At 40.5% G+C, this 64379-nt stretch overlaps 1 protein-coding gene, 1 long non-coding RNA gene and 1 other non-coding gene across 5 annotated transcripts; 2 read left to right on the top strand and 1 right to left on the bottom strand.

Moving 5' to 3' along the window:
• Positions 1-3961: 3961 nt before the first annotated feature.
• Positions 3962-15008, top strand: LOC145447253 (uncharacterized). Its single transcript, XR_013917506.1, has 3 exons — positions 3962-8284; positions 10692-13120; positions 14291-15008. It is a non-coding gene; the product is annotated as an uncharacterized LOC145447253 (long non-coding RNA).
• Positions 15009-17476: 2468 nt separating this feature from the next.
• On the top strand, positions 17477-55542 carry LOC145447231 (uncharacterized). Of its 3 annotated transcripts, XR_013917505.1 has the most exons (8): positions 23618-24040; positions 24250-24396; positions 35356-36753; positions 52434-52729; positions 52785-52889; positions 53025-53114; positions 53178-53829; positions 54513-55542. XR_013917505.1 is itself a non-coding variant. In XM_080325659.1 (7 exons), the coding sequence occupies exons 1-7, from the start codon at positions 17865-17867 to the stop codon at positions 53307-53309; spliced, it is 2244 nt and encodes a 747-aa protein (XP_080181785.1). In that variant the 5' UTR covers positions 17477-17864; the 3' UTR covers positions 53310-55542. The 3 variants fall into 3 exon arrangements, 2 of the variants coding, with proteins under 2 accessions (XP_080181785.1, XP_080181778.1); XM_080325659.1 differs by lacking the exon at positions 23618-24040 and adding an exon at positions 17477-17940 and having other exon boundaries at positions 53178-55542; XM_080325652.1 differs by having other exon boundaries at positions 53178-55542.
• An 8236-nt stretch (positions 55543-63778) lies between these two features.
• Trnap-cgg (transfer RNA proline (anticodon CGG)) lies at positions 63779-63850 on the bottom strand. Its single transcript has one exon. It is a non-coding gene; the product is annotated as a tRNA-Pro (tRNA).
• Between the last annotated feature and the right edge of the window lie 529 nt (positions 63851-64379).

The following is a 64379-nucleotide window of genomic DNA, read 5'->3' as shown; positions in this document are numbered from 1 at the left end:
CGCAGTAAAACTACGTAATATACTAAATATGCTTGGCATGCTATCATTGCTATACCTAGATGTCTCAAGGGATACTATTTATAAAGCGATATAGACGATGCTATCTGCAATCCCCAAATGTTAGGATACCAACAGTGCTATTTACTGATTAGAATTCAGCACGGCCTTCGGTGTCGTAATTTGCTTGATGATTGAAGCATGATGTAATGACAAAAATCACATATATATGCCCATAATAAGACCGTAAGCGTGTAAAATGATCGAATTGTAAATTCAATCACAATGTTGCAAATACTGATTAGAGTAAATTGCTTTTACGTATGCAAATGTTATTCTGAAATACAGATTATCAGAAAATTGCTTTTACAGACGCAAAAGTAAATCTGAAATACCGGTTTTCGCGTAAATTGCATCTACGAATTTAATCGTATTTTTTACACTTTAAAATCAAGTAAAATTAATTTTGACGTGCCTGTATACTAATTTAACGGGAATTTACCGTTAATATAACAGACGGGACAAATTCACTGGTATAGATTGGGTAAATATACAAATATTTCTAAGAGTGTTCCACTGGTGTAGGCTTTAAGTTCTATTTTATCGATGTGTTGGTGGATCGTTATCTTTACGTTGCAACGTTTATATATGAAGTAAGACATAGTGTCATTATTGCAGTTCAGGGAGATTTTATCCGGACTAAACATGTTATGCGCGTCGCATGTTGACAGTCAATACAAACGGATGCAACAAAATTGCTCAGTTCGCGAAACGTCCACTTTACTTTAACTACGGAAGCAATTGCAAACTGATTCACGCACCACACCGATTCAAAATGCCGACCTATGCACCCGAGCGTCACGCAGGAAACCGCATAAGATATTGGGAATCCGATCCCGCTGTTAGCGCAGCGTCTTTAAAAGCGCTGAGGAAGAGTGAGCCAAGCTCTAAACTCGGCAGCAGATCCCAGAAATTGGACGCACGAATGCGAGTGAGAATGAAGAACGGGAGTGCGCGTGCAAGAAAAGGACGTCCTCGAGATTCGAGACCCAAAGCAATGACATTGAAATTTACGAAATGTACTGTCGTGGCGTATAAGGCCTGAACAGGCGATAAGCGCCCCTGTCATTGTGTGATGATAATAATAATAATAATAATAATAACACAGACTTGGAGTAGCACTGGTGAGTTGGTTGAGTGCCTGCTAGATTGGATAATATATATGCTATTCTGAGGAACATAGACCGGCATTGACCGGTTTGTGAACAAACTAAAGCTGCATGAAGGTAATATGGCCTGCATCAATTCATGTTATTTCCAATTTGCGAGATAAAATAGTACTGTAGTGTAGAGTTATGCAGCAATTTTTTTGTCAATGAAATCTTCAAACGGAACCCTCAGAAGATTATACAAAACTTGATAATGTGTCTCAGCGTAGATTTCACGAAAATAGCTTGGTTTCACCTTGGGTATAAATTAGCTCTTCCGATAATGGACCGAAACAAAACTTCGCAGCGCCAAGTATTCATTGTTATTCACTGATATTAATCCATCGAAATTTTCATTACACCAATTAGCATACAACTAATTTGTTTGATACGAGATGCGATTTAACGTGAGACACAAATATTTTGCATAATGTCGGTTACAGACTACCTATGTTACACGGAGGGCGGCCCTCAATTTCTCGTATATTGCAATGTTGGGCTTTTTTGTGATGAAGCTACATGCCTACGCAAAAGTAATTTAACTGCTGAACTAAACTATTTGGCAATATTCTAATAACAGATAGGTCTTTACGTGGAGTCGAGTGAGGAGAACCATGAAAACAATGTAGCATTTCCTGAAAATGTCTTTCTACGATTGCCACGGCGTCGGCATGAACAACCTTCGACAACGTATTCATCCTGTACTTGATAATTATAGTTACAAGCAGGATTTGCTATACATTACGCACGTGACCACAGCTTTCTATTGTGGTCAACTTAAGCAAGATATTTCTTATGCTTATTTTAGCATGACCATGCCAGAAAAACTGTAGCTACATTTCTACCAGAGGATGCTCTGAGTTTCGTATTTCTGCTTACAGGATTGTGCACAATATCGTAATCTCAAGAGAATTCTGAAATATATTGCATGTACATTGGAGCTCTTAGTCCCGAACCAGAGATTCCCAACCGCGTCTCCCAGCTGGCATTCTTGCGGCTCCCATTGACGCTTGGAAACCCCACAAAAATATTGAAAAATCAATTTATAACAAAAAAAATCATAGTTAAAAATTACCCTTGCTTGGCATGGAGTATGGAGTTTATAATTACCTATGGAGACCAATTCGTCTGCTGTCGAATAGCGATTCTCTACTCAGCAAACGATTTCGTTACTAAACTCGCACCAAAACGTATACTCACACTCAAATGCGTTCGGATCGGCAATCAAATTTAAGTCAGCTCACCACCAACTTAAGTGCAGGTGGTGTTACAACACTTTTTCCGACGGTGTCTGACCATCAAACCAATGAATCATTTGATGCATGCAACAGACTTATCAGCAATTTTACTGAAAAACGATTCTCCATTGTTATCAACTTATGTATGTGAAGCACGTTTTAGCAAAATGGTCAGAATCAAAAAATCAACATTGCAATCGATTGGCCGATGACCACCTCAAGCAGCTACTGCGTACTGCATTCTCTGCAATTACGCCTCGCAATGTGTAATCGTTGAATTGTTATTCGAATTAGTCAAAGATATTTAAAATGTAAGGTTGGTTCAAATCGAATAGGTACCTGATGATTAAAACGCTAAATAAAAACCGTTTGTGACGTATTTCGAAGATCATAATTATTGCACAATCTTCTCAGTCGATTCATGTGGTATGAGTATATATCGTCGATTGCCTTCACGGAGTATCCGATAAAGATCAGTCTGTATTTGTCAGAGCCGGCACTGATTTGGAAATTGTTGAATGATAAGAATTTTTCGACTGTGTTATTATGCGGGAAAATCGTGTCTGTGAATGGGGTTCGATCATTTTCTGGTCCAGTGTTCACTTTATTGAAAAAATCCATTGCGAAACCTGTAAGAAAAACGACTCATCTTAGAAATCAATATATTACACGGAAATCAAATTGTTACAAAATTGCTTCCTTCATAACGCACCAGTTGATCTGTATGACAGGAACGAGTCGAACTCCGCCTCTCTGGAACCGCAAATTTATAACTGATATACTCATGCATTCATTTGCATGTCGCGCACAATGCAGATAGGTTTACAGTTACACCTATGCCTGTCTGTGGCACACACTTTGCTTGTCGTCATTGCGTTTTGAAATAATCAAATGATAATTAATCCAACTTTTTTTGACACTGAATATTATAAACTTTCTGCTGACCGTTAAATGAGAATACATCACTACCTTATATTGGAAAGCATTCAGCGCGGAAAAGACTACGTTATTAATTAAGATTGTTTCGAAACTATAATGCGACATCGTAACTTATGCCAGACCGATATCGAATGTCCGACCCGGTACCGATCAAACCGTAACGGACACTCCCACCTAAAACCTAGACCTACGGTTGCATTTAAGACAAACAGTGTTCTAGAACAATTTGTTCAAAACATGTTTCAAGCTAGTGGTTCTTAACCGGTGGGAAATTCCCCACTATTAGGCAATAGACGCACATTATATACACTAGCCAACATATTTACGGACACTCATGTGCGATTACCGTCATCAGTTAACTGCTCCGGAATGTATGTATCGGAAATTATAAATTGAAAGTTTCCTCGGAAGACGCCAAAATGTCCTCTTTTTTTAGAATTTGTCCCGGTCTTTTCTGAAAGGGATTTAAAAGCCACGAAAAAGGCGACTCCGATGCGGCGAACGTCAGAGCTTCGTAAAAAATCGAGATCCGAGTCGAAGTATGACTTATTTTTTTAGTCAACACAAGAATTTTTCAAAATCACTAGTTTTCTTGGAGCTTTAAGATACTCTTTTCATTATCTCAAAATATGGTAAGCCTATTTTAATGGACATATAGGAGTTTCGGGTAGCGAGGAATGAAAACTCTTGAATAAATCTGAACGGGAGAATGAAGACAAAAAGGTTGCGAACCAACCTTATTACACCTCGCATAGGTAACATACTTGATTATGACGTCATAAAGGCTGAAAAAAAATCGTTTTTAATCGCCTTCGGCAAGCGTAACTTATACAGGTGGTACGCGAGCTCTGCATAAAACCTCGAGATATTACGTGAGTGGAAAAAAGCTGGGAACCACTGCGTTAAAGTGGCTACAATAGTGGCAGAACTGGCCCAGCAGATACTTACGCAAAAGCTCATTCCTGCAGTAAAACTACGTAATATACTAAATATGCTTGGCATGCTATCATTGCTATACCTTGATGTCTCAAGGGATACTATTTATAAAGCGATATAGACGATGCTATCTGCAATCCCCAAATGTTAGGATACCAACAGTGCTATTTACTGATTAGCATTCAGCACGGCCTTCGGTGTCGTAATTTGCTTGATGATTGAAGCATGATGTAATGACAAAAATCACATGTATATGCCCATAATAAGACCGTAAGCGTGTAAAATGATCGAATTGTAAATTCAATCACAATGTTGCAAATACTGATTAGAGTAAATTGCTTTTACGTATGCAAATGTTATTCTGAAATACAGATTATCAGAAAATTGCTTTTACAGACGCAAAAGTAAATCTGGAATACCGGTTATCGCGTAAATTGCATCTACGAATTTAATCGTATTTTTTACCCTTTGAAAAGAAGTAAAATTAATTTTGACGTGCCTGTATACTAATTTAACGGGAATTTACCGTTAATATAACTGACGGGACAAATTCACTGGTATAGATTCGGTAAATATACAAATATTTCTAAGAGTGTTCCACTGGTGTAGGCTTTAAGTTCTATTTTATCGATGTGTTGGTGGATCGTTATCTTTACGTTGCAACGTTTATATGTGAAGTAAGACATACTGTCATTATTGCAGTTCAGGGAGATTTTATCCGGACTAAACATGTTATGCACGTCGCATGTTGACAGTCAATACAAACGGATGCAACAAAATTGCTCAGTTCGCGAAACGTCCAGTTTACTTTAACTACGGAAGCAATTGCAAACTGATTCACGCACCACACCGATTCAAAATGCCGACCTATGCACCCGAGCGTCACGCAGGAAACCGCATAAGATATTAGGAATCCGATCCCGCTGTTAGCACAGCGTCTTTAAACGCGCTGAGGAAGAGTGAGCCAAGCTCTAAACTCGGCAGCAGATCCCAGAAATTGGACGCACGAATGCGAGTGAGAATGAAGAACGGGAGTGCGCGTGCATGAAAAGGACGTCCTCGAGATTCGAGACCCAAAGCAATGACATTGAAATTTACGAAATGTTCTGTCGTGGCGTGCAAGGCCTGAACAGGCGATAAGCGCCCCTGTCGTTGTGTGATGATAATAATAATAATAACACAGACTTGGAGTAGCACTGGTGAGTTGGTAGAGTGCCTGCTAGATTGGATAATATATATGCTATTCTGAGGAACATAGACCGTCATTGACCGGTTTGTGAACAAACTAAAGCTGCATGAAGGTAATATGGCCTGCATCAATTCATGTTATTTCAAATTTGCGAGATAAAATAGTACTGTAGTGTAGAGTTATGCAGCAATTTTTTTGTCAATTAAATCTTCAAACGGAACCCTCAGAAGCTTATACAAAACTTGAAAATGTGTCTCAGCGTAGATTTCACGAAAATAGCTTGCTTTCACCTTGGGTTTAAATTAGCTCTTTCGATAATGTACCGAAACAAAACTTCGCAGCGCCAAGTATTCATTGTTGTTCACTGATATTAATCCATCGAAATTTTCATTACACCAATTTGCATGCAACTAGTTTGTTTGATATGAGATGTGATTTAACGTGAGACACAAATATTTTGCATAATGTCGGTTACAGCCTACCTATGTTACACGGAGGGCGGCCCTCAATTTCTCGTATATTGCTATGTTGGGCTTTTTTGTGATGAAGCTACATGCCTATGCAAAAGTAATTTAACTGCTGAACTAAACTATTTGGCGATATTCTAATAACAGATAGGTCTTTACATGGAATCGGGTGAGGAGAACCATGAAAACAATGTAGCATTTCCTGAAAATGTCTTTCTACGATCGCCACGGCGTCGGCATGAACAACCTTCGACAACGTATTCATCCTGTACTTGATAATTATACTTACAAGCAGGATTTGCTATACGTTACGCGATTTACGCACGTGACCACAGCTTTCTATTGTGGTCAACTTAAGCAAGATTGTGTTTCGCTGAATAATATTTCTTATGTTTATTTTAGCATGACCATGCCAGAAAAACTGTAGCTACATTTCTACCAGAGGATGCTCTGAGTTTCGTATTTCTGCTTACAGGATTGTGTACAACATCGTAATCTCAAGAGAATTCGGAAATATATTGCATGTACATCGGAGCTCTTAGTCCCGAACCAGAGATTCCCAACCGCGTCTCCCAGCTGGCATTCTTGCGGCTCCCATTGACGCTTGGAAACCCCACAAAAATATTGAAAAATCAATTTATAACAAAATAAAATCATATCTAAAAATTACCCTTGCTTGGCATGGAGTATAGAGTTTATAATTACCTATGGAGACCAATTCGTCTGCTGTCGAATAGCGATTTTCTACTCAGCAACGATTTCGTTACTAAACTCGCACCAACAAGTATACTCACACTCAAATGCGTTCGGATCGGCAATCAAATTTAAGTCAGCTCACCACCAACTTAAGTGCAGGTGGTGTTACAACACTTTTTCCGACGGTGTCTGACCATCAAACCAATGAATCATTTGATGCATGCAACAGACTTATCAGCAATTTTACTGAAAAACGATTCTCCATTGTTATCAACTTATGTATGTGAAGCACGTTTTAGCAAAATGGTCAGAATCAAAAAATCAACATTGCAATCGATTGGCCGATGACCACCTCAAGCAGCTACTGCGTACTGCATTCTCTGCAATTACGCCTCGCAATGTGTAATCGTTGAATTGTTATTCGAATTAGTCAAAGATATTTAAAATGTAAGGTTGGTTCAAATCGAATAGGTACCTGATGATTAAAACGCTAAATAAAAACCGTTTGTGACGTATTTCGAAGATCATAATTATTGCACAATCTTCTCAGTCGATTCATGTGGTATGAGTATATATCGTCGATTGCCTTCACGGAGTATCCGAAAAAGATCAGTCTGTATTTGTCAGAGCCGGCACTGATTTGGAAATTGTTGAATGATAAGAATTTTTCGACTGTGTTATTATGCGGGAAAATCGTGTCTGTGAATGGGGTTCGATCATTTTCTGGTCCAGTGTTCACTTTATTGGGAAAATCCATTGCGAAACCTGTAAGAAAAACGACTCATCTTAGAAATCAATATATTACACGGAAATCAAATTGTTACAAAATTGCTTCCTTCATAACGCACCAGTTGATCTGTATGACAGGAACGAGTCGAACTCCGCCTCTCTGGAACCGCAAATTTATAACTGATATACTCATGCATTCATTTGCATGTCGCGCACAATGCAGATAGGTTTACAGTTACACCTATGCCTGTCTGTGGCACACACTTTGCTTGTCGTCATTGCGTTTTGAAATAATCAAATGATAATTAATCCAACTTTTTTTGACACTGAATATTATAAACTTTCTGCTGACCGTTAAATGAGAATACATCACTACCTTATATTGGAAAGCATTCAGCGCGGAAAAGACTACGTTATTAATTAAGATTGTTTCGAAACTATAATGCGACATCGTAACTTATGCCAGACCGATATCGAATGTCCGACCCGGTACCGATCAAACCGTAACGGACACTCCCACCTAAAACCTAGACCTACGGTTGCATTTAAGACAAACAGTGTTCTAGAACAATTTGTTCAAAACATGTTTCAAGCTAGTGGTTCATAACCGGTGGGAAATTCCCCACTATTAGGCAATAGACGCACATTATATACACTAGCCAACATATTTACGGACACTCATGTGCGATTACCGTCATCAGTTAACTGCTCCGGAATGTATGTATCGGAAATTATAAATTGAAAGTTTCCTCGGAAGACGCCAAAATGTCCTCTTTTTTTAGAATTTGTCCCGGTCTTTTCTGAAAGGGATTTAAAAGCCACGAAAAAGGCGACTCCGATGCGGCGAACGTCAGAGCTTCGTAAAAAATCGAGATCCGAGTCGAAGTATGACTTATTTTTTTAGTCAACACAATAATATCGGTCGAGAATTTTTCAAAATCACTAGTTTTCTTGGAGCTTTAAGATACTCTTTTCATTATCTCAAAATATGGTAAGCCTATTTTAATGGACATATAGGAGTTTCGGGTAGCGAGGAATGAAAACTCTTGAATAAATCTGAACGGGAGAATGAAGACAAAAAGGTTGCGAACCAACCTTATTACACCTAGAGCCCGACCGATATTGGATTTCTGAGCCGATACCGATAAGACCGATATCCAGTACCTCCACCGATAACACCGATATATTCAGCCGATATTCAAAAGATATGGAATCTAGCTCAAGGCCCATATTTAACACCTTAGAGCATTTATTTCAACAACTTTACAGCCATTGATATGCTTGAACATGAAAAAAATGATCTAGGGGCTATAAAAATATATCAAAAGCACCAATCCAGCAGTTGCAGATTACAGTTCATGAAGCACAATTTCTCGGCCCTTTCTCCAAGGAGTGAACTTCTGTGGTCTTCCATAAATGATGTATATAGTACTAAACACAGTGAGCAGTCTTTCACTTGGTACCATAGTTAGTGGCACAGCAAGAATTGGAAATCTTTCTTCATTTCGGTTCCACCGCTCCCTTGCAGGGGATCTTTCCTTCAATGGTTTCACCAAATATTGATATTAATATTGATATTCTTCTGGCAGTGAACCTGGAACCTTCAGCACATCATTAACAAATAGCTGAAGAGAATATGCAAAACAACTCAAATTGTCCACGTCTGCAACTGCTCCACCCATCCCCCTTGGGCCTTGACCATGACCAGCACTTCAACAATCAATTGATCAATATTTTACGCTCTTCTGTCAGAATTGGCCAATGTCATCATGGAATAAATAATTTTCGTATCAATTATTGGCTTTACTCCACGTTTGCTTGATTTTCTTGACCTCTATGCTCGCATATTTCCTATCATGGTGGCCCCGCAGCCGGCCGCAGGCCTCAGTCAGACGACTTCATACAACACTGGTATAATTAGCGCTGTTGGTACCGAACCAATAGCACTATCTTCAGAAAAATGTTTCGACGCGACGCTTTCCTCTATCATCACGAGGGTCAGTGCAGCATGATTGAAGTTCTCATTTCTCTTATTGATCGAACTCTTCTGCAGACAACTATCCATCCAGCTGCTCTCTGCCTTTGGTGATCGATTACTACAGGGGGAATCCCATGAAGTCAGTGGGGCATAACGGTGGTTAGTTATCTGTAATATTTTTCAGATAGGCACGCCTACTACCCTGTATGCAGTATGCACTACATGCAGCTTGGCCATTTATTTTTATAATTTACCGTCCTCACGTCTCCAATCGACTTCTCTGACTCCCTGCCACCATGTTGTGACGTCACGAAAATGGCCGATATTTTTTTACCTTCAATGGCCGATACCGATATTTCTCTCCAAGCGTGATATCGACTCGATATTATCGGCGAGCCGATAATCGGTCGGGCTCTAATTACACCTCGCATAGGTAACATACTTGATTATGACGTCATAAAGGCTGAAAAAATCGTTTTTAATCGCCTTCGGCAAGCGTAACTTATACAGGTGGTACGCGAGCTCTGCATAAAACCTCGAGATATTACGTGAGTGGAAAAAAGCTGGGAACCACTGCGTTAAAGTGGCTACAATAGTGGCAGAACTGGCCCAGCAGATACTTACGCAAAAGCTCATTCCTGCAGTAAAACTACGTAATATACTAAATATGCTTGGCATGCTATCATTGCTATACCTTGATGTCTCAAGGGATACTATTTATAAAGCGATATAGACGATGCTATCTGCAATCCCCAAATGTTAGGATACCAACAGTGCTATTTACTGATTAGCATTCAGCACGGCCTTCGGTGTCGTAATTTGCTTGATGATTGAAGCATGATGTAATGACAAAAATCACATGTATATGCCCATAATAAGACCGTAAGCGTGTAAAATGATCGAATTGTAAATTCAATCACAATGTTGCAAATACTGATTAGAGTAAATTGCTTTTACGTATGCAAATGTTATTCTGAAATACAGATTATCAGAAAATTGCTTTTACAGACGCAAAAGTAAATCTGGAATACCGGTTATCGCGTAAATTGCATCTACGAATTTAATCGTAATTTTTACCCTTTGAAAAGAAGTAAAATTAATTTTGACGTGCCTGTATACTAATTTAACGGGAATTTACCGTTAATATAACTGACGGGACAAATTCACTGGTATAGATTCGGTAAATATACAAATATTTCTAAGAGTGTTCCACTGGTGTAGGCTTTAAGTTCTATTTTATCGATGTGTTGGTGGATCGTTATCTTTACGTTGCAACGTTTATATGTGAAGTAAGACATACTGTCATTATTGCAGTTCAGGGAGATTTTATCCGGACTAAACATGTTATGCGCGTCGCATGTTGACAGTCAATACAAACGGATGCAACAAAATTGCTCAGTTCGCGAAACGTCCAGTTTACTTTAACTACGGAAGCAATTGCAAACTGATTCACGCACCACACCGATTCAAAATGCCGACCTATGCACCCGAGCGTCACGCAGGAAACCGCATAAGATATTAGGAATCCGATCCCGCTGTTAGCACAGCGTCTTTAAACGCGCTGAGGAAGAGTGAGCCAAGCTCTAAACTCGGCAGCAGATCCCAGAAATTGGACGCACGAATGCGAGTGAGAATGAAGAACGGGAGTGCGCGTGCATGAAAAGGACGTCCTCGAGATTCGAGACCCAAAGCAATGACATTGAAATTTACGAAATGTTCTGTCGTGGCGTACAAGGCCTGAACAGGCGATAAGCGCCCCTGTCGTTGTGTGATGATAATAATAATAATAACACAGACTTGGAGTAGCACTGGTGAGTTGGTAGAGTGCCTGCTAGATTGGATAATATATATGCTATTCTGAGGAACATAGACCGTCATTGACCGGTTTGTGAACAAACTAAAGCTGCATGAAGGTAATATGGCCTGCATCAATTCATGTTATTTCAAATTTGCGAGATAAAATAGTAGTGTAGTGTAGAGTTATGCAGCAATTTTTTTGTCAATTAAATCTTCAAACGGAACCCTCAGAAGCTTATACAAAACTTGAAAATGTGTCTCAGCGTAGATTTCACGAAAATAGCTTGCTTTCACCTTGGGTTTAAATTAGCTCTTTCGATAATGTACCGAAACAAAACTTCGCAGCGCCAAGTATTCATTGTTGTTCACTGATATTAATCCATCGAAATTTTCATTACACCAATTTGCATGCAACTAGTTTGTTTGATATGAGATGTGATTTAACGTGAGACACAAATATTTTGCATAATGTCGGTTACAGCCTACCTATGTTACACGGAGGGCGGCCCTCAATTTCTCGTATATTGCTATGTTGGGCTTTTTTGTGATGAAGCTACATGCCTATGCAAAAGTAATTTAACTGCTGAACTAAACTATTTGGCGATATTCTAATAACAGATAGGTCTTTACATGGAATCGGGTGAGGAGAACCATGAAAACAATGTAGCATTTCCTGAAAATGTCTTTCTACGATCGCCACGGCGTCGGCATGAACAACCTTCGACAACGTATTCATCCTGTACTTGATAATTATACTTACAAGCAGGATTTGCTATACGTTACGCGATTTACGCACGTGACCACAGCTTTCTATTGTGGTCAACTTAAGCAAGATTGTGTTTCGCTGAATAATATTTCTTATGTTTATTTTAGCATGACCATGCCAGAAAAACTGTAGCTACATTTCTACCAGAGGATGCTCTGAGTTTCGTATTTCTGCTTACAGGATTGTGTACAACATCGTAATCTCAAGAGAATTCGGAAATATATTGCATGTACATCGGAGCTCTTAGTCCCGAACCAGAGATTCCCAACCGCGTCTCCCAGCTGGCATTCTTGCGGCTCCCATTGACGCTTGGAAACCCCACAAAAATATTGAAAAATCAATTTATAACAAAATAAAATCATATCTAAAAATTACCCTTGCTTGGCATGGAGTATAGAGTTTATAATTACTTATGGAGACCAATTCGTCTGCTGTCGAATAGCGATTCTCTACTCAGCAACGATTTCGTTACTAAACTCGCACCAACAAGTATACTCACACTCAAATGCGTTCGGATCGGCAATCAAATTTAAGTCAGCTCACCACCAACTTAAGTGCAGGTGGTGTTACAACACTTTTTCCGACGGTGTCTGACCATAAAACCAATGAATCATTTGATGCATGCAACAGACTTATCAGCAATTTTACTGAAAAACGATTCTCCATTGTTATCAACTTATGTATGTGAAGCACGTTTTAGCAAAATGGTCAGAATCAAAAAATCAACATTGCAATCGATTGGCCGATGACCACCTCAAGCAGCTACTGCGTACTGCATTCTCTGCAATTACGCTTCGCTTTGACTCACTTCTTGAAGCTCAAAGCCAATGCCAAGTTGGGCAATAAATTGATTTGTGTATTTTTTCTTGTTAGTGTTGCTATTCGTTGGTACGTGCTTTAATGTTTTATATTTTTTTACCTAATGAGTGCACTCGTGTGGCTCCAAACGTACTCTGAAATTTGAATTGCGGCTCCGACACCCAAAAAGTTGGGAACCATTGTCCCAAACTGTTTCACAGAAAAATTCATCATATCTTGTATTTCGTATCCGTTTATTTTTAGTATTATCATACGCCAGTAATTTAGTATCACGTGATTAATACCATGTCGGCAAAAAATCAAGATCAAAGCTTTGCTGTCTCTGATGCAATGTATGCAGCAATATCTACCGGGACAAGCGGTTAGTAATGCATCTCATATTCTGCTGCATACTCAACAATAATATTATTATTAGCATTGTGTAATCGTTGAATTGTTATTCGAATTAGTCAAAGATATTTAAAATGTAAGTTTGGTTCAAATCGAATAGGTACCTGATGAATAAAACGCTAAATAAAAACCGTTTGTGACGTATTTCGAAGATCATAATTATTGCACAATCTTCTCAGTCAGATTCATGTGGTACGAGTATATATCGTCGATTGCCTTCACAGAGTATCCGAAAAAGATCAGTCTGTATTTGTCAGAGCCGGCACTGATTTGGAAATTGTTGAATGATAAAAATTTTTCGACTGTGTTGTTATGCAGGAAAATCGTGTCTGTGAATGGGGTTCGATCATTTTCTGGTCCAGTGTTCACTTTATTGAAAAAATCCATTGCGAAACCTGTAAGAAAAACGACTCATCTTAGAAATCAACATATTACACGGAAATCAAATTGTTACAAAATTGCTTCCTTCATAACACACCAGTTGATCTGTATGACAAGAACGAGTCGAACTCCGCCTCTCTGAAACCGCAAATTTATAACTGATGCACTCATGCATTCATTTGCATGTCGCGCACAATGCAGATAGGTTTACAGTTACACCTATGCCTGTCTGTGGCACACACTTTGCTTGTCGTCATTGCGTTTTGAAATAATCAAATGATTATTAATCCAACTTTTTTTGATACTGAATATTATAAACTTTCTGCTGACCGTTAAATGACAATACATCACTACCTTATATTGGAAAGCGTTCAGCGCGGAAAAGACTACGTTATTAATTAAGATTGTTTCGAAACTATAGTGCGACATCGTAACTTATGCCAGACCGATATCGGATGTCCGACCCGGTACCGATCAAACCGTAACGGACACTCCCACCTAAAACCTAGACCTACGGTTGCATTTAAGACAAACAGTGTTCTAGAACAATTTGTTCAAAACATGTTTCAAGCTAGTGGTTCTTAATCGGTGGGAAATTCCCCACTATTAGGCAATAGACGCACATTATATACACTAGCCAACATATTTACGGACACTCATGTGCGATTACCGTCATCAGTTAACTGCTCCGGAATGTATGTATCGGAAATTATAAATTGAAAGTGTCCTCGGAAGACGCCTAAATGTCCTCTTTTTTTAGAATTTGTCCCGGTCTTTTCTAAAAGGGATTTAAAAGCCACGAAAAAGGCGACTCCGATGCGGCGAACGTCAGAGCTTCGTAAAAAATCGAGATCCGAGTCGAACTATGACTTATTTTTTTAGTCAACACAATAATATCGGTCGAGAATTTTTCAAAATCACTAGTTTTCTTGGAGCTTTAGGATACTCTTTTCATTATCTCAAAATATGGTAAGCCTATTTTAATGGACATATAGGAGTTTCGGGTAGCGAGGAATGAAAACACTTGAATAAATCTGAAGGGGAGAATGAAGACAAAAAGGTTGCGAACCAGCCTTATTACACCTCGCATAGGTAACATACTTGATTATGACGTCATAAAGGCTGAAAAAACGTTTTTAATCGCCTTCGGCAAGCGTAACTTATACAGGTGGTACGCGAGCTCTGCATAAAACCTCGAGATATTACGTGAGTGGAAAAAAGCTGGGAACCACTGCGTTAAAGTGGCTACAATAGTGGCAGAACTGGCCCAGCAGATACTTACGCAAAAGCTCATTCCTGCAGTAAAACTACGTAATATACTAAATATGCTTGGCATGCTATCATTGCTATACCTTGATGTCTCAAGGGATACTATTTATAAAGCGATATAGACGATGCTATCTGCAATCCCCAAATGTTAGGATACCAACAGTGCTATTTACTGATTAGCATTCAGCACGGCCTTCGGTGTCGTAATTTGCATGATGATTGAAGCATGATGTAATAACAAAAATCACATATATATGCCCGTAATAAGACCGTAAACGTGTAAAATGATCGAATTGTAAATCCAATCACAATGTTGCAAATACTGATTAGAGTAAATTGCTTTTACGTATGCAAATGTTATTCTGAAATACAGATTATCAGAAAATTGCTTTTACAGACGCAAAAGTAAATCTGGAATACCGGTTATCGCGTAAATTGCATCTACGAATTTATTCGTATTTTTCACCCTCTAAAAACAAGTAAAATTAATTTTGACGTGCCTGTATACTAATTTAACGGAAATTTACCGTTAATATAACTGACGGGACAAATTTACTGGTATAGTTTGGGTAAATATATAAATATTTCTAAGAGTGTTCCACTGGTGTAGGCTTTAAGTTCTATTTTATCGATGTGTTGGTGGATCGTTATCTTTACGTTGCAACGTTTATATGTGAAGTAAGACATAGTGTCATTATTGCAGTTCAGGGAGATTTTATCCGGACTAAACATGTTATGCTCGTCGCATGTTTACAGTCAATACAAACGGATGCAACAAAATTGCTCAGTTCGCGAAACGTCCAGTTTACTTTAACTACGGAAGCAATTGCAAACTGATTCACGCACCACACCGATTCAAAATGCCGACCTATGCACCCGAGCGTCACGCAGGAAACCGCATAAGATATTGGGAATCCGATCCCGCTGTTAGCGCAGCGTCTTTAAACGCGCTGAGGAAGAGTGAGCCAAGCTCTAAACTCGGCAGCATATCCCAGAAATTGGACGCACGAATGCGAGTGAGAATGAAGAACAGGAGTGCGCGTGCAAGAAAAGGACGTCCTCGAGATTCGAGACCCAAAGCAATGACATTGAAATTTACGAAATGCACTGTCGTGGCGTACAAGGCCTGAACAGGCGATAAGCGCCCATGTCGTTGTGTGATGATGATAATAATAATAATAACACCGACTTGGAGTAGCACTGGTGAGTTGGTAGAGTGCCTGCTGGATTGGATAATAAATATGCTATTCTGAGGAACATAGACCGGCATTGGCCGGTTTGTGAACAAACTAAAGCTGCATGAAAGTAATATGGCCCGCATCAATTCATGTTATTTCAAATTTGCGAGATAAAATAGTACTGTAGTGTAGAGTTATGCAGCAATTTTTTTTTGTCAATGAAATCTTCAAACGGAACCCTCAGAAGCTTATACAAAACTTGAAAATGTGTCTCAGCGTAGATTTCACGAAAATAGCTTGCTTTCACCTTGGGTTTAAATTAGCTCTTCCGATAATGTACCGAAACAAAACTTCGCAGCGCCAAGTATTCATTGTTATTCACTGATATTAATCCATCGAAATTTTCATTACACCAATTTGCATACAACTAGTTTGTTTGATATGAGATGTGATTTAACGTGAGACACAAATATTTTGCATAATGTCGGTTACAGACTACCTATGTTACACGGAGGGCGGCCCTCAATTTCTCGTATATTGCAATGTTGGGCTTTTTTGTGATGAAGCTACATCTCTATGCAAAAGTAATTTAACTGCTGAACTAAACTATTTGGCAATATTCTAATAACAGATAGGTCTTTACATCGAATCGGGTGAGGAGAACCATGAAAACAATGTACCATTTCCTGAAAATTTATTTCTACGATCGCCACGGCGTCGGCATGAACAACCTTCGACAACGTATTCATCCTGTACTTGATAATTATAGTTACAAGCAGGATTTGCTATACGTTACGCGATTTACGCACGTGACCACAGCTTTCTATTGTGGTCAACTTAAGCAAGATTGTGTTTCGCTGAATAATATTTCTTATGTTTATTTAAGCATGACAATGCCAGAAAAACTGTAGCTACATTTCTACCAGAGGATGCTCTGAGTTTCGTATTTCTGCTTACAGGATTGTGTACAACATCGTAATCTCAAGAGAATTCTGAAATATATTGCATGTACATCGGAGCTCTTAGTCCCAAACCGGAGATTCCCAACCGCGTCTCCCAGCTGGCATTCTTGCGGCTCCCATTGACGCTTGGAAACCCCACAAAAATATTGAAAAATCAATTTATAACAAAAAAATCATATTTAAAAATTATCCTTGCTTGGCATGGAGTATGGAGTTTATAATTAGCTATGGAGACCAATTCGTCTGCTATCGAATAGCGATTCTCTACTCAGCAACGATTTCGTTACTAAACTCGCACCAAAAAGTATACTCACACTCAAATGCGTTCGGATCGGCAATCAAATTTAAGTCAGCTCACCACCAACTTAAGTGCAGGTGGTGTTACAACACTTTTTCCGACGGTGTCTGACCATCAAACTAATGAATCATATGATGCATGCAACAGACTTATCAGCAATTTTACTGAAAAACGATTCTCCATTGTTATCAACTTATGTATGTGAAGCACGTTTTAGCAAAATGGTCAGGATCAAAAAATCACCATTGCAATCGATTTCGATTGGCCGATGACCACCTCAAGCAGCTACTGCGTACTGCATTCTCTGCAATTACGCCTCGCTTTGACTCACTTCTTGAAGCTCAAAGCCAATGCCAAGTTGGACAATAAATTGATTTGTGTATTTTTTCTTGTTAGTGTTGCTATTCGTTGGTACGTGATTTCATGTTTTATAATTTTTTACCTAATGAGTGCATTCGTGTGGCTCCAAACGTACTCTGAAATTTGAATTACGGCTCCGACGCCCGAAAAGTTGGGAACCATTGTCCCAAACTGTTTCACAGAAAAATTCATCATATCTTGTATTTCCTATCCGTTTATTTTTAGTATTATCATACGCCAGTAATTTAGTATCACGTGATTAATACCATGTCGGCAAAAAATCAAGATCAAAGCTCTGCTGTCTCTGATGCAATGTATGCAGCAATATCTACCGGGACAAGCGGTTAGTAATGCATCTCATATTCTGCTGCATACTCAACAATAATATTATTATTAGCATTGTGTAATCGTTGAATTGTTATTCGAATTAGTCAAAGATATTTAAAATGTAAGGTTGGTTCAAATCGAATAGGTACATGATGATTAAAACGCTGAATAAAAACCGTTTGTGACGTATTTCGAAGATCATAATTATTGCACAATCTTCTCAGTCGATTCATTTGGTATAAGTATATATCGTCGATTGCCTTCACGGAGTATCCAAAAAAGATCAGTCTGTATTTGTCAGAGCCGGCACTGATTTGGAAATTGTTGAATGATAAGAATTTTTCGACTGTGTTGTTATGCAGGAAAATCGTGTCTGTGAATGGGGTTCGATCATTTTCTTGCCCAGTGTTCACTTTATTGGGAAAATCCATTGCGAAACCTGTAAGAAAAACGACTCATCTTAGAAATCAATATATTACACGGAAATCAAATTGTTACAAAATTGCTTCCTTCATAACACACCAGTTGATCTGTATGACAGGAACGAGTCGAACTCCGCCTCTCTGAAACGGCAAATTTATAACTGATACACTCATGCATTCATTTGCATGTCGCGCACAATGCAGATAGGTTTACAGTTACACCTATGCCTGTCTGTGGCACACAGTTTGCTTGTCGTCATTGCGTTTTGAAATAATCAAATGATAATTAATCCAACTTTTTTTGACACTGAATATTATAAACTTTCTGCTGACCGTTAAATGACAATACATCACTACCTTATATTGGAAAGCATTCAGCGCGGAAAAGACTACGTTATTAATTAAGATTGTTTCGAAACTATAGTGCGACATCGTAACTTATGCCAGACCGATATCGGATGTCCGACCCGGTACCGATCAAACCGTAACGGACACTCCCACCTAAAACCTAGACCTACGGTTGCATTTAAGACAAACAGTGTTCTAGAACAATTTGTTCAAAACATGTTTCAAGCTAGTGGTTCTTAACCGGTGGGAAATTCCCCACTATTAGGCAATAGACGCACATTATATACACTAGCCAACATATTTACGGACACTCATGTGCGATTACCGTCATCAGTTAACTGCTCCGGAATGTATGTATCGGAAATTATAAATTGAAAGTGTCCTCGGAAGACGCCTAAATGTCCTCTTTTTTTAGAATTTGCCCCGGTCTTTTCTAAAAGGGATTTAAAAGCCACGAAAAAGGCGACTCCGATGCGGCGAACGTCAGAACTTCGTAAAAAATCGAGATCCGAGTCGAAGTATGACTTATTTTTTTAGTCAACACAATAATATCGGTCGAGAATTTTTCAAAATCACTAGTTTTCTTGGAGCTTTAAGATACTCTTTTCATTATCTCAAAATATGGTAAGCCTATTTTAATGGACATATAGGAGTAAGTTTGGTTCAAATCGAATAGGTACCTGATGAATAAAACGCTAAATAAAAACCGTTTGTGACGTATTTCGAAGATCATAATTATTGCACAATCTTCTCAGTCTGATTCATGTGGTACGAGTATATATCGTCGATTGCCTTCACAGAGTATCCGAAAAAGATCAGTCTGTATTTGTCAGAGCCGGCACTGATTTGGAAATTGTTGAATGATAAAAATTTTTCGACTGTGTTGTTATGCAGGAAAATCGTGTCTGTGAATGGGGTTCGATCATTTTCTGGTCCAGTGTTCACTTTATTGAAAAAATCCATTGCGAAACCTGTAAGAAAAACGACTTATCTTAGAAATCAACATATTACACGGAAATCAAATTGTTACAAAATTGCTTCCTTCATAACACACCAGTTGATCTGTATGACAGGAACGAGTCGAACTCCGCCTCTCTGAAACCGCAAATTTATAACTGATACACTCATGCATTCATTTGCATGTCGCGCACAATGCAGATAGGTTTACAGTTACACCTATGCCTGTCTGTGGCACACACTTTGCTTGTCGTCATTACGTTTTGAAATAATCAAATGATAATTAATCCAACTTTTTTTGATACTGAATATTATAAACTTTCTGCTGACCGTTAAATGACAATACATCACTACCTTATATTGGAAAGCGTTCAGCGCGGAAATGACTACGTTATTAATTAAGATTGTTTCGAAACTATAGTGCGACATCGTAACTTATGCCAGACCGATATCGGATGTCCGACCCGGTACCGATCAAACCGTAACGGACACTCCCACCTAAAACCTAGACCTACGGTTGCATTTAAGACAAACAGTGTTCTAGAACAATTTGTTCAAAACATGTTTCAAGCTAGTGGTTCTTAACCGGTGGGAAATTCCCCACTATTAGGCAATAGACGCACATTATATACACTAGCCAACATATTTACGGACACTCATGTGCGATTACCGTCATCAGTTAACTGCTCCGGAATGTATGTATCGGAAATTATAAATTGAAAGTGTCCTCGGAAGACGCCTAAATGTCCTCTTTTTTTAGAATTTGTCCCGGTCTTTTCTAAAAGGGATTTAAAAGCCACGAAAAAGGCGACTCCGATGCGGCGAACGTCAGAGCTTCGTAAAAAATCGAGATCCGAGTCGAACTATGACTTATTTTTTTAGTCAACACAATAATATCGGTCGAGAATTTTTCAAAATCACTAGTTTTCTTGGAGCTTTAGGATACTCTATGGTAAGCCTATTTTAATGGACATATAGGAGTTTCGAGTAGCGAGGAATGAAAACTCTTGAATAAATCTGAAGGGGAGAATGAAGACAAAAAGGTTGCGAACCAGCCTTATTACACCTCGCATAGGTAACATACTTGATTATGACGTCATAAAGGCTGAAAAAACGTTTTTAATCGACTTCGGCAAGCGTAACTTATACAGGTGGTACGCGAGCTCTGCATAAAACCTCGAGATATTACGTGAGTGGAAAAAAGCTGGGAACCACTGCGTTAAAGTGGCTACAATAGTGGCAGAACTGGCCCAGCAGATACTTACGCAAAAGCTCATTCCTGCAGTAAAACTACGTAATATACTAAATATGCTTGGCATGCTATCATTGCTATACCTTGATGTCTCAAGGGATACTATTTATAAAGCGATATAGACGATGCTATCTGCAATCCCCAAATGTTAGGATACCAACAGTGCTATTTACTGATTAGCATTCAGCACGGCCTTCGGTGTCGTAATTTGCATGATGATTGAAGCATGATGTAATAACACAAATCACATATATATGCCCATAATAAGACCGTAAACGTGTAAAATGATCGAATTGTAAATCCAATCACAATGTTGCAAATACTGATTAGAGTAAATTGCTTTTACGTATGCAAATGTTATTCTGAAATACAGATTATCAGAAAATTGCTTTTACAGACGCAAAAGTAAATCTGGAATACCGGTTATCGCGTAAATTGCATCTACGAATTTATTCGTATTTTTTACCCTTTAAAAACAAGTAAAATTAATTTTGACGTGCCTGTATACTAATTTAACGGGAATTTACCGTTAATATAACTGACGGGACAAATTTACTGGTATAGTTTGGGTAAATATATAAATATTTCTAAGAGTGTTCCACTGGTGTAGGCTTTAAGTTCTATTTTATCGATGTGTTGGTGGATCGTTATCTTTACGTTGCAACGTTTATATGTGAAGTAAGACATAGTGTCATTATTGCAGTTCAGGGATATTTTATCCGGACTAAACATGTTATGCTCGTCGCATGTTGACAGTCAATACAAACGGATGCAACAAAATTGCTCAGTTCGCGAAACGTCCAGTTTACTTTAACTACGGAAGCAATTGCAAACTGATTCACGCACCACACCGATTCAAAATGCCGACCTATGCACCCGAGCGTCACGCAGGAAACCGCATAGAATATTGGGAATCCGATCCCGCTGTTAGCGCAGCGTCTTTAAACGCGCTGAGGAAGAGTGAGCCAAGCTCTAAACTCGGCAGCAGATCCCAGAAATTGGACGCACGAATGCGAGTGAGAATGAAGAACGGGAGTGCGCGTGCAAGAAAAGGACGTCCTCGAGATTCGAGACCCAAAGCAATGACATTGAAATTTACGAAATGTTCTGTCGTGGCGTACAAGGCCTGAACAGGCGATAAGCGCCCCTGTCGTTGTGTGATGATAATAATAATAATAACACAGACTTGGAGTAGCACTGGTGAGTTGGTAGAGTGCCTGCTAGATTGGATACTATATATGCTATTCTGAGGAACATAGACCGGCATTGACCGGTTTGTGAACAAACTAAAGCTGCATGAAAGTAATATGGCCTGCATCAATTCATGTTATTTCAAATTTGCGAGATAAAATAGTACTGTAGTGTAGAGTTATGCAGCAATTTTTTTGTCAATGAAATCTTCAAACGGAACCCTCAGAAGCTTATACAAAACTTGAAAATGTGTCTCAGCGTAGATTTCACGAAAATAGCTTGCTTTCATCTTGGGTTTAAATTAGCTCTTCCGATAATGTACCGAAACAAAACTTCGCAGCGCCAAGTATTCATTGTTATTCACTGATATTAATCCATCGAAATTTTCACTACACCAATTTGCATACAACTAGTTTGTTTGATATGAGATGTGATTTAACGTGAGACACAAATATTTTGCATAATGTCGGTTACAGACTACCTATGTTACACGGAGGGCGGCCCTCAATTTCTCGTATATTGCAATGTTGGGCTTTTTTGTGATGAAGCTACATCTCTATGCAAAAGTAATTTAACTGCTGAACTAAACTATTTGGCAATATTCTAATAACAGATAGGTCTTTACATCGAATCGGGTGAGGAGAACCATGAAAACAATGTACCATTTCCTGAAAATTTATTTCTACGATCGCCACGGCGTCGGCATGAACAACCTTCGACAACGTATTCATCCTGTACTTGATAATTATAGTTACAAGCAGGATTTGCTATACGTTACGCGATTTACGCACGTGACCACAGCTTTCTATTGTGGTCAACTTAAGCAAGATTGTGTTTCGCTGAATAATATTTCTTATGTTTATTTAAGCATGACAATGCCAGAAAAACTGTAGCCACATTTCTACCAGAGGATGCTCTGAGTTTCGTATTTCTGCTTACAGGATTGTGTACAACATCGTAATCTCAAGAGAATTCTGAAATATATTGCATGTACATCGGAGCTCTTAGTCCCAAACCGGAGATTCCCAACCGCGTCTCCCAGCTGGCATTCTTGCGGCTCCCATTGACGCTTGGAAACCCCACAAAAATATTGAAAAATCAATTTATAACAAAAAAATCATATTTAAAAATTACCCTTGCTTGGCATGGAGTATGGAGTTTATAATTACCTATGGAGACCAATTCGTCTGCTGTCGAATAGCGATTCTCTACTCAGCAAACGATTTCGTTACTAAACTCGCACCAAAAAGTATACTCACACTCAAATGCGTTCAGATCGGCAATCTAATTTAAGTCAGCTCACCACCAACTTAAGTGCAGGTGGTGTTACAACACTTTTTCCGACGGTGTCTGACCATCAAACTAATGAATCATATGATGCATGCAACAGACTTATCAGCAATTTTACTGAAAAACGATTCTCCATTGTTATCAACTTATGTATGTGAAGCACGTTTTAGCAAAATGGTCAGGATCAAAAAATCACCATTGCAATCGATTTCGATTGGCCGATGACCACCTCAAGCAGCTACTGCGTACTGCATTCTCTGCAATCACGCCTCGCTTTGACTCACTTCTTGAAGCTCAAAGCCAATGCCAAGTTGGACAATAAATTGATTTGTGTATTTTTTCTTGTTAGTGTTGCTATTCGTTGGTACGTGATTTCATGTTTTATAATTTTTTACCTAATGAGTGCATTCGTGTGGCTCCAAACGTACTCTGAAATTTGAATTACGGCTCCGACGCCCGAAAAGTTGGGAACCATTGTCCCAAACTGTTTCACAGAAAAATTCATCATATCTTGTATTTCCTATCCGTTTATTTTTAGTATTATCATACGCCAGTAATTTAGTATCACGTGATTAATACCATGTCGGCAAAAAATCAAGATCAAAGCTCTGCTGTCTCTGATGCAATGTATGCAGCAAGATCTACCGGGACAAGCGGTTAGTAATGCATCTCATATTCTAATGCATACTCAATAATAATATTAATATTAACAATGTGTAATCGTTGAATTGTTATTCGAATTCCACCAAATATTGGTCAATAAGAGACAAAGGTTATCATGATGCCAACGATATTTATATCATATTTTGTTATTATACTATGTTCCTTATCCTAGCACGCATAACAATAATCACGTATGTATTAGGATCCGCAACGTTGGCTGAAGGTAAAAATGTGGAACAAAGATTCATAATGTGCAATGTCAACGTCGTGGCTGGAGATCAGATCGTTGAAGACAAAGGCGTTCGAGATATAATCAGCACGGAAGGAGAAGCAAGCGCCGTACACGAAAGTTAGTGCAACGAAGTCTCAAAAAGGAACAATAAATACCGCTGTACTTCATACCAGTTTTTCAATGACCAGCAATATAAGTTATAAAAAAATACAGGTGTGATACATGAATTATCAGCGTCGAATCTCGTCAAGGCATTAGTGCGGAGCATGGACCGGAGCTGTATTGGATATCCGGCCGGATTTTTTCAATTTTGGCCGGACCGGATCGGAGCCGGATCAGTACTTTTTTGATACGGCCAGAATTTTTATGAATAAGCATGACTTTTGTACCTAACTAACCACCAACCAACCACACGCAAGTAACCGCCGAGCCAGTGCGAAAATAAACGAGCCATATTTATAAATTCACGGAACCACCGTACCGTGTAGGGCTGGATTTCCGGCCGGAATTTTCACTTATGGCCGGAGCAGTATCGGAGCCGGACCAGAGAATTGAAAAACCTGATCGGAGTCGGGCCAGAGAATTTGTCTATCCACTTCACACTACAAGGCATGTATAGGATAGCGGTAGAGATGAGCGGTGTATTTAAGTCAAATAATGAAGAAGTTCGTGGAAAATGTCGTTTTCATTTGTCAGTATTTCAACAAACCAAGATTGATGCGGATGAAGTTTTTCACTCAAGGCAGTGGTTTTGACGTGTAGAAACATAGTGGTGTGCGAAAGCTTTCAAGTGGCGCACGTCGGATTTGACCATGTTAATTGCTCTCTTAGTGTTCTTTCGAGTTGTATGTGGCGGGCAATGGTATTTGAGGATGGTGTCAGATTGGAGTCGAGCTGAAAATTTGGCGTTTAAGCAAGCGTTTTCAAAGTATGGCCGCTGGCAGACTTGAGGACTTGGTCATTTATTTTTTGACGGTTTGGCCGTGAATATATTATGTGAATAACGGTGTGATAATTTTGAGTGATTAAATTCACCATTTTACCTGTAGCCTACCAATTCGGAATGTTATAAGCATGAAATCATGCTCCAGTGTTTACAAATCCCACAGAAATTTTCGATCAGAAAGGCTTCTAATGATTGTCATCGAGAAAACCTTAGTCGAAGCGGATTGCCCGTAAACTTCGATGTGAATAAATCTAATTGTCCATAGGTGCTATAGCCCGTGCCGAATTTTCATGTCGTCACAATATGCACCCCACATGGACAAATAACATCCATCAGAAACAAATTATTTGCCTGTGAAGAAATACCAATTTTGAATCATGTGCTTCTTTAAATTTAATACGTTTATGTGTTTCAATATCTTTTGACTATATGGCGGACAATAGGTGACAAAATAACAACATGTAATGAAGTAATTGTTCCAACGGGCACCCCGGAACATGTTTAAATATTAATTACGTGGCTTTCATTTCCCATACAACAGCTCACTCAGCGCTACTGGTAAATCTGATTACTTGGGCTGAGAGAATATTACATGTATATATGCAATTACCACCTATTAATTCATGCATTATAGAAAATTTTGGCGCCTAGAGCGACCAGACCACACACACTTTGCTGACCATCGAAATCACGCGACGGGTTTCTTGGGGGCGAAACCCTCAGAAGTTTGGTTTATCACGATATGGGGGCCCAAGACAATCGTTTTTAGTGGGACTGACGAAGTTATGTTACGTAGGGTTACCAATGTTACCATATTTTGAAAACGGGAAGGAGGACACTTTTTCAAAATTTTCAGACTTACGATACGTGAGGACAATCCGAAACAAATACCACAAAATTGCGGTTCGTTGACTATAGAAGGGTCAACTTTCAGGGTCAACTCTCGAAATATAATTTTCCATCAAGATTTTCCGTTGGTTGACAAAACAAGTCGTCGCTTACGTTCGAACCACGATTTCCTGTATAGCATCATTTATGCCGTTTTCACTCGAAACTATCCACCATCTTGGCTCTAAAAGCTGTCAGGGAGGACGAATTGCCATAAAGGAGGACGTTTCGGTGTTCTCGAAAAACATTTCAAAAAACCTGAAAAAGGAGGGAAATATGGGGGTGGGGGGGGGGCGCTAGAACACGATAATTTTTAAAAGGGGGTGCTGGAGAAAAAAAGGTCAAGAACCACTGATTTAGAGCAATTCCCACGTTTAAGTCATTCATTACTTCATAGCTTTGTCAGCTGCCTAAATGTCGGTGCGCTGGTTGGCTGTTTTTGTTAGCTGGCGAACTGCACTGCCGAAGACAGGATTAGATGCAATATCGGTTGCCCGGTTTCACATTCAATTAGGCTTCCCTAAATCAACACAATTTAATTCAATTACAAAACTGTTCAAATTTAGCATGGCAGGACAGGACGACGTCTTGCTCTCTGTAGTCACTACCAGCATTATATAGGATAAGTGTCAGTGCAACCTACCCTGAAATAAATTGATGTCCTGTTCAAATTTTTTTTGTTAATTTTAAACAAGTTTGAGGAAATTTGTCAGCAATGTAAAAGACTGAACAACTGGAATGCGGATTCAAACTTGGCGTAAGATATACCATATGTATACTCAGGGCCGAAACTGCCGGACCCCAAATCCCCTAATTGGGGAGGGGGGCGAGCTCGAAGGGGGCCAAAAATTATTTCGTGAATTAGCATAAATTCTAGAGCATTTTATGAAAATTTATGCAACTTTTACAAAACTTTTTCGCGCTGCGCGCAATTTCAAGTTGCCAAATATCCTAATTATTTGGTACTCTTCCTCCAAGACAAAATACGCAAGATTTATAGAAATGGACATATCGGGGTTGACCATTACCGCGCCACGACTCACCAAGACATAGAAAGTTCTAGGCCATGTAACATGCGACTCCAAGAGGTGTGCCATAATGATCGACAGCGAGAAAACTTTGGCCGAAAAGGACTGCCCTTATGCTGACCGAAAACTTTGTTATATATACAAAATACATATAGGTTTAATTGTCTATAGGCGCCTGAATGACTGGCACTGAATGTTCCTGTCTTGGCAGTCTGAACCTCACAAGACAAATACCACCATGCAGGGAAAAATAATATGCCATGTGAATAAATACCAATTTGAAATCATGTGATCTTTTAGTTTAGTAGCCTACGTTTGGGCGATTCTATATTTTTTTGATATGTCAGACTGGAGGTCACGAAATAACATCAGGTAACGAAGTCATACCAACGGGTCCGCCCGCCCGAAGATGTTTATTTATTATTTACGGGCTCTACGTATTCAAAGATACTTCACTCCCTCGCCAGTGAATCTGATTACGTGAGTGTTGTGGAATTACTTTGCGTTTGTCGATAATGACTCGTGCTCATTGATTGTTTTCCTGTGTTCCTGCCGTCGTTAGTATTTCGTGTGTCGTAGTTCTGTTAAGGTTTGGTCGTGAATAAACGTGGTCGTACTTGTACTGCATCGGTATAGCCTTCTTTGATAGAAGATCAAGAAATAGTTTAGGAGGAACACAACAGAACGTTTCTGGCGACGAGGATGGGATCCTGTGATATATAGGATCTGAGCTATTTCAACATTTCCAAGAAGAGGTTGCAGTGCGACTAAGTTTTATTCGTGACACGTACATATCTTCAAGTGCGTGACTACCACACCCAACATGTCCGAAGAACTCGTTAACGTTCTTAAGGAACAGTTAGAACAGCAGCGTAAAGAGTTGGACGAGCAGAGGGCACATAACGAACAGCAGATGAAAGCATGGATGGAGACACTGCGTCAAATATCTTCTCAGGCGGTCTCCACTGCGCCGGTCAGCAATAATATGTCAGTTCAGCCATTTGCTCCATTTGACTCCACAACGGAACTCTGGACCGATTATTGGGAACGCTTCGGTACGTTCGTAAGCGCAAACTCTGTGCCGAATGATAAAGTGGCCCATGTATTCCTTACGAATCAAAGTCCAGTGGTCTACAAGATGTTGCAGAACATAGCTGCACAGCAGGCCGATCCTAAGAAGATTAATGATCTTTCCGTGGAAGAAATCAACGCTTTTATGAAGGAGCACTATGATCCGAAGCAATTTGTGATTAGAGAACGCTACAAATTTTGGAGCGACATGAAGCGCAAACCTGGTGAAACCATACCAGAATTAGCTGCTCGTATCAGGCAAGACGCGATCACATGTGACTTTTCTTCAATTAAAAATCCGTTGGACGAAGCGATGTCCACGCGATTTATGTGTTCGGTGGGAAACGAAGCTGTTCTAAAGGCAGTATTTAAACTGAAAAGCGATTCTTTGAACTTCGAGACTGTTGTCAAAACAGCAACTGATACGGAAGATGCCGCCAAGGTAGCAAAAGAAACCGTTTATGGTGCAAAATCCGAAATCCCGTTTCAAACTAACGTGGTAAAGTCTTCTTATACAAAGAAAAGTAAAGGAGACGCCCAGAACTCCAAGAGTCGAGTTGCTGGATATGAAGGGGAAGGAAGAAACCTCTCTGAAAAGGCGTGTTTTCGATGTGACAAGTGCGGACACTCTCCTGATGAATGCAAATATGTAGATGCTGTCTGTCATTACTGCGACAAAAGAGGTCACATTCAACCAGCATGTCGTATCAAGAAGAAAGATAGGTTGACGGAGAAAGGTGTTCGTAAGAACCGTCGCGTTAGAAGTGTTAAACATACACGTTCCTATCCAGAAATCGAAATTGACGTACATATCAATGAAGACATCCAGTCATTTGAGTTGGATACTGGCGCGAGAGAAAATTTCATGTCCAAAGACAGATGGATCGCTCTGGGAAGACCTGCTATGCAAAAGGTTAATGCTGAGTTCGAATCTGCATCCTTGCATAAACTGAACACTCTAGGTACATTTACACCTAAGAATGTTTCACTGACAGATGTGAACAATCGGTCAGAAATATCCGATTTCTCATTTATAGTTACCGATATACCGAATTTGAACTTGATAGGCCGTAGTGGAATATTGAAGTTGGGAATTTCAATTGATGCGCTGCTATACGGTAACAGTGTTGTAAAATCACTTTCCAATGTTGATTTTTCGGAATTGGCCAAACGCTGTGAGGATATCAGTAACGAATTCCCAGAACTTTTCAAATCTGAATTGGGTTGTTTAAAGGATGTTAAGCTAGACATTCGATTTAAAAATGATGCGAAACCTATTTTCTGTAAATATCGCCCAGTACCGTTTGCTATCCGTGATGAGTTATCCCAATCGTATGATGTAGGGATAGCCAAAGGTGTGTGGCAACCTGTCGATTTTAATGATTATGGTACGCCAGTTGTTCCAATTCGTAAACGATCGCTTCCTGGTAGTAAATCGGGAAAGATTCGTGTGTGCGGCGATTATTCTGTTACAGTTAATTCGCAACTTGAAACGCATAGACAACCTATTCCACTCGCGGAAGAGCTCATGCAGAAATTGGGCGGTGGATATGGTTTTACGAAGATTGACTTGGCTGATGCCTATAACCAAGTTCAACTGAGTGAAGAGAGTCAAAAGAGACTTGCTCTCAGCACGCATCGCGGTGTCTTGCTGCAAATGAGGTTACCTTTCGGAATCTCTTCAGCACCAGGTTATTTCACTGAAATCATGAATCAGATGACTGCCGACTTGAAAGGTGTAGCTGTTTACCTGGATGACATTTTGGTCAGCGGCGTCGACGCCGCCGATCACATGAATAATCTCCGTGCGTTATTGAAGAGACTTCAAGATAAAGGTCTCCGATGCCGAAGAGAAAAGTGCACATTCGCACAACCGTCAGTCGAATACCTAGGTCACAAATTATCAAGTGCCGGTATTTCCAAAGGTTCGAAAGTGGAGGCAGTGTTGAAAATGCCTGCTCCATCTAACATTTCTGGTCTCAGATCATTTCTGGGCCAAGTACAATTCTACAGTAAATTTTTACCCAATCTGTCAGCGGTGACGGAACCGTTACACCGTCTTACAAGAAAGGGAATCCCGTGGTTTTGGGGTAAAGATGAGCAAGATTCATTCGAAGAATTGAAGAAAATGCTATGTGCAGATTTGCTCCTAGTTCACTTTGATCCAACAAAGAAGTTAGGATTATCATGTGACGCTTCGGAAGTAGGAATTGGTTGCGTACTTTTTCACCGTTCTGAAGATGGTTCTGAGAAGCCAATTTCCTACATGTCCAAAACGTTGACGGAAACTCAACGAAAGTATAGCCAGATTCACCAAGAAGCTTTGGCTATCATTTTTGCTCTCCAGAAGTATCATCAATACTTGTATGGAAGAAAGTTTATATTGGTTACTGACCATAAACCTCTACTGGCATTGTTTGGACCAAGCAAAGCGATACCGGCCCTCGCAGCAAATCGTCTGGCAAGATGGGCACTGACTTTGAATCAATACGATTATGATATTGAATATCGTAATACAAAGCAACACGGTAATGCTGATGCATTGAGTCGACTTCCGTTCAGTCATGACTCCGTATTTGATAAAGGGGAGGAAGAGGAAAATATGAACATTGTTAGCACAGTACGTACTGTGAGCCAACAGATTAATCCTTCTGATCCTGGTATATTGGCAAAAGAATCCAGCAAAGATCCTGTCATTTCTGCTGTGATGAGATACACCCGAGTGGGCTGGCCAGAAAATGTTGCCAGCACCAAAGATCAAGGATATTCGATTGAAGATTTTCGTAAGATATCCACATGTTTATCTGTTGAAAACGGATGTTTGTTTTCTGGAGCGAGAATCGTAATTCCCTCGAGTCTGCAAAGAAAGGTGTTGGATATTCTTCATTTGGGACATTTTGGAATGCAACGTATGAAGCAACTTGCTCGTAGTGCTGTGTATTGGCCGCGAATGGACAATGATATTGTGGACACGTGTCACAGATGTGTTTCATGCTGTGAAAATCAGAACGCTCCTAAGAAGGCAAGCATCCATCCTTGGATGTTACCTGAGAAGCCGTGGATGAGAGTTCATGTCGACCATGCAATCGAATTCATGGGAACCAATTGGCTCGTATTGACGGACTCGTATTCTAAATATCCTTGCATCCACCCGACCAATTCCGTTTCAAGCAAGGAAACGATCGGATTACTGGAACAGGACTTTGCACATTTTGGATATCCGTTTACCATTGTGTCTGACAATGCAAGTACGTTCAAGTCTGAAGAGTTTCAGAAATGGTGTAAAGAAAGAGGAATTATCCACCTTTCAGGTGCACCGTATCACCCATCTACGAATGGCGCCGCAGAAAAGCTGGTTGACTCATTCAAACGCGCACTACGCAAATCAAGTTTGCCGGCTAAGGCCGCATTACAGGAATTCCTCATGTTGTACAGGAGAACGCCGCTTGCAAGTGGATTATCTCCGAGTCAGCTCCTCAATGGCAGACAGATTCGAACAATGATTGATACGCTACTGCCATCTCCAGCTCATGCAGCTCAAGGCAAGCAAGTGAGAGAAGTTGAGAAGCAAGTAAAGGCTTCAGTCAATCGATTCACGGTTGGCACACCTTGTTATGCTCTGTATTATGGGCCGAAGAAGAATAAAAAGCCCAAATGGGTACCTGCGACAGTTACCAAGGTATTTGGTTCTCGCAGCGTCAATGTTATGGTTCATCCGCGTGGTCCTACGTGGAGAAGACACATTGATCAACTTCGACCAAGGTATGGAATTGAAGAAGACAGCGAGCCTGGCATCACACCTGATGTACCTGCTTTCAATTATCAAAGGGTAGTAAGCCCTCCGAGAAACAATATCGTGGCAATGCGTCATGCCTCTCCGGAAGTCCGTGAATTACCGGAATATGGACCTCATAACCCGAGACGCTCCAAACGAACTCGTAAACCGAGAGTTATTCTTGATTTGTAATAACTCTCATGTTAGAAGGGAGGTGTTGTGGAATTACTTTGCGTTTGTCGATAATGACTCGTGCTCGTTGATTGTTTTCCTGTGTTCCTGCCGTCGTTAGTATTTCGTGTGTCGTAGTTCTGTTAAGGTTTGGTCGTGAATAAACGTGGTCGTACTTGTACTGCATCGGTATAGCCTTCTTTGATAGAAGATCAAGAAATAGTTTAAGAGGAACACAACAGTGAGCACAGAGGACAAGAAATGGATAGCAATATATATGCAATTCCCGATCTTAATGACCGATTCCATCATGAATTATCGAAAATTTTCGCGCTTCCCGCTGGCTCAATGTAATGGTACCACTATGGTTTCGTGGCACAAGCGAACAACGTGATTGGGGTCGGTTTATCACCCCAGAGGAGCTCAAGGCTCAAGTTTTGTGGAGGGCATGACGAAGTGCTGTTTCGTACCTGCCAACGGCTATACACCCGGAGATGTTTAATTTTTATTGAGGGGTCCTACCTTTTCAAACACACCTCACTCAGCTCTACCGGTAAATTAGATTACGTAAGCAGAGAGATGATAAAAATTGATAGCAATATGTATGCAATTCCCGATCACATTGACGATTCAGTCATGAATTTCAGCAATTTCCCGCTCCTCGCGCGTTTAGGCAAGAAATGCTGACCCACTGTAGACAATAAGTAGCGGTAACAACGTATAGCCCGAGGGAGTATCAGGGGCGTATCCCCCCAGAAGTTCAGTTTATCACCCTATGGGGGGCCCAAGACCAACGTTGTTTTGTGGGGGGGCTGACGAAGTGCTGTTACGGCCCTGTGTATACTATTATACTATAGTAGCACCCTTCTCAATCTGGGCTGGAATCGGAATCGTGTGCTCCTCATGAAAGAAGGTACATTTGTGCGATTTCAATATATTTCCACTACCGATACAATCGAGAATCCTGATGGAGGATCAAGAAGTAACGGCATTCAACAAAGTTACTATAATAGCAATTGGTCTACCCGAAGATGCATTATCATTTATAACTTGCCCTTAATTTTAGAAAGGACTCCCGCCATCAATGCTACCGGTAAATCTGATCACATGGGCTGAGAAAGGATAAATAGTCGAAAGTAATATGTGACACTGCTACTATTAATTACGAAATTCATTCGTGAAACTGAAAAATTTTCGCGCTCTACGCGACAATACGCAATCCCAGCAACTGTTCATAACATTGCCACTCACGATTTCGGTGAGTACAATAGGCCGTCGTGAAAAGTAGAATGGTCCGGAGATCACCGGGAATGGTATGGACAGTTCAACATAGGCATGTTGTGTCCAGTTAGTTCATTACGACTATGCCCTGGAATGCGGCCTTAAGCTACATAAACAAATCGAAATGCGGCCGTGATTAGCAAAAACATTGCCCACCTCTGTATTAGATGATGTGCTCTTTTTGACATGACGATAAGTACAGGGGGTCAGGTGGGGTTTGACCATCGCCAAAGTGGGCGCTCGTCCAAAAAGTTTGAGAACCGCTGGTTTAGTTATATTGAGGATTGGGTTAGGGTTATTGTTACGTTTGCGGTTAGGATATTTATGAGAGTCGATTTCAGGGTTATGGTAAGTTTTAGGGTTGTGAAACCACATGCCAAAGTAACGCATGCTAAAGTGTCGCATGCTGATCTGTCGTTTTTATTATCATGCTAATAGTTATCCCAACCTGGTATTCACGTTTGCGTAGAAAAATATGGACGACTGTCACAATAATTATGGTTTTCCTTGTGCGGGAATTCATTATCATTACTGGGGTTGTTATCTTTCAGCTATAGCCAGTCCTGACCAAACAAAGTCTTATCGCACGCGTTCATCTGCAGTCAAATTACCGTGCGAGAACGACTGATCGACAAACTGTATCTATTAGTTACAGTGGTCGGGAACCTTTTTTGTCCGAAGAGCCATATTGGCCCTATTTTTCCACCTCAACTCCTAAAGAGCCTACATACCAATCAACTGTTACGTCACAATTTGAAATTCGTGACGTCATAATAGCACTGATTTGAACTCACTACATGGGATTCCTCGTATTAACCTCATTATCTGTGTATAAACTGGCATTTATCGTTGGAAAATAAAGCTCGAAAGGAGAGGTAAGATGCAGACTGGCCAAGCCCCACCAACGATAACACAATTCATCGTAAGTAGCTTAGAATTTATTATAACTGATATCATTCAAATGGGACTGTCACACTGATTCCGAAAATCTAAATATTTATCGACTTCTCAATTCTCAAAGTATTCGGCGGTAACATAACGTTGCGCTACACACATACATTTTATCGTCGGTACTACACAGAACGTGGAGAACGTGGAACGTGGATAGCTATGGCATTGCTTGTAATTGGAGTTTGTAATTGGGAATATCACATCCACAACTGTTCATTTCGCGACGTAGATCAGGAAGACAATGTGTATTTGAAAACTGCGTTTTGAAATGGGCTTCGCCATGTCTGCTATGCTCTTTGATTCAAAGTATCGGACAATTCAATATTTCGTTTCGGATACATCGCCAGGAGGTTTGAGTCACCAGTCATTTCGACGGCGTGGGTTCGAATCCCATCGCTGCCACCACGCCAGGATATACAGAGTCTGTACTCCCTATTGCACCACGGAACAATGCCGACACGCGATAAACGTTTATTACAGAAGAAACATTCTAACAGCACGAGTAGTCGTTATATAAGGCAACTAAATGGACGGCGCAATCAGAGAACTAATCATTAGCCTGCCAATTAACAGGAGCCGAGGTTCGGATCCAGTATAACACAAAAAATACTGGCGCATAGAATTTGCAAGTGATATTGACCGCCGGCATGGCAGTTACTTAAATTTGATGATTTTGAAAAGAGGAGGTCCGAGCCCCTAAACCTGAAGACAGCATTGTCTTTACCTCTCAAAGACATGTTTATACTGTCACGACAACAATTATTTTGACCGTGATGAAAATTTACTAACACGTCGCTGCAATATTGATCAATTCAGTACCAAAATATATATGTGGCAAAGAGCCATATGTTGTACCCAAAAGAGCCAGATATGGCTCGCGAGCCATAGGTTCCCGACCATTACTGTAGTAGATTTGAACTTTTTTCTATCTTTCATATCTATAATTTCCATTTATTATTTTTCAGATATCAGTAACGAAAAGTTATTACAAATCTGCAACGAAAATACCATGGATGTGACGGCCATTGATATCCTTGATGATTTTCGGCATGAAAAGCTTCAGCAACCGGATTTTGAAGTCTACCCACAGATGCGTCAAGTTGACGTTGATGATTATTACAAAGGCCGCTATGGTCATAATCAGCTGACACAGGAAGTTGGATTTTTGCAGAAGGACACAATTAAAGCGAAAGATATCGGGATCGAGGACGTAGTGGCATCCATGTGGCAAAAGAAAAAATCAGGCTCATCAGGAAAAGTTGGTATAACCGCTATTGTGGCATCTGCAGGATCGGGAAAATCCACACTTACACGCAGAATAGCTCGACGAGCTCTCAGCGCATCCCCCAAAATTGTGCATGTTGAAGATCTGTCCTGTGACGGTGGAACAATGGTCCATTATATTGAATTGAAAGACGTTGAAGTTAAGGGCGATATTAAACCATCAAAATTTTTATTTGGAGGGCTCTTCGAAAATGAATTCGAAGAGGATCAGGCATTTAAATGGCTGGATAAACATCAATCCGAGGCAGTCCTAATATTCGACGGACTCGATCAAGCGAGGTGGGATTTTGACGAGAAAAATCTACGCAAAATCAGAAAACACGAAAAAGCAAGTTGCTGGACAGTCATGTACAACATTTTATCCCGGAATATCCTGCGTCACGTTAATGTCTACATAGCTTCACGTGAGTTCAAGGTTTCAGAGTTACCGGCGATGGCGCGACCCGAAACCATCATCACGCTGAATGGCCTTACGTTTGAAGACGCGCATAGGTTATTTGTATTTTTACTCAAAGAGAATGGCGAGGAGCTCTGGCAGAAAATTGAAACCATGTCACCAAGATTGCTGAATTTAATCTCTGTGCCCGTTTTACTGATTATAACGGCAGTTGTGATGGGAAGGGATCCAGATAAACCTCCTCCAACAACGGTAACAGAACTATACAACAGGATCATATCTGCTCTGCAAAACGTCGAAAACATTCGAAGTCGGAAACAAATTTTATCGATCGTCAACAAACTGAAGGCATTGGCATTTCGAGGCATGAGAGAAGGGCGGGTCGTGTTCAAAGAGAAGGACTTGAAGGAATTTGGAATTTCGGCAGAGGAAGTCCAAGATTTGATGATGAAAGTTCCGGGAAAGAACCGACTAAGCCAACATTTGGTGCAAGGAAATTTCAGATTCTTTTTCTGTCATCAAAGCTTTCAAGAATATCTGGCAGCGATTTTCATAGCAGAAATGAAGATCAACGAGTTCTCTAGCTTCGATGCAGAACATCTCGATGAAGAACGATGGTCCGTTGTGCGACGATTCGTGGCAGGCGTCGTCTACTCCAAATCACAAAACGATCTTTACCAAGGTCAGCTATATTATATTTAATTTAGTTTGTTAATGGCCATCTTTGCCGCCTTGCGTGCACAGATTGAGTGCTTGGACGGCTAGAACATGGGGGCAATTCTCAAAGAAATATGTCATTTTAGTTTTAGGTCATTGGTTGGAATTCAAGAACCCCCTTCTTTCGATTAAAAAAAAAGTTGTTTTCACTTCACCCTAGTAAACCATGACTCATTGCGAAATCATTGATTTTCAATTTACTTACATTGATATGGAAAAATCTACAGAGTGTTACACTATGAGAAATATTATTTATTGGCAAATATTGGTTATTCCCACGTTCTCTCCGATGAAAGTCCATAATGTCGATTTTAATCAGTGCGATATATATCAGGTTTTAACCATTGGTATTTGATTTTAATTCCTCCGTAATGATTTTATTGAGTTTTTGCGGCTGTTTTATATTCTGGGGAGATGCGTGAAGTCGGTTTATTATTGAACAACCATGTGCATCGTATTTAAACCGGACATAGTTATTCGCATCCAGAAACCACTCATGATACCCATGATGCATATTGCATATGCTAGTGTTATTGGTGATTCCGACTTGACTCAACATTAGGGCTGATCGAAATTTGATTACCTGAGGGATTCGATTATGAATCGAGTATTTGGTTTCTAGTCAAGTATTCGAGTATCACACATTATTGAAATAACTGCTATATAAATAACATGGAAAATTGAAATATTTAAACTTTTTGCTAACGCAAAGATATAATGCCACTTCTACACCCTAACTCCGACTAGGACTTGACTCTGTGGTGCCTTGAAAATGATTCGATATGGCTATCGTCAAAACTGTGAAAGTGAGATTGACTTGTGATCTGAAATTTGTGACCAGCAACCCTGCACCAGCTCTAATCAACACGTCTGGGAACGGGTTAATGGAGATTCTGGCGACCCATTATTGCCAGTGAGTTTGAACGTTTTGAGCTATGAGATGGTGATTCCAAGCTGCGCAATACTGAGTTGATTTGATATGGTCCAATACACAAATTGGCATTGTCCTCATTCATCTCATGTTTTTTTTTATTTTTTTTATTATGAGTAAAAATCATGATTTTAATTATTGCTTCGATGAATAGCGATTTTTAGAAGAGGCAAAATAATATTTACTAGAACACCAACCATAAGAGGCTATGGCGGATTCGAACATTACACCACGAGCAATGGAAATTACTATAGGTTTATGGGGATCATAAACTCCGAGGTTGTCTGTTGCTAAGTACCGAATATAGTCCACTGATTTCCCGGTTAGAAAGTTGGATCGCACTATTACAGGATAGTTTTGCAGTTTTCCAAACGTTACCGTGACGCCAAATATGCGAAAGAACAGATGAGCAAGTGGCACGGAACGCGAAACAATTTTCAGTTAATTACTTCATTAAGTACCTGACCATGGGCTAGATCAAAAACCAATAGCACAACTACACGCATTCAGTACTTATTCTTCATTCAGGGACATCTTCTGGTTAGTGCAAGGTGCAGTATCAGTAAAAATTAATTATCGAATTATAATTAGGATTATTGACATTGTTGAAACCTGGAAAGTTTTAACACAAATTGAACTAAATCCATCCAGAGTTGAAAAACATCATGCTAAAATGAGGTCCACCGTGATAGCTTGGTACAGCCAAAACTGCTATACCACCACTCCGACTCACTGCACTTATACTTGGCGAGATAGCGCAGTGGCTGCAATACCAATGGGATGCGGGTTCGAGTCCGACCGAGGTCAACTTCAGAATTCATATACCTAAGCGTTGGAAGTTTATCTAGACTTCTCCTCGCAACCTCATCCGTTTAAGCGGTGTCTTACAGAAAGCCTAGAAGTGGGCCGTGTTATAAGTCCGCAGTTACGAACTAAAAATGAAGAATATGGACCATAGTAGCCTAGTCGACAAACACCACGAATACCTACAAACAAACACACTGCCCTAGCTATCCCACCACTTCAGTACGTGCGGTGAGGTTCACGGCTGGTGAGGCACGCCCCCCCCCCCCCCCACACACATACAAAAGAACAGCACGCACGTAAAGAGAATATTTTCATCTTTGCACACTGGTAGCCGTTGCAATTTCACATTCTATAATACATGTAGGACCGGTCGCTATTGTGCCAAATGGGCATGTTTAGACGAATAATAATTACTATCTTTTCAAGTAGGCCTTCCGGTATAAATTATTCGAAGAACATGAAAAAAGCATCCTCAGTTAGAAATTTTATTCAGTAAAAAAACACTAGATTTGCTGAATTTCGAAAGAAAATGCACTAGGTCAAGTCAAAATACACTAGATCAAGTGTTTAGGAGTGGCACCACTACCACAAACAACAACGCAGGCTTTGTAAGTATGGCTATCACAATCACTTACCACAATTAACGGTTAAAGGGATTGCAGTCGAACACAGCATAAAGGACACAAACAACGACAATGCAGCCTATGAAAATAGCTATCACATACCACAATTTAACGTAGCTATTGGTGCAAAATACATAACCGCTACAAAATAAGTAAGGGAATGTATTGGCTTCGCATTACGCATTGGCCGTCGCTTTATTCTTATATAATTCCTACAACACTGTTGGATTCCGAAATCGGTAGCGCGTTTCACTCGGTTTCGATTGTCCAATTGTTAGCGAATAGTGCATGAACCAGATTCGTTTGTGCCTCACTTAGCCATTGTTTGTCTATGATGGCATTGTCTGTAATAAAGGCGAAGGTCAACTTCCTGGGCGATTTTTGGGGGTTCTGGTGCTCTGACACTGTTAATATTTAGGTTTTCCGAATCAGTGTTACTATAGCATTTCATTGATTCCAGTTATTAGGAATTCCGAGCTATTTCTGATGAATTGCATTGTTGCAGGTGAGGCACGACCCGCCCGTTCCTCACCCGTGCCTCACATCTCCTTTCGCGCTGTATTTTTGAATAATAATGATTCAAATTGATGACGTTTGGCGAAAAAATGTTCCAATTTAGTTATTTATGAACATCGATGTGTAACATCAATATAATCATTAACTATGGAGGGGTTTCACAATATTCCCTTACTCATCCAGACGACTGCCTCACCTGCCTCATTGGACCGCACGTCACTGCACCACTTAGAAGCGAAATCATGTGGTGTGTACGTCACGAGAGTTCCTTTCATCTATGATGTCATAATATCTCTACGACAATGCATAATTTTAGAATATTATGCAACACAAATACCAGAGTAAAACCATAGTGTCCTATATGGTGTCGACACAGGCAAATCTCACGCCTCAGTGGAATTGTCTCACGTCACAATTTCCATTTGGCTACAGTCAATTTGACGGTCATTTTTGACCGGCTTGCCGAGCATTAAATTTGGTAAAACGGGTATCAATCGAAAGCTGACTCTGCACTGATTACGAAAATATAAATCTTATTCCGCACGCGGCCCTGGAACTCCCACAATCAGCCTCGAATTTTTCATTGGTATGGAGATTGGCCCAATTTGTTGAACTTGGAAATAATTTATCTGCTTTTGCAGGATGATCATCACGCAATATCTATTCGACAGAAACATCACTGTAATTCAAAAATATGTAGCCTGTCTTATAGAGCGACGTTACAATACGCCGGCCTCCAACACGCATTAAACTTTATCGAATCTGGTTATCTCTGATAACAGAATGGACACCGTGATGTTGGCTAATGATGCTACTGTGTGACCCACAGATTCGCGGAGAAATGGACATTTGTGGTTACCTTGCCCGTCTCGTCGCATATACGATTTCATAATATGATACGTAACGAAGAGAAATAGAGATTTGTGCAATTTTGCCTGATTTGGATGGATTTGAATGTTTTTGTAATGGTTGTTGATCTGGACTTATCGATTTTCAAGGAGATGCCGACCTGATAGAAGCAACATTTTTTCGGATCGATGGTTAAGGTGATTGCACACTCTTAGCGTGTGTGCACGCACGCCGACAGGTGGTACACGAAAACATAACCTATCCTCCCTATAGCTGTATATGGCCTAAACTCAGCCTACTCTTTTGGGTGTGCATCAAATATTTCACCCCACCCCTTAAAATTGCTAGGGTGTCATTTCCATATTAACGCCCCATTGCAGTTCCTGTCCCGCTTTCCATACGCCCTACTTTTGCAAATAAACAGCAGATCCAGTCTTGATGGCATCTATTATATCTGCATTGCACCGAGAGAACATAAATAGGAAAATAATTGATGAAATACAAAGAAAAGAGAACCCGACAATGAAGACAGGAAATTCACTGAAAACACTATCTGAAAAATATCGCCATGTAATATCGAGAAATCGAGATGCGGAAGGAAAGTCTCAAATTAGGAAGAACATCTTTGCGCGTTGCAGGAAGCAATTGTTTGGTAATAAACACAATAATAGTTTTTACGTTATCATAACAGCGATTTACAGCAGAAATCAATTGCTTTCCAAAACGAGAAGAAATTGGGCCCAGCCCTCAGAGCGTCCTCAGAGCGCGCGGTCGTTTTTTCGGATTTGCTAACATTGAAATGACTGAGTTTTCTGTCCACAGAACTGCTGATGATATGTTCGGAGCACCCGTTATCGATTAGAATGAAGTTAATGTGTAACCCACAGATTGCGGGAAGAAATGGCCCTCTGATCCGCTGTCCCAAAATAATTGTCATGATGTAAATTTATATTCTAAGATCTACTTTAACGCAGTGGTTTCTAACCGGTGCGGAATTTAGGGGTTTCTGGTTGGGAATAGACTCACTTGTAAAAGTGACATTTACAATATTAACCTCGTTTATGAAACGTCTGAATGAAATGCCGATCGTATCTACAATATTTAGCCCCATATTAGGTTATTTTCAATTCAGAAATTCTCCAATTATCGAGAATCAACTGGACAGCGGCAGTAGTAGTGTAGATCGGTGGGGACATATATGGGGCTCTTATGGGAGTGGCGGTGACCTGCCTCGAAACACGTGTTGGTGACCACACCCTTTCAGGTATAGGCGGGGGTCGCACGGTGGCATTGTGTCTTATTGGTGCGGTGGTGATGCCACTCTGTCTGGTAAAGGTTGTGGTGATGCTGTGGCGTGAAACCCCGTGGTAGTGACCCCACCTTTTTAGACCCCCATCGCGGGCATGTTGCCAAGTGTTCTTTCAGGCGGGTTGGTGATGTGACCTTTCGGATATAGGCTGTGGAGATGATGTGCCGTGAAAACCGGGAGTGGCGATTCGTGCTTTCAGGTATAGGCTGTGGTGGTGACCAGAGTTGGATCAATTACGATATTTCAGTTCAATTCCAATTACGATTACTCCCTTGCATGTTTCAATTACATTACAATTACTCAATGCTAAAAATATCAAATTTGAATTACAATAACAATTACTGTTAAACATGTAATTGATTCGGTAGAGATATGTTCTCTGGCAACCGTATAGCGACGTAATTAGCAACAATCTCAAGCTATTTAGTATTCATGTTCATTCATGTTACGTAGAACACCCTTTAATTAAAAAACTGAAATGTATTCGAACTATTTTTAATCATGAGTACTGAAAACTACAAACACAGAAAAATGTTTCAAGCGACTGTGAACAACCATTAACAACTATCCATTTACAAGTCAAAAGAAATGAGACGTACATGAGTATTGTAGGTAACCTTTTCAAGGACAAATTTTATATCTTTGTACTCCACTTTAGTCTTGATAGACTGACCAATTTATACAGGAGAATGTGTATTTCCATTGCGCAAAAGTAGAATTGTTAGGCCTGAGGAACTGCTTTTTCGACAAACAAATATTTCGCATGAGATCATGTTATTATTGATAGAATGACTGAAACTGACATGAGGGTATGAAATTATAACAGTTTAAAATTAATATAAAACTACAATTTTCTTCCTAACAAGTGAAATAGTAAGGGGTAACACTCTAAATACTTTCCGTTGATGACAACGCCAAAGAGAACGCGTTCCATGTAAAAAAAAACTAAACACCCGGTGCTGTGTCGTCGTCATATAGGGCGTTTTCTACGATATCGCGCATGGACATGGCATGTGCGCTCTAAATACTGTGACCAGCATCTCATCCCAGTGAAGAAACGCATGGTTGCAGCTAATGATGAGTGTATCCACATCCTGGGCGCTGTGCTTCTGAGAATTTCGGGTGCAGCAGTTTCTGGTGATGTCGTAGAAACCGCTGAGATGGTATACGTTACGGATTCTACGAAACTCTTCTACCTTAGTGGAGATGCCATGCAAAAGTTAGGCATCATTGGGCCCGATTTTCCTCAAATTGGGGCAGCTGCACTCCACGCGACATGAAAGTCAACCTTTGAGGGTAACCCGCGTCAAACATGTAGCTGCCCACAGAGGTCAACCCCTCCTCCACGCCCCCAGCAACTGCCATTCCAGCCTTGTGCGAAGAATGTTGTTAAAATGAAGCAGTGGCTACTTGATAGGTATGCATCATCCACATCCAACAAGTGCAAACGCAGCCCACTCCCGACCATGACTGGGCCGCCTATTTCCATTCATATCGATCCGTCGGCGACACCGTCTGCAGTCCACACACCGGCTCCCATTCCACTTTATTGGAAAGAGGAAATTGAGAAGCAGTTGGAGGCGGACGTAAAATTAGGGGTGATTGAAAAAGTGGAGCCGAGCACGCCAACGACCTGGTTTCATAGGGCCATATGGGTCCGCAAGGCAGATGGCAGCCCGACGAGAGTTGTTGACTTCCAACCGCTGAACCGCTTCTGCTCTCGAGACACACACCATTTTTTGCCTCCTTTCAAACAGGCACGCTCGATACCTCCAAACACTTACAGGTCTCTCACAGATGCCTGGAATGGTTACCACTCCGTGCCCGTGCGTGAAGAGGATAGAAACCCTCTGACATTCATCATTGAGTTCGAGAGATATCGGTATGGAGTGGCCTCGCACGGATACCTGGCCAGTGGCGATGGGTACGCTTACCGCTACGACAGCATCATTGCCGACACGCCACGCAAAACGAAGCGCGTGGACGACACGGTCCTCTGGGACGATGACCTTGCCACACACTGGTGGTGACTGATTGACTATTTAGAATTGATGGGCCGTGAAGGTATCATCCTAAACGCCTCCAAGTTCCAGTTCTGCCGCAGACATATCGAGTTCGTCGGCTTCGAAATTACTGCTGAGAATGTTCGCCCTCTGCCCAAATATTTAGAGGCAACACAGTGCTTCCCACGGCCTACAAAATAGCAGATATACCTGCATGGTTTGGGCTGGTCAACCAGGTATCCCATTATGGCCGGTTTTCTACCATTATGGCGCCATTCAAACCGTTACTAAGCCCGAAATTCCATTTTGCTGGACTTCCCAACTTGATGATGCATTCGCGAACTCCAAGCTCGAGCTGGTCAACGCTATCAAAGATGGAGTATGGATCTGTGACCCCACTAAAAGAACGTGCCTGACCCCGGACTGGCCAAGGTCTTGCATTGGCTACTGGTTGCGACAAAAACACTGCAAATGCGTTTCCTTGACTCCCGACTGTTGTGAACATGGGTGGAAAATCACTTTCGCTTGCTCAAGGTTCCTTCGATCCGCCGAACAACGTTATTGTGCTGTAGAGGGCGAGGCGCAAGGAATCGCATGGGCATTGGAAGATACGAAGTTCCTCACCCTAAAATGTGACGATCTCGTCATCTGCACTGACCAGAAACCTTAAGTAAAAATCTTTGGGGACCGCTCCCTCTATGAAATTACTAACACAAGGATATTTCGTCTGAAGCAGCGCACATGGTCATGGCGCTTCCGTGTCGTCCATGTTCCTGGCAAGCTCATTCCTGCATCTGATGCATTGTCCCGGCACCCTGCTCCCTCGACTCCAGCGGACGACATGCCACCCATGACATGACGACACCAATCTGATTGAAATCAGCATCGTGGCCGCCTCCCGAGCATCATTGAATGCCATTGAAGTTGTATCCTGGGACGATGGGAAGCGTAGTACGAAGTACGACCCTGTCCTCAGTGAGTTGAAAAATTACATCATCTCAGGATTCCCTGATAAATCGGACAAACTGCCTTTTCAACTACAATCATATCGGCGGTACCACGACAACCTTTCGATCGTAGACGACGTTATCATGTATAATAACCAGATTGTCATTCCCCCGCCGCTGCGAGGGTTTATTTGTGAGATCTTGCACTCGGCACACCAAGGTACTGCTGCCATGTCACAGAGGGCGCAGGCCACAGTATTTTCGCCTGGGATGACTGAGTGTATAGCACGTACACGAGCACGTTGTGACAACTTCAGTAAGATGGCACCGAGTCAAGCATACATGCCTCCGGCCGAGCCATTCAAACCGACCTACCCTTTCCAAGCAATTGCTGCTGAATATTGCACCGCCGCAGGCCACCACTATTTAGTCGTTGTTGACCGCTTCTGCAACTGGCCAGAGATATTCTATGTAAAGCACGGTGGGCAAACGTTTGGAGCCCGCGGACTCCAAGATGCATTACGAAATTTCTTCGGCCCGTTTGGAGTGGCCGAAGAACTTACCAGTGACGGAGACCCCGAATTTGCTGCGCACAGCACTCGGGAATTTTTTCGAAAATGGGGGGTGGGCCACAGGCTGTCGTCGGCTTACCACCTCAGGTCAAATAACCACGCGGAGGCCGCGGTGAAATCGATGAAACGACTCCTTCTCGGCAACATTTCGCAGGATGGCAGCATTCGGACCGATGCAATTACTCGGGCATTGCTACAGTTTCGCAATTGCCCCGACCCCGCGAACGGACTCTCCCCTGCAAAAATAGTATTAGGCACGACTTTGAAAGACGCGTTGCTGATCAAAGCATGGGTCCCAGGTTTCACCCAGCGCAATATCAGGCCATTATGGAGGAACCTCCGGCAGAGTTGCACAAATACCTCTGACGCCAAGTTTCAGTTGCATTGGATTATTCACACGCTCCCATGCCGCTGTTTCACCTATAGAATCAATACCAACTATCTCAACAATAATCAAGAATCACGTGTAAGCACATTATACAATCGTTGTCTTTATTACTGCTAAATAAAACTCCCAATAAAGACACTCAGCGTATCATTTCCAACTCCAGCATCTCCAAAAAATTCAGGTATTGTTGTTTGAAAATCCGCGAGTCCTTAATATCAAAAATGTTATAGTACGGTGTCGTGAGATGTACTATAGGTAAATTGAGATAATGCAAAATGAAATATTTTGCCTATGGCATAGTTTGAATTGAAATAGGATTGACAAACATTACTACCAACTTTCATCCAGTCACTTGTCGAGATTATACGCATATTGATTTGAAACAATTATTGAAACCTCACAACTCTATTCGCGACCCCGCTTTCAGTTAGTCAAAGTGTTTCCGAAAGACTATTAATACGGCACCTTCATATTTTAACATCTTGCCATACTCAAAAAAGTCAATCACAAAAACATTGTCATTTTCTAAATCCAATTGTAACTTATCCAACCAACTCAAACATTATCTGTATGAAAAACAGCCAAATATACACGAGTACGTACAGACACTACAACCTAAAATCCAGGCCAAGTTCGGTTGTATTCATATTCCGACGACTCGTCTTTTTTATTCAACTGTAAAAGTTGTTACCATTCTGTAAGACAACGTTATTACTGCACGGGTTATTCTGCAAGATAAAGCAATCAACACTCGATATATTCTACAACACAAAAATAAATACTACTCGGTGCACGTGACTTGAGATTAACATATATTATGTTTTGAGTTTACGAGACCTGACTGTTTGTCTAATGTATAGTTGAGACTTCATTTATTACAATCGAGCGCTGGCGTCATATTGAAAGTTATCATGCTGTAAACATCCGTCAAATTGATTTTATATATGAGATTTTGTAATAGTTGATCATGACCTGATTATTAAATTATTCGCGTTAATTAGACCCGGTGTTGTGATAAAGGTTTTTATGTCAGCAACAAACTTTTCAGTGCCATTGTTATTAACATATTGAGTTGTAAAACTAGATTAGCGTGTCTTAAATATTATTGATTTGAAAATTATTCCATGTTGGTACAAATCACTCTGCGTATTACGGATATCAGAAAATATTTTACAAATGCAATCGTTTCCAGTAACCAAGACTAAAGATGAAACAACAATTTCGTTTGCTGATCAACGACCAGTACAATACTTCATTGTGGGAATCTGCGACGAAGAATTGAAACACATACCCCCATTTCCCAGTGTCAAGATGTATGAATTGGCATACCATTACTTGATTTAAAGATTTAAGGCATTCACACTTTTTCAAAAACATCATTAAATAGCTGGTTCGTGGTACAGAACTTGAATATAGCTTTCAATACAATATCCATTGTAGAATAATATTTATTAACTCGAAGACTTTTCGGGTGCCTCTTTTCAAGAGTTATCGGCACACTAAAGGGATTTAAAGATTTAAAGATTTAAAGATTTAAAAGCAAAACCAAAAAGGCAAAGTATGACGCAACAATCAAAATCTCAAACCATGAAATTCGCATTGTACCAATGGCAACAATAACAAACTATGAAGTATACGGACATACGGTACTATAGTAGCAGCACAATTTGTAAATAAACATCATTACAAAAACAAATTAGTATATGTGTGCTATACACCTCCGATTCAGCTAGACTTGTCTAATACACGAAACCCATAATATCAAAGAAACCGAAATACTCGCTACACTGAAATCTGTAAAATGTGTTTGCATCGTTATAGACCAAGGGTGGGCAAACTTTTGAGCTCGCGGGCCGCATTCAACATCTGAATCCATTCGCGGGCCGCACTGTATAAAATTGGGATTATAAACCAAAACGCAATATTGATATTTGATTATATAGTGAGGACATGGAGATAATACAGTTATGCTTATTTAAAACAAACCAAACATTGCATTGATGATATCGTACACGCGTCAGAAACATATATAGTGGTGAGATCTCATAGGCTGTAGGACCTCAATAATCAATTTGTCAAAACTATAGAGATCAAAGTCGGTTGAGCCGATTGTTAGAACAGGATTGAAATTTAAATCTGAGAGAAGCGATCTGCTCATTGATTTACCAATTCCACTTTTGGTTCAGTTCCAGGACACACAATGCTGACAGCATCCATGTTAGCATCAAACACGCTTCTAATATGTGTGGATAAAATATAAATACCCCAATTTTACGCATACAGACAACGAATCTACCCAAGACACGCCCGAATCGTTTTTTATCAGCACAACACTGAAATAATTAAAAATGGAGTGGCCAATCTGAAATCCCACTCGTGATCCAAATTATTTCAATCTCGTTGCAGCTAACTCGCTGGGTGATATTAAGTATTTTCCCTAGAGCAGTGGTTCCCAAACTTTTTAAGACAAGTATGGTGGTGAAAGATCTTGCGCCCCCTTATCGTCATATCACAAAACGCACCCAGGTTGCTAGCAAACCTAACGGGTAATTTGATGGCATGGAAGGTTACGACTGTGGATGAGAGATTTGTAGATGTAATTCAGACTAAAGACAGAGCAATATCATTGAACTGGATGTAAATCGCGCGGAGCGCGAAAATTTTTTCTGTTAAGCGCAGCTTAGCGCCTCCCTTCAGATGCTTTCACGTCCCCAGGGGGGCGCGCGCACCAGTTTGAGAATAACTGTCTTAGAATTATCATGGTGAAATATACTAATAAAAAGTTAATCAAGTCACTGCATTAATTCGATTTTTAGTGCCCATTTTATCAATATTTTTAAAAAGTTTTTTCAGACTCTCGCGGGCCGCATGCGGCCCGCGGGCCGTAGTTTGCCCACCCCTGTTGTAGGCTAATATTGATAAAAAATTATTCATTTGAATCTTCGAAAATAATTGCCATCACAAAACTCAAAGCATGCAAAAATCTTGGTTGATATGAATTTCGATTTGTGTCTTATGATACCAGCAAACGTTTTAGAAATATTTCGATATGTAAAACCTAAGTCGTATGTCAGATTAATAGTTGACTGGAAACTTGTTCACGTACCTCAACCATTACAGCAGGGGTCGCCAACTCAAAATGGGTTGCGGGCCACTTTTAAAATTTCATAACAGCCGCGGGCCGCATGTCTTCAATATCGATATAAACTACGCAACAACGTTTTCAAACTCAACGTCAGTAGTCTACAACGCCGTGCTACCTAACACAGACAATGGGCATAGTGACCACAAAGTAAGTAATATTTTATTAAAGGAATACAAATGCAACAAAAATCATTATCCTCAATTTCATTTTATTTTGAACTCTGAGCTGTGCTCGATTCCTGGAAACGCTCTAGCGACTAAGGAATCGATATTGGGGCTAGCGAGATACGTTACTAAGTGAAAGACCATCTCCACGTTAAGCTTGACCTTGCGGAAAGCCCTAAGTCAGTGATTCTCTAACTTTTTTATACACGCCCCCTTTATGATACTGAAAAATTTCACTCCCCCCTTACCGTCATATCACAAAATGCAACTACAATGCTAACAATCCCAACGGATAGTTTGATTGCATGGAAGGTTATGATTAATTGATGGGAGGATTCTATTATATGAATTCCGGACTATACACAAGATTTGTATATGATGTAAATCGCGCGGGGCGCGAAAAAAATACAAATGAACGCAGTTCCGCGCCCTTTTCGGATGCTTTCACACCCCCACAAGAGGGGCACGCCCCCCAGTTTGAGAACCACTGCCCGATGCCGTTTTCCAAACGTTTCAGTCTTGGCAGTGTTTGGGCCATTGCACGTCAAGGCAATAAGCCCTGCCCATTCATATCAGTTGGTTATATCTCCCTCGATGGAATGCAGTTGACATTGCCAAAGCCGTTTTAGTTAGTGAGGAATAGTGATGTTGGGCACCGGTGAATAGCTTATTTTGAAACAATAGCAACAACAATATGTGGAAACTGTAGTCAATTTCAGCTTTTCAAAATAGGTTTTCTTAGGTTTCTTCCGAACTTTCAAATCAAGTCGCGGGCCGCATGCGGCCCGCGGGCCGCGTGTTGGTGACCCCTGCATTACAGAATACTATTATACCATTGCCAGCCAAGCTATTACAAAAGTTATCGAAACCAAGTCTTCGAAAGTCGTTACCATCACATAAAACAATATGCACGACGTTTGCTAGATGTAATCTAGTTAGGTGTACCAGAATTATTCGTCAAACACACACCGGTAACGAAATCGAAAAGATATCCTACACCTGAACCTGATAGAACCGTTTTGTAATTTTAGTAGTATCCATTTCAATTTTTCCGTTTCCGTTCGTCAAAGTTAATGTAATCATAGTCACTAAAGAGCTTACTTGGATGTGGTTGAATTCTAGACCCAATAACGAGCCTAGTTTTCAACCAACCACACAAATCAAAAATATCGCGCACTCCACTATTACCAAATCACAAAGAAACGCCCGATACAAAATATAACTTGTTGTGTTGTTGCGGTATCATCTTCACAATATCCCACACAATACAAATAACGTTTTTGTGTAACATGCTATTGATTTGAATCTCACCAACCTGGAAGAGGATTTACTCACATTTTACATAATGGATATTGACCAACATCACTTCATCGGTATGGATTTTTTTATAGATACAAATTATATTAGTGTAGCAGAAAACAATTCAAAAACAATATTCATTCGTTGGGATTGTAGACTCATTGTGTTAGCGTTCATTCAATAGATCGTTTTTACCAGATCATAATATATTTCGAAAACCATCCTACTCGAATGGTCGAACTTGCCATGAGTTCGAACACTGTATACTTACCAAATCGAGTTGTAACCAAAATTCGATATCGTCATCATTTACCGATTCATGAATGCGACAAATACTAAGATATAAGTAATAACAAATATTACACATCCATCACCGAAATACCGTGTCGATTCCTACCATTACGATAATCGAAATACATTGAATCGAATAAGCCACAAACTCTTTTCGTACGTGACATCCGATGTTGGTACAATATTGAATAAAATTATGTTAGTCATCTTCGATTTTCAAACTAAAAAACTAGTTACTTTGTAGAAAATGAATTATTATCCTTACAAAGAAACACCAAGGTATGAAAGACGTTTACATAACGCGAAATATTCGACTTCTCTCGATATTCTCATGCTAAGAACCTGCGCAATGATTGGTGACGCTTTCAAACTGTTTCGGTACCTCAAGAACTTTATTGTATGAATGGGTGTTCGTGTTTCTTAATATCCAAACAGTCCAACTTACGGTAACATCAGAGTTGTCTACACAAAAGTTTGCATGTGTACAATATGTGAAAACCATGCGTAAGTCCTTCTTAGCCGCGGCATCTATCCGAGTTTAGTTAACACAAATTTAGTACACCGGCATTGGAATGTCAGCAACTCTTTACGGGTGCAGTCACCAATTTATTCGGCTAACTCGTCATGATCATTCTTGAAATGAACGCAAACAAACACGGTCACTAACTTGAGTTAACCTTAAAACTACATCAAGTTTTAAATTTGCTTGTAGCTGTAGGATTATTCGCATACACCGATTAAGAATATTATTGAACTCGTAAGTATTCTATTTCAACGAAATTTCGTTTTATTCCAACCGCAAAAGATAATGTCTAATCGTAAGACTTGAAACAAATCGCCTATTTGTTTGATCATAACAGACGTAAAACAAAAAGATCACCGTGATTTTGTAAACTGGTCATACTAATCAACACAATTGTCAATATTAGAACACAAGTCGTCAGACTTTTTATTGAAAGTAGCATTTCAAATTGTAGAAATAGCTTCGTCATTGCGTATATCATTCATACAAATTACATTTATGCGACACCGGAACAAAGTTTTTTTTATTTGAATAAAACAATTCATTCCTCTTCGACTTGTGGTTTTAAATTACATTCGACAATTCATCACGAATGAGTTGTATCGAAATTACGGAAGAGTTGTACAACAAACATTTTAGAAAGTAACTAAGCTACCTAACACAATCGCGAATCGATGTTTCCAAGTACACTACAATAGCTCAATGGAGTTGTCATTCCAAAATACACGCACGCTCGATTTGTATTTTAACTGGTGGGGGACTATTTAGGAATCGGTCGCAATGTCATATCCCACAACCAATGCAAAGTCTATCGTCGGAATCTGCGACAATGAATTGAAACATGCGCACATACGCAGTATGAAAATATCACCGGGGATCGAGTACCATTTAAAGCGTGTTAAACTCTCTATCGAACGTGGGAAATGTAAAACAATTAGGAATATCTTTACTGGATGGACCCTATTCTACTAGACTTGTGTAATACGCAAAACTCGTAACAATAATAAAATCGAAGTACGCGCTATACACTGAAGTCAACAAAAATCTTTTTCTATTGTTGTTCACAGTAGTGATAAGACATTGCGGATTTAAACCATTTAAAATAATTTTCATCATGTAACTAAACTACTGTCATGGCAGTTATTTTTTCAAATTTATCCAAAATATTCACATCATGGATGTCATGGCTACAGTGGGTTATTTCCACACTGCCGCAAGAATCTTGTAATTATGACGCGCAAGACCGTCATCGGCACTATGTTTCGTGTTTCGTCACAGTGTCGGCTCAAACGAGCAAGCGGGAAGTTCTCGGTCGATCGATTCGTTCGCAGCTCGAGAAGGAGCGAGGCAACATGGAACTGTACACAGTGATCTACGAATCAGACAACGACGATCTCATGAAGCAGCTTGACTGCATCGATGTATGGCACACCTCATTGAGTCGCATCCAAGCTCACGTCGTTGGAACGCTCGTTGCGAGGAGTCAAGGACTTCATGGGTTGGTTTTATACGACTGCAATATCGACGACGAGATATTGGCCGTCATCGCGAGATGTCTCAAGCAGCCAGTCCACGTGAGTCGCTCTGTTACGTCATACCTCCGCAGTGGAACAACAAAAACCGTTTCAGGTGAAGGAAGTGAATTTGCGTGGCAGCCTCATTTCAGCGCGCGCGCTCCGTCCGTTTCTCCGACACCCTCGGATCGAAGCGTTATCTGGAAAACTGTGTTGGGAGGTGAGTTATAGTCATATGGTGACGCCATAATCAACGCAAACATGTTGGATCGTGAGTCATGCTCACGCCGTCAAACACGCGATCAAGGTCCGTGTGATATGACGTCACCATGGTTTAAATTCACACAATGTTCAGGTAGTCTTGCTGCACGAGTGCGACTTGGAGATGGAGGCCGATGACGTCATCATCACGATTGCTGAGTGGAAGGGTCGCTTCAACATCGAGGTTTGTTTTGTCTCAAAATGAAAATGGGTCGACTGTGACGAAACTAGGGTTTTATGTTCGCAGGATTCCAGCCTGTCATTCGATCGTTCCTGCAGAGAAGTGAAATTTCTCGAGGAACTTTTTGGTGCAAAGCTGGTTGAAAATTTCTGCCTTGATCGCAATTTATCAATACCGCACGGTCTTGGACAACTATAAAATTGCGACTTATCCAAATTAGAATACCATTTGAGATGTTCCCAAATACCTGATTGAAATTCAAATTATAACTGCTCAGTTTTTTTTTATGCATGGCGGTTGCTGTACTTCAAGACAACGATTTTCCATGCGTCTGTGTCGATGTCCATGTTTTCTGCTTCCTTGATCATTCTGAAATGACTAAAATCAAAACCCTAATAGAGTAGCCGACTCTTTCTTAGTGAGTATTTTTTATTATTGATATGGGAATAAGTTATTCTGAATGACATTAATATACTCAAGTTAACAATGTAATATCAATTATGTGAGATTCTCGATGTTTCGTCACCATTTTATGCTAACTTTCTATATCTTAAATCAGTGGTTATAAACCTTTTTGTCTTCGCGGACCCCTTTTGGACCGTCACGGACCCCCATAACAATACATTTCACGAATTATATTAGAATTTGATTACTGTGATTTAGCTCTAATTTAGTGAAATTAGACAACTAGAATTATCTAGTTGTCCAAGTCTGCTATGTACAGACATGATGTTTTCGAGCGTGAAAATTTGAGTTTCGTTTCTCGTCGTAGTTTAGTGATAATTGCTGTCATGTATTCGAGTATCACTCAGAACATCATCACCGAGAGTGTGATACGCGAAGCAATAAATACAATGATGCTGGTTCTGGGCCAGTGGTTGTCAACCTTTTAATGTGGCGAGATAGCGTAGTGGTGTAATCTACGGCTGCAACACCAATGGGTTGTGGGCTCGAGTCGGACCAAGGTTTATCTAGCTCCTTGCCATATCATCCGCGTATGCGGTGTCTTATGAAAGTCTAGAAGTGGACCGTGCTACAACTCGGCAGCTACTAAATAAAAATGATTGGCCTGGTCTTAATTATCATAGTCGAGACACATCATCAATACCTCAAAAGAAACAAACATCCTTTTGACCTCGCGGACCGGCGAACCTTCCAGGGCGAGACTTTAAATTCAATTACGACAACTTTAATGTAATATTGGAAACTCCATTGAATGACGCCGTATTTATACTAAAACTATATAGCAGTTCTGATGAATTTTCTACAAGAGGAAGCTCACGAAATCCTGTTAAAGACCACTAACTGGAATATGATTGTTTGGTGTCCTTCGAAAGTAATGCGAATTTGCTATAGCCTGTATTATACCGCTTATAGTTGCTTATTTGCAGTTTGTTTAAGATTCTCCGTAGCTTTCGCATATCAGTTGTCTGAAACGAGTTTTGGGCTGCTTTTTGACAGTTTGCAATAATATCTGTATATGTATTTGTATATGTTGTATTGAAAGCTATCTTCAAGTTCTGTACCACGACCCAGCTATTTAACATCTGTACCGTTGTAGCGGACCTAAAGTAGACCATGAACTCTGCATTGCGATGCCATGCTGAAATACGTTCCACAATTCTCAATTAATTCAAACGTGATGTTTATTTCACTAATCAATGGAAAAGCACTCATCTTCTTGCGTTTTGGAATTGAGAAATAAAACTGTAGTATATCTGTTCTACACAGAAATATGTTTCGGTATTTTTATACCAGCGTGCGGCAGATACGGCCTGCGACGGCATTTTGAGCAGCCCGCAGACAGTTTCCTTCCTGAAATTGAAATTCTAATCTGAAAATATTAGCAAATTTTCTGCGTCACAAAGTGAATCCAAGTTTCGCCAACCTGCGAAAGATGCTCATGAAGCTACTTCCTATGCTGAGGTCTACATAGATTTGCGAGCAAATATTTCCGACCATGAACTTTTTAACAAGACATGGCTGCGTCCCAATAAAACTGATGTCCACTTGCAGTCTTTAACAAGGATTTCTACATTCTACAAGCATCCAGATTTGTTGATAACTTTGATTCACAACAGATGTTTGATTGACTATAATAATAAGTTAATATTCATTTAATAGCCTACTGTTTTTGTATCTATGCTCTAAACTTGAAGTTTATATTAAATACGATTTATTCCTCGTATAGGTGAATAAAAACTCGATTAATCTGGTCCGCCAAGTACTTCATTTTCCCATTTCAGTGCCGGTGACCGGGAAGTTGACCGCCCCTGTTCTTGTATGATTTAAATCGATGGAATATAGTTTATGCGTATTCTCACGGATATGTAGATGGTTACTGTATTGTGCAATATAAATTTGTTTCAACTTCTCGATGCTTCGTATTCGATCCTCTATTTTGGTTGATAATAACAGATTGTACCATGTAGTTCAGAGTTGTCAAACTCAATTGACGTCGCTTGAGTGAGGACTGCAAGTAGGAAAATTGACTCAAGTACTCCGATAAAGAAGAGTTATTCGAGAATATTTCAAGTAGAAGTGGAAGTGGATTAAAGACAAATTGATCTAATCAAGTCCTGCGAGTATGAAAATCTAGTTGAGTGCATCGAAAAAGTAGAGATAGTTCAACTAGATCTGTACTGCGCTCATTTCTTGCATGTTTTGACAATCTCACCCACAAAATCCAGATTACTGTCAACTTTTAAATTGAAGAGTGCGCAGAGCCAGAGGATTTGTCGGAAAAACTCATGTATAGAATTATAAAAAGTAGAAAAAAAACAGTATTAGTGCAAGTAGGCCAAACCTGCTTAAATAGTTCAAAAAAGTACAAGTACTTCGCCACTGAATCCCGTCACGAGATCACTGGATTGATGAAATACCTTCATCATTGAGATATTCGATTACAATATCTCAACAGAATTCTACAATTGCATAGTTGAGATCACTCAATTTACCGTCAGGGTAGCCTATACATTAAAACCTGTAGCCAAAAAATATACTCAAGTATTAGAAGTAGAATGAGTAACGCAAAATTCTAACCCAGTACGAGTGGAAGTATGTGCTTGTAGATCAAACCTTAACTACTTGAAGTATTAATAGAACTAGCAGGGTTTGAAAATTACTTCAATTATTTTATGCATTTCCCGTGATTACAAGTTTCGGTAATTTGCAAAACGTCTCAATCCATTTTAACAGTGGAGTAAGCGTCGTATCAATTCGATTCAACGGGATGAGGTGACTATTCCATGCTCTATATCAGTGATGAGCGAACTGTGATATTTTTCAAATTTCGATTCTACTACTGAAAAAACGAATAACCGCACGTTTTAGAGAATAATTGAACTTCGTGCTCAAGTCTCCGAGTCACAAATCAAACTCGTTTTAATAGTTTTGACTTGAGAGTCATTTTCAATTCACCACCGAGTCAAGTCCGAGTCGGTGAGCAGAGGGTCTTAAGTCCGAGTCATGGAATTATGACTCGAGTCCTAGTCCAAGTCATTGTGTTGACTGCTCAGTTTCCAGTTAAAGTCTTGTTAAACACACTTTTTATAACTCTGTTTGGTGATATCGAATGGTTCCAATTTATAATATACTAATTTTCCTCACTTTTAACAGTTTCTGTGGCATTTTCAAATGCCAGTGCCAATAGACGAAATCTCAATAATGTCGTTAATAGTTAACTAAACTTCGAAATTACAGTAAAATATCAGTCTTGGCCGTCTGAGTCTCGAGTCATATGACTTAGTCCGAGTCATGCGTAATGACTCGAGTCGAAGTCGAGTCAATACAGATATTGACTCGAGTCGAGTCATGTCCGCAACGAAAATGATTCGATTCAAGTCGAGTCATCAGAAAATCGCGACTCGAGTCGGACTAAAGTCGAGTCATGACTCGAGTCAATACAATCCTGATTTCGTGTAATAGAAGCCGGGCCTAAAATAACAACATGTACGATTATGCCCTTCTCCTGTATGCCTAGTGCCTACTACACATCACAGCAATGTTGGGATCAAGTCACTACCTTCGAGTCACGAGTCATTTCGAGTCATTGAACATTTTGACTCGAGTCAAGACAAGTCAATCGATTTTCGAAGGTGACTCGAGTGAAGTCAAGTCAAGTCACGAGTCAAGTCACAATTCAAGTCAAGTTACCTTTTCCAAGTATGAATCATCATTACGTCACTGCATTTTGCTAGCTGTCTGAAATACAGGTTGATTGGTCATTGATTTCGAACCAATGAACGAATATAGAGTTGAAAATACACGCAAGAAGGCGCTGATAGTGTAATGGTTGTGCGTCCGGCTTCTCGATCAGTAGGTCGTGGGTTCGATCCATATGGCCGGGTCAGACCAAAGACTCGAAAACTGGTATCCGCGGCTATCCTGCTAGGCGCTCGGCAATCACGGATAGCATGGAGGAGAAAAAAACCGGGGGTACTTGCAGACTAGACCTTACTATGAAGGCCGTGTCGCATCTCCGTCGTCAAAGCATCTCGATGGTGCAGATGAAAAAGAATACGATCTCTCTCTCTCTCTGTATCGCTCACATATAGGCAACGTAGAACTGCTAAACTACGTAACTAATTGCATAGCCTCAGTTCATAGTTACCATCCAAAATAGAGAATAGAGAAACGAATTGATAGGATGGAATACATTATCCATTTAAAATTTGATATGATACAATTCGAGCCTGCGCCAATTGGTGAGGACTATATGTAAACTATATTCGAACTCAATTTCAATAAAACAAGAGGTTTGGTTAAGGTAAGAAGAGAGAAGAGAAATATACATTTTGCCATTAAATTACTTTATAATGCTAGTTTACGACAAAGTATATATTTGTTAGAGTGAGAGAACAATGGAGGCTCAGTAAAACGCACGATCATTGAATGTTTGGTCGCTCTCGCGAGTTACAGCAGCGTTTCGTGAACAATCCGAACATACGCAAGATACAGTGATTTTTATCGACACCGATTACTTGATGACTTGAAATTGACTCGTGAATTTTGCTCCGAGTAACGAGTCAATCCACATTTTTGATACGCCGAGTCCAGTCAAGTAATTTTAGCAAAGTGACACGAGTCAAGTCAAGTCATACGAAAAAGGTGACTCGAGTTAGACTCGAGTCAAGTCATGTTTCGAGTCATCCCAACACTGCATCACAGTAATCGTCATTCTGCGTTAGAGCAACAAGACAGCTATTTTAAACTAGAAAAACTGCGTGTCCATATATAGGTATACCTGAAGAATCACAACATGTACAATGTACATATATGTGCCTAATGCCCATAGAGAACTTGTGAACTACTGAACAAACTTGCTAGTAGGCTATTTGCTTCGGCAATTCAATACGCCATAGGTCAAAGTTAATTAGTGAAGATGAGCTATACCTTAGTGACATTTAACAACATTTTCGCCTGACTTGTGACCGGTTTTCCCACTATGATTGGGTTTCATACAAACTATAAAAGACTACCACAGTGCCACGCTTTAAAAAGAGGAGACCACCATCCACTCTGTGATGGTCACATTCGCAAAATTACTACCGCTCCCAGCTTAACAACGTTGGTGGTTTTTGCACCGGCCCTGACATTACAAAATAAAAACTTCATGAAGCAACGACTTTTCTCCTCGTCTCTCCGATCGTACCGTGGTCCTGGTTTCGAAACCAACGTACCCCAGTCCGGATTTTTCCATGCTAAAAGTCCAACGGATCCATTTCTTTCGAAAATCACAATCCGCACCCAACGAAAATAACCCATAGTCCGAATCCTATCCAGTCCAAGTCTATTCCAGTGCTCATCTCTCCCAGTCTCTCATGAATAAACCGCTAAATAGGGGGTGTAACCATCAAACGACCATAATCTTTTCGGGTAGCCTATATATGATGTTGAAGTTTTCATTCAGGTTTCTGTTGTTGCAGTTGTCAGTCTCCTTCCTAGTAAAAGCAGAATTCAGTGTCGAAAAACAATCGTGATTTCTGTCTTCAGGTCAGAATTATATACTGTTGTCATATGAGAAAGATTCACCAATTGCATTACTAGAGTATCAAAACACGATCTGTAGCTGTCAGATACGGGACCGATTTAGAAGTTGCTGAATGATAACCATTGTCGCGACTGTAATGAAATTCACGGCTACCGTGTCTGCATTGTGGGGTTCGGGGCGACATTCCTATTCTGAATCAGGGCTTTGGAGCAGCCGTAAATTTAAACTGCTCCAGCTCCGGCTCCGGAGCTTTCTTCTATCATACATTTGCTCCGGCTCCAGCTCTGGAGCCGCATTATTACCACTGCTCCGGCTACGGCTCTGATATTATCGAATGGGGCTGACTGTATCAGGGGTGGTCGACCCGCGGGCCAAAAGTGGCCCGCGAGAGGGTTTTGCGTGGCCCGCGATGTAATTTCCTACTATATATTATCGAAAATGAATTGCTCAGACTGTGAACTTGCAATGCCAACCAAAAATTACATATCTGGCTGCGACTCTTGGGATGTTGATGACTAAAATATCAGTTCCGACGCATTGGCAGGTCCAGGGTCCAGTCAAATTCTCAGTAAATCGTCGTACATTACAATAAACTAAATAGTAATGAAATTTTTCTTCACGCTTCGCGTGTTTAATTGTCACACGATTTCTTGCTTGGTAGCCTACCCCCTACTGAAAATAAAAAGACGCCTAATTTACCCGATTGAGTCTGACTGTGTTCGCAATTACGGGAGAAACAAGATCGTCTTTAACCCTACTCGCGCGGTCGGCCGCCAGGCCAAATTTTGATGCATCAACCAAAATGTTCATAAAATGCGAATGCCGGGACTTGAACCGACGTCCAATGTATCGCCGTGATCAGAAAATAGCCGCCTAACCAACTGAGCTACCCGGAAGGCTCGGTCGAGAGAGGTGACGGTGATATTTGAACAAGTCTACGCAATTTCTCAAAAGTAAACGAGGAATTTGTTTTTCGTTTTCACCTGACGTGATACATAATCCTTCCCATGGTGAATGTCCACATGGTTATCTTACATATCGATTTCGGCATTCAAACAAGACATTACAGAGCTTGATAACTTCACGCAATCGCGCGCACGAGACTGGAAGGTTTTCGTTATAAGCATGATTCACGGCCGCCGTCGATTACGTCATCGCGGTAGAGACTACGCGCCTTGTAATTCGCGTTTATTCGGCTTTGCCTGATCTAATTATATGAGTCAAAATCCATGTTACTGATCTTATAGATACTATTGATCGTACATAACTAACAAAATGTTCAATTTGCGACTGCACAAGGCCATCGTAAGTAAATATATTGCTTTGTTTGACACTTCTCATCGGCGCGCGATTTCTCTTGTTGCTTCATTTCATATCAATTTGAAACATGTTCTACACATCGATTGTCCGATACAGGTTCGTCAGTATATGGGCATATGATCAACACCTATTCATTGAAGTCTACTGTAACTTCTTATAACATCTAAAACGGATGATTCAACTGTCTGTATGGTGTTGTTATTACAGGCGCGAGTACCGTATACTCGCGTAACTTACACACCCATTTCTACAGTGTTTAGCACTGGCGTCGGGAACTCATATAAGACCAAACTCCGTGATACTGATCGTGTTGAAGTGTTATGGACTGCATCTAACTTTGTGTGTGACATTCAACAGTATTAGGCAATCGTAAGTGAATGTATACGACCTTATGCGGCAATGCTCACACGTGCACGGCATTTTTCACGTAACAGAATATTGCTTCATTTCACACCAATTTGAAGCGTGTTCTATCCAACTAATTTCCGTTATTATGGTTTCAATGAACTCTTGCAATCAACAACTACTCTAAAACGACAAATGTGTCTGCTTACGACGTGTAGAACGAAAGATACATGGGATTATAAGAGCAGCGTTCATTCAGGCGAACTGAGCTACAGATTGTATTTTGCGGGAAACGTTTTTCCGTGTTCAATATGCATTCTGAACAGGTTTTGCGATAAGTCAATGGAATATATATAGCTCATCGTATGCGTATTGACAATATCTATTTATAGACGATAACTGTAACCGTTTATGACCACTACAACGCAAGATGTCGTTAATTGATTGAAGCGTGTTTGTTAAAAACTGTGCATGGATCCTATAGGATCCACCCGCGGCAAAAGGGTTAACATTACCGGTGCTGAAAGAGAAGCAACTCCCACGAGCCAAGGTTAGTGCAAGCGTATGGAAGAAGGATGGAAGTGAAGCTATACTTGTCACTAACCTTATTGGCAATAATCTTCCTCAAATGATTCTTCTCACAAGCACATTTATTGTTGCACTCAACAGAAATCCCGAAGAGAAATAAACTGATGTATGAAATATGAAAGATATAGATTAGTGGTTCTTAACCTTGCCTCCACGCCCCTTGGGGGTGGTGAAGGGGGCGGAAACGCTCAGGGGGCGATACGGGGGCGCTGAGCTCAGGGGGGCGATATGGGGGGCGCTGGAGAAAAATGGCTTCGCAGTAGATGATGTGGTAGTAGTAGGACATATCCCTAATGAGTATTCAGGTGTAATTGTCCATAGGCGCCTAAATGAGTGGCACCGAATGTTCCCGTTTTTGCAATCTGAACCTCAGAAGACGAATTCCATATGGCAGGGAAAAATTATATGCCAGTGAAGAAATACCAATTTGAAATCTCGTGCATCTTTTAGTTTAGTACGATTGGGCGATTCTATATTTTTTGATATAGCAGACAGGTGGTCACGAAATAACATCATGCTACGAAGTCATACTAACGGGTCCGCCCGCGCGAATATGTTTAATTATTTGTTACGGGCCTTACGGTTTCCAAGACGCATAACAATGTTCCCTCTACGTTTTGACGAGTCTGCGCACACTCACCAACTCACTGCGCAGACCCTTGGACAACCGTGCGTAACGACTAAGCAAAAGGTCATAACTTCGGATTTGTTGTGCGCAACGTAGATTTTCTGTGCGCCGAGACCGTGTCAGCAATGCGCACGTGCACAGCTTATAGAGGGAACATTGCACCTCACTCAGCTCTACCGGTGAATCTGGTAACGTGAGCAGAGAGGACAAGAAATTGATAGCAATATGCAATTCCCGATCTTATTGACCGGTTTTATCATGAATTGTCGAACATTTTCGTGCTTCGCACTAGCTCGCTAAACAGTACAGCTGATTTCGTGGCAAAAGCGAACAACGTGATGGCTTGGTAGATTTATCACCCTATGGGAGCCCAAGACCCGAGTTTTTTCGGGAGGCCTGACGAAGTGCCTGATAATGGGTATACGCCCGTAGATGTTCAATTATTATTGAGGGGTCCTACCTTTTCAAACACACCTCACTCAGCTCTATCGGTAAATCTGTTTATCATACCCCTAGACCAGGGGTTCTCAGCCCTTTCTTTGCCGTGGCCCATTTTCGGTTTAAAAATGTGCTGTGGCCCCCCTGATATCTTACAGTCACAATCCTGTTTAATGAGTGGTCATGGACAGCGGCGATATGCCCATTTCTCTAAAATATGCGTATTTTTCTCTAACTAGTGATATTTAAATCTCGATGTATCGGGAAATGATATCGCGCGAAGCGCGAAAAAAAATTATAAGCTGAATAAATATCCTCCAACAAACTACCAACGAAATAATCTTGGGCCCCTTCGAGCTCTTCCAATTGGGGGTGTGGACGCGGCAGTTACGGCCCTGGTAGATCATGAGCTGAAACTCCTACGTAGATTATTTTCTGCCGCTGCTCCATTTGCGTCGCGAAACACGATCATCAGATCCCCACACTGTGTGATTGGGACTTTAGTGATACTATTGTGGGGAATATTATAATCATTCTGGGCCACCATCAAACAATTCATTGGTGAATGGCGTAATACAGAGTAGTGGAGAAAGATTTTTCAATATGTATGATGTACTTTGTATGTCTTGTACCAAAACAACTGAAGTTGCGATGTCAGAATATTCAATCCAATGATGCAATCAATTCCTGCGACTCTTTCATTATGTACAATGCGCTCCGATGAATCCTCAATCCATTAAGATTCGTTGTGGTGGTGCAGTATACTTCAGAAGTTACTAATAATTTGCAATTATGGCTATTTTTAGCTTGCAATAATACGGCCTGCAGAAGTACAGTAAATCTGCACATCAATTGCACTTCATTGCGATTTCATTACATACCCCTTTGACGGCATACGACATATGACCCTGCCGGAATACTTGGTTACATCAGCATTATCTTCCAGCTATAATACACTTGAAATTATTTTAGTTGCTGTTAGCAGTAGGTTGTTATAGCCAGTAGAAAAAGCCCTAACGTTTTGGATTTGTACATACTGACTTCATACGTGCCACTACGTCTAATCAGAGTCGGATGAAAGCTTTATATGTAGCCTACGTATAATTAGATAATACGAATATATTTTTAGCGAATAACATAAGAAATATACCTAAACTTACATTAATTCTGCAATTTTCTAAATATAGCTCTGTGGCCCACCTCTAAATGCTCTGTGGCCCACCCTTTGAGAACCCCTGCCCTAGACCAACGAGCCGACGGGTGCACTGTCTGAACTAGATTTTAAACTTTTATTTGTAAATACCTCCTGAATTCATAGATATCGTGGTAGATTTAAAAAAAATATAGTCATGACACGGGCTCGTCCGGGATTTGAACCCGGGTCCTCTCGCACCCGAAGCGAGAATCATACCCCTAGACCAACGAGCCGACGGATTCATCGTCCAGTGGGGGCAACTTCTCGAGTCGGCGGGCCGGATATAGGAAAATAAAGTACTTGGCGGGCCGGATTGATGAATCGATACATTATTCGCCCATTTATCCACATTTCACATATACAAGGGATAAATCGCATTTAATGAATACATTTTAACGACAGTAACGTCACTTCAAAGCCATTTCTCGCCGATAATGACGAAGACCACGTGGATTTGAGAATAGCATTGTCATACAGGCGCCGCCATGTCTGCTTCTATCTGATCAATCAACACACGGTGCAATCCTCAATTAAGATTTCAAGGAGATCGATAACCCCGGTACCCCTAATGTACCAACATATAAATTCATTAGGGTTGAGTAGGTGACGAGATAGCATCGCTGTTCAACTGTGTGGCCTGAGAAATCTCGATAATGAATTCATGCGGTCCGCGACCTCTACGAAATTTGAAAAGTGGCCCGCGGCCCGTTTTGAGTTGGCGACCCCTGGTATAAGCAGTGTTTTCGTCTTACAAAAGCCTAG

Source organism: Botryllus schlosseri, chromosome 1 (assembly GCF_051294905.1).
Source record: "Botryllus schlosseri isolate E-star chromosome 1, Bs_hap1, whole genome shotgun sequence".
NCBI classification, from domain to species: domain Eukaryota; kingdom Metazoa; phylum Chordata; class Ascidiacea; order Stolidobranchia; family Styelidae; genus Botryllus; species Botryllus schlosseri.
Note: the sequence above shows the minus strand (reverse complement) of the source record. Positions and strands in the feature narration are given on the sequence as shown.

Excerpts from the sequence above, each read along its gene's own strand:
- LOC145447231 (XM_080325659.1), top strand. The coding sequence starts at position 17,865 with ATGTCGGCAAAAAATCAAGATCAAAGCTCTGCTGTCTCTGATGCAATG. Across the intron at positions 52,730-52,784 it reads GTCTCAAGCAGCCAGTCCAC|GTGAAGGAAGTGAATTTGCG; the intron begins GTGAGTCGCTCT and ends AAACCGTTTCAG. Across the intron at positions 53,115-53,177 it reads AGGGTCGCTTCAACATCGAG|GATTCCAGCCTGTCATTCGA; the intron begins GTTTGTTTTGTC and ends TTATGTTCGCAG.